This window comes from Nelumbo lutea, chromosome 2 (genome assembly GCF_056320005.1).
Source record: "Nelumbo lutea isolate HS-2025 chromosome 2, American lotus-T2T, whole genome shotgun sequence".
Classification (NCBI taxonomy): domain Eukaryota; kingdom Viridiplantae; phylum Streptophyta; class Magnoliopsida; order Proteales; family Nelumbonaceae; genus Nelumbo; species Nelumbo lutea.
In genome coordinates, this window is record NC_142685.1 from 93,907,025 (window position 1) to 93,979,113 (window position 72,089).

The window sequence follows — 72,089 nt, forward strand, 5'->3', positions numbered from 1 at the left end:
GAATATGGATGCATGGAGCCAAACCCTTTTCATGGTAAGGCCAGTGGACCTCATGTGCTTATTACTGTCCATCAGCCCTTAGTCCCTTATTTGTAATGTGTAATTGGGTTGATCCAATCATCATTGACAAACCCTACTACCAATACTATGTATTTTCCTTGCTGAATTGAATCCAAACTATATTACTTTGATGAGATCAAGGTTAATTGTGTTTGGTTTAATTGCTTTTTCTACCGAAAATTTTAGTGATTCGATCTATTATATACAAGAATGCTACCCACAAAACATTGTAATTGTGCATTGGGAACATCTTCCCATGAAGTATCAAGGATATTTCCATATGTGTAGGAGATGTTCATGATATACAACTGCAATATTTTGTGTATAGATTAAGGATGTGCCTTGCTAAATTGGATCCAAACTGTACTACTTTGGTGAGGATCAAGGTTGTGTTAGGAGGTGTTTCGGGTCGACAAGTGGTTCAAAGGGTAGATCAGCCTTAAACTGGCCCCTCTAAACCAGTTTAAAAAAAAAAAAAAGAAAAAGATAACATAAAAAACAATATCGATACAGGCCAATACGCCCTACCAACGTATCGGCCTGTATTGATATTTTGAACCTTGGTTAGGTGTATTTGCTTTTTCTACATGAAGTTTTTCATGACAATGGCTTTTGTTAGGGCAAACCCGTGCCACACTGTTCCAACCGTCTTTTCTAACTTTGCATTGGGAATATCTCCCCATGAAATAAAGAAAAAAAAACAGGGAGATATTCTAAATGCAATGCTGTAAAAGGTTGCTTGAATGGGCTTTGCCCTGACTGAAGCTGAACTCATTTTTAGTGCTTAGATCTATTACATACAAGAATACTACCCACTCCAACCCATAAAATATTGTAACTGTGCATCCAAAACATCTTCCCATTGAAGATGTTTCCACCAAGTACAAGAGATGTTCATGATATGTGTTTGTAATATTTTGTGTATAGATTGATCAATACAAATGAGTTTCACAACCGGCTACACAACTATCACATTCAATTGCCAAATGTCCAGCTTCTTGCTTACCTTATCTATTACTTCATTACTTGTAGCTATTTTGTTTCTGTCATCCGAGAGCCTAGCTCCTAGGTACCTTGAGTGGAAGGACATTGGTTTCATGCCTACTAGTTAGCTAAGAAGCTTTTGATGTACCCTATGGGTATTTTTGCTAAATAGAATTTCAGATTTGCCTTTGTTGAAGTGCTGACCTGATAGCTTTTCAAATTTGATGAGAGTGCTCTTTATGTTTAGCAAGGCTTCTGGGGTAGCTCTACTAAGAATAATGCAGTCATCAACAAACATGAGATGGGAGATTGGAGTTGAGTCTTTGGCAATTTGGACTCCTTTGATGCTTCCATCTTACTCGCCTTTGTGGAGTAGAGCTGATAGAACCTGCATTCCTAGGATGAACAAATAAGGTGAGGGTGGGCCTCTTTGTCGGAGACCCCTTTTTGTTACAAAGTGTTCATGGGTGTTACCATTGAGTTTGATGGAATAGGAGGTTGTGGATATGCATTTTCATGTCATTTCACACCACTCCTCTAGGAACCCCCTTTTCCTCATTACTTGGATCAGAAAATGCCAACCCATTCTATCGAAGGCCTTGGCCATATCAATTTTGAGAACTACCCATTTCTTCTTTCCATTTTGGGTTTTCAATATGTATGGCCTCCTTGGCTAGGATAATGTTGTCTATTATACTTTGGCCCTCGACAAATGCTGCTTGGTTATTGATGAAGAGTTTTTTTGTAGCACCCTGTTGTTTTGACTACTTCCTGGTGTCTGATGACTCAGAGGTTGAGCTGGAGTATTTCTGTTGGATAAAGGCTTGGATGCCAAACTAACTGGATTGAATTAGGAGGTTGTTCGGGTGCCAAGCTGGGTAGCTCTTTGGAGAGACCTGCAAGGAAATAATGTTAGAGGACTTGAGGTGGCTAGCCCAATGAGGTTGCTCCGATGCTTAAGTTAGTACACTTGTAGTAGATTGCAAGCTAAAAATAAAAAAAGTATGAAAGCTAGAATGTACTTAATTGTATGTCCTCCATGTGTCATTGGGGTTGGTGCCTTTATATAGGCATCGTTTGGTGTGGGCTTCATGCACCACATCCGAGATTTCTGAAAGGTTGCCTAACCGGTCTGAGATCCCTAGAGGTAACCACCATGCACGTTGACCACCCTCTGGAACATTCGGTACATGGGCCAAATTCTGAGAAACATGGGAGTGTTGGGATATGCATGCCAAATTTGTCGATGAGCACATCTCACAGGTCACCACCGGGACCTTAGTCAAGCCGTCACACCCTCAAGGGAGGTCACACCTCGCGTTGAGGTCACTTCGGCCAGTCACGAGGTGCTACAGCTTGGCCCTAGACAAGGTGCTTCTAGATGACCTAAGTTGTGGTCAAGGTCGTTAGGTTGGCGATGAAGGCAGGTCACTAGGTCGGGGCAAAGAGAAACCGTGATCTGGGACTCCAATATCATCACTTAGGTGGTGTCTAGGTGTCATCTATCTATTCTGAGATGCCATGTGTCACAATGTTATTAGAGGGCCAAATCCGCCCTCATTGATTATTGTCAATTAGGTCATTTAGTATTGGTTTGAGCCTATTTGACATTACTTTTGCAATGATTTTGTACATTGTGGTAAAAAGGCTTATAAGTCTATAGTGCTCTGTTGTTTTTGGGCTAGTTTTTTTGGGGATAAAAGCAAGGAGGGTGTGATTGATTTGTTATAGGAGTTTTCTGCTATGAAAGAAATTTTGAACCATAGCAATGATGTCACTCCCTATAGTGCCCCAGTAGTATTGGAAGAAGTAGGCAATGAAACCATTTGAGCCAGGGGCTTTGTGTGGGTTCATTTGAAATAGGGCTATTTTAACTTCTTCTAGGGCTGGTGTGATGACGAGAGAAGCCTTTATATCCTTAGGGATCTAGTTTAGGGGAAGGTCTTCAAGGCAATCTTGGTTGAAGTATTCATCAACTCCACTTACATTCAGGATTTGATGTTTGAGAGCTTTTGCAATCTGATTGGGATTTGAGACCCATTCTCCTTGTTTATTTCTTATCCATTCTAATCCATTCCACGTGCGCCTGTAATTTGTTCTTTGGTGGAAGAATTTAGTGTTTCTATCCCCTTCTTGCAACCATAGTTCCCTTGACTTTAGCCTCCAAAATTGCTCTTCATATTTCAGCTAGTTGTTATATTGAGCTTCCAATTCTTTGAGCCTACTGCCTCAGTGTTTTCTTTCCTCCAGAAGCTCAACTTCTATCTTTTGTAGAGTGGTGATGATTTTCCCAATGGTCACTTTGTTCTAGAGCCTTAACTCCTTTGTCCCGATGTACTTTATGAAGTTTTACAAGGGTTGTGAGGTGTAAATTTTACTACTTGTGCCCTCATAATCTATGTTGCAGGTTATGTCATTAAAGTCTCCAATTACTATCCATGGTGTATTTAGTAGATAGGCTTTGGATGTGATTAAGGAGTTCTAGTAGTTCTCCTTGTCCCCTCTACTTGGGTGACTGTAGAGAAGTAGGATAGACCAACTGTGGTTTTGGGGGTTTGACTCGACTCTCAGCTTTATATGTCTTTGGGAGGAGTCAATTATTTTGATGGCAAAGTTATCTTTCCAACCCCAAAGCAGTCCACCACTAAGTCCCCTAGTACCAATGCTACAGGAGTTGTAGTAGTGTAATTTTCTACAGAGGGTTTCAGATTCTTGATCATTCATTTTGGTTTCGGATAGGAAGATAATGCCCGGACTCCAAACTGAAATCTAGTTCCTTAGAGTCTAGTGGGTTTCCTTTCCTTCCCCCCCCCCCCCCCCTTATGTTCTAGGCCAAGAACCTCATATTATTGCTTATTGAAAGAAGATGCAAGTTAGAATAGTAAATCATGATGTAATAGTAAGATTTCAGTATAAGTGATGAGGGCAAATTTGGCCCTCCACTGACATCATGACACTTGGCATATCAAAACAGCTTGACTACATCCCAACATCACCTAGGCAACTTGTCTTATCCAAAATGTGGTCCCAGTTGGCGACTTGCCTCTACCGCCGACCTAGCGACCTACTTCTACTGCCGACCTGGCAACCTGCCTCTACCGCCAATCGGGTGACCTACTTCTGTTGCCGACCCGGCAACATGCCTCTGCCACCAACCTGGCGACCTAGCAACCTGCCTCTGTCATCGACTTAACGACTTGGGTCGCTGACCTAGCAACCTGGCGATCTGACTCTGTCACCGACCTGGCAACCTACCTCTCTAGAATCTTGCTAATTGTCTCCAAACCTTTCGGTTTCACACCGCATAACCATAGACATTATCCTCATCCCACCCGAATCGGAGGGAAACAACAAGCCTTATTAACTGGCACGTTATCCTCCTGCCAAAGCGGAACGGACACCTACGTCGTGGGCCGAGGATTCCGGGAGCGTTTCGCAATACCCACGGCAACCCAAAGGGCGTCAACCCCTGAGACCCAGGTAGATGCACAATTTGGTTCTTGCACCTCACCAACTCTCTCACATTTATCTATCTTCAAATCTTTGATTCACTAACTTAAGCATTGGAGTGCCCGCCCAAGGTAAAACAACCCGACACTTTGACATTGTTTCCCTAGAGGTCGCATTAGAGCCATCTCTCCAACTCGTCACCACTCAACTAGACATCAGAACCACCTCTCTAGCTCATCACCATTTAGCTAGGCATCAGAGCCACCTCTCCATCTCATCACCATTTAGCTAGGCATCAGAGCCACCTCTCCGGCTCGTCAACATTCAGCTAGACATCAGAACCACCTCTTCGGCTCGTCATCATTTAGCTAGGCATCAAAGCCACTTCTCCAGCTCGTCACCTGTTAGCTAGACATCAAAGCTACTTCTCCAGCTCGTCACCACTCAGTTAGGCATCAAAGCCACCTCTTTAGCTCATCACCACTCAAATAGACAACATCTGAGCCACTTCTCCAGCTCGTCACCATTCAGCTAGGCATCAGAGCCATCTCTCCAGCATGTCACCATTTAGTTAAGCATCAGAGCCACCTCTCCAGCTCGTTACCACTCAGCTAGACATCCAAGCCACCTCTCCAGCTCGTCACCATTTAGCAAGGCATCAAAGCCACTTCTCCGGCTCGTCACCACCCAGTTTGGTGACAAAGCCACCTCTATAGCTCGTCACCACTCAATTAGGAATTAAAGCCACCTCTATAGCTCGTCATCATTCAGCTAGGCATCAGAGCCACCTCTCCATCTCATCACCATTCAGTTAGGCATCAAAGCCACCTCTCCAGTTCATCACCATTAAGCTAGGCATCTAAGCCACCTTCCTGGTAGGAACCATTTAGCTAGGCATCCAAGCCACATTCCATGTAGGGATTATTCGGCCCGACATCTGAGTCACCTGCCAGTCGGGAGCTACCAAAATGCGCATCATCAATTGGCGCCGTTTATGGGATACACTACAAAAGGCTATGTTCTCACCCGATTCTCTGAGTCTCAAGTAATAACATTTTCAAGCAACAACAACATCGCTTGATTGAAAGAACCCCCTAGGGGGGCAAAAGCAAAATGATTAGCCCAAACAAGTTCTCACAATCTTGCCCAGACAGAATCTCCCTAACAGTGAGGCCACCCCCATATGTCGAGCTCTACGTGCTCTCTGCAAGAGTTGATGGCCAACTAAATGTGAGGCCACCCCACAGGTCGAGCCCTTCATGCTTCGCATTGGAGTTGATGGTCAACAAACTGTGAGGTCGTGCTGCAAATCGAGCCCTCCATGCTTTACATGGGAGTTGATGGCCAACAGATTGTAGAGTCGCCCTCGCAAGTCAGTCTTGTCGAGGTGACGAGGTGTCTGCAGGCCAAGGTGTTGAGAGAAAAACTAGACTATCAAAATTCCGATGACCTGGAGACCTAGAGACCTGCCTCGGAACTGGCGACCTACTTCCGTCCGCCTCGCGACCTACTTCCACTGACCTAGTGATTTGCCTCTACCACCGAGATGGTGACCTATCTCTACCAACCTGGGAACACACGTAATCAGTTCGGATGAGCCTTGTCAGCCCTGCTTGCAAGGTCCCCCTATAGGTTGATCCCTCTGTGGCTTTCGCGGAGTCGGCGGCCAACGGACTGCAGTCGCCCTTGCGGGTCGAGCCTTTCAATCTTCCTATGCGAGCTAGCAACCCGCATTTAGTAATGCTGCCCCCGCTGGTTGAGCTCCTTATGGTTTATCGTAGGAGTAGATGACTAGCACATTAGAGGACTGACACAATGCAACCATGACACTAACTCGCTATTTAAATTCCAACATCGACGCACATATCGCAAGGGGAAGCCAAATCGCTTTCAGCATCAAGGACCCCTAAGCCGACCTCAAAATATGTTGGTAACAGGCCAAAGGACCAACGATGAAGCACGAATCTACTCCCTTCGCTGAACTGATGTTAGCTCGGGAGTGGGAGGCAATTGATGAGGGTAGATTTGGCCCTCCACTGACAACATGACACATGGCATATCAAAACAGTTGGACTACATCCCAGCATCACTTAGGTGACAACTTGCCTTAGCCAAAATGGGGTCCCAACTGGCAACCTGCCTCTGCCGCTGACCTGGAGACCTACTTCTGCTGTCGACCTGGCGGCCTACCTCTTTCGTCAACCGGACGAACTACTTCTACTACCAACCTAGTGACCTGCCTCTAGGGCCAACCTGATGACCTGGTGATCTGCCTCTGTTGCCGACTTGGTGATCTACCTCTGTCACCGACCTGGTGACCTACCTCTTTAAAAGCTTGCTAGTTGTCTTTGAACCTTTCGGGATCACGCTGCGTAACCGTAGGCCTTATCCTCATCCCACCCGAATTGGTGGGAAATGATAAGCTTTATTAACTGGCACGTTATCCTCCTTCCAAAGTGGAATGGACCCCTGCATCGTGGGCCGAGGATTCCGGGAGCATTTTGCAATACCCGCGGCAGCCCAACTATATAAGGGCATCAACCCCTAAGACCCAGGTAGATGCATAATTTAGTTCTCGCACCTCTATAGCTCTCTTACATTTAGTTATCTTAAAATCTCTTATTCGCTAACTTAAGCATCGGAGTGCCCACCTTGGGTAAAGCAACTCAGGCACTCTGACACTGTTTCCTTGCAGGTCGCATCAAAGCCACCTCTCTAACTCGTCACCATTTAACTAAGCATCAGAGCCCCCTCTCTAGCTCGTCACCATTTAGATAGGCATCAGAGCCACCTCTCTAGCTTGTCACCAATCTGCTAGACAACAAAACCACCTCTATAGCTCATCACCATTTAGCTAGGCATCAGAGCCACCTCTCCAGCTCGTCGCCAGTCAGTTAGACATCAAAACCACCTCTTCAGCTCATCATCATTTAACTAGGCATCAGAGCCACCTCTCCAGCTTGGCACCATTCAGCTAGACATCAAAGCCACTTCTCCAGCTCGTCCCCACTTAGTTTGGCATCAAAGTGACGAGTTTGTCGAAGCCCTCAAAATTAGTACTAGTTCCATAATAAGATATTTGTAGTAAAAGTGGTAGTAGGTCGAATCCCACAGGGAGCTAACAGTAATCTCTTAGCCGAATGGATAATTGAGTGAGAAAATTTAATAACTAAAATTAAAAGAATAAAAAAGCAATAGAAATCTAAACTAATAAGAGAAAATTAGTCTTACCAAATTCTGGTTCAAGAGTTCGGGTTGAATCGATTGGCCATCGATCCTAGGTACATTTCAGAATACTTGCAATTCAAGCATTTAACCTTAGAATTATTCGGATAGCCATAATAAACCTTGTGTTTTCCTAATTCAGTTGACCAAACCCAGCATTCGATCAACACTTATCACCACTCAACTGGGTACGATAGCGTTCCATGTTAAACAGTGATAGCATTAAGATTTGTGAAAACAGTTAAACCAAAATAACAATAATTGAGATAGCTGCAATAACTGAATCTTGTTCCATCGATTCCTTTTAGGTTGAACCATGTTAAAACATTGGTCAAAGGTTGTCACGAACAATTGACCCAAAAAAATATTAACCTAATTGCTACTTGTACCATTATTTGTAACAATTACGGATCACCGAAATCATGGATAACAGTAGGAAAACCAACATTATTTCAGTTTGTCAAACTAATTAACATCAACATCCAATAAAAAATATGCACAAGAATCAATGAATACTTGAATTAGAAAGCAAGAAAATAAATTAACTACAGAACCTCACAATGACACAATCGAACCTCCCCCCTTGAACCAGAAAAAGAAGCTTAGCTGCTTATGATCTACGCAATTTCCATGCTCTGCTTCTCCATGGCCGAACTGCTTTCTTGAGTTTCTTGATTTTCTTGATGATCTCTTGGATCTTGGAGAGAGTAATGCTAGAGCTGGTCCGCCCCCCTCTTTATATAGCCAAAGGAGAGGGCTGTTTTCCAACTCCTTCTAAGAGATCATCTTATCTTCAAGGAGTCCGGATCTTTTTTGAACTAATCCTATCCTATCTCTTATTTAATCATCTAATCTCAATCTTCTTATCTCTCTATGATTATTACATTCAAGAATTTAGATCTGATAAGACTCTCTCCTTGGAGATTAGATTCAAATTTGGGACTCTTGACTCTTGATTTCGAGTTGGGTTGCTTTGATAACTTGGGCTATTTCAAGGTACTTCTGCGAGTTGGGCTTCAGTTATGAAATGGGCCTGGCTATGAACTTACTCCGAATTTGGGCTCATTTTTGTACTCGATGTGGGTAGAATCTATCAAAACTCAAAACATAAAAGTTGTGGGCGTTCCTTCAATTTCTAATGCTTCTTGAATTGTCTAATTCGGAGTCCGGAATTGAGAGTTATGCCCAGATTACTGACTATTGCCGAAACTATGCAAAATCACTCGATTTGCCCTGTTTTCTTTCAATTGCCTTCTTTATTGCCCTGAATCGAAATACAAGAGTAATGAGTCCATTTAAGTGATAAAGTAATATAAAAGGATGAAAATTAGGGGACAAAAATAGGGTTATTTTCAGTCTCATCACAAAGCCACCTCTCCAACTCGTCAGCACTCAGTTAGACATCAGAGCCACTTTTCCAACTCGTCACCATTCAGCTAGGCATCAGAGCCACCTCTCCAGCAAATCACCATTTAGCTAGGCATCAGAGCCAGCTTTCTAGCTCTTCACCACTCAACTAGACATCAGAGCCACCTCTCCATCTTGTCACTATTTAGCTAGGCATCAGAGCCACCTCTCTAGCTCGTCACCATTCAGCTAGACATTAGAGCCACTTTTCCGGCTCGTCACCACTCAATTAGGCGTCAGAGCCACCTCTCCAGCCCGTCTCCACTCGGTTAGGCATCAGAGCCACCTCTCCATCTCGTCACCATTCATCTAGGCAATAGAGCCACCTCTTTAGCTCGTCACCATTTAGCTTGGCGTCCAAGCCACCTTCCAAGTAGGAACCATTCAGCTAGGCATTTAAGCCACATTCCAAGTAGGGATTATTCAGCTTGGCATCCGAGTCACCTACCAATCGGGAGCTGCCCAAATGTGCATCATCAATAAGAAAAATGGACAAAATTATTGCATAGAAGGTGTTGAGTACCTTGACAAGTATAGATGTTATGGGAGCATCTTGCTGTTGTTGCTTGCTTGTGGCTAGGTCCCAATTCTCTATCCATGTGACATCATTTAGCAAGTGGAGTGGTTCAAGTTGTGGTGGGTTTTGCTCGCTTTGGGGTTGTTGTGGTTGGGCCAGGAAAGCAAGGACCGAGTTTTCTTTTCTGAATGTGGCTATCCAGCTTTGGATGTAGGCCCCACATGTCATCAATTGTTCTTCATTCTTCCTGAATCTGCTTGGGTCATGATTAACAAAAGTTAGGATAGAATTCATCATTGCAACTTTGTAACGTAGAAGTCTTCCTCCTCCGTTTTTCTTATTTTGGGCATTAATAATTACTTTTGAGTCCGAACTAGATTCGGTACCCTGGATTTTGCCAGTAATCGCCACCATGCTGGCAGGTGGCTCAGATGCCTAGCTGAATAATCCCTACTTGGAATGTGGCTTGGATGCCTAGCTGAATGGTTCCTACCTAGAAGGTGGCTTGGATGCCTAGCTGAATTGTGACGAGTTTGACGGGAGGCTCTAATGCCTTGATGAATGGTAATGAGTTGGAGAGGTGACTCTGATGTCTAGCTGAGTGGTGACGAGCTGGAGAGGTGGCTCTGATGCCTAACTGAGTGGTCACGAGCAGGAGAAGTGGCTCTGATGTCTAGCAGAATGGTGACGAACTGGAGAGGTGGCTCTGATGCTTAGCTAAATGGTGACAAACTGGAGAGGTGGCTCTAATGTCTAGTTGAGTTGTGGTGAACTGGAGAGGTGGCTCTGATGCTTAGTTAAATGGTGATGCATTGGAGAAGTGACTCTAATGTTTAACTGAGTGGTGACGAGTAGGAGAGGTGGCTCTAACACCTAATTGAGTGGTGATGAGCTAGAGAAGTGGCTCTGATGTCTAGCTGAATGGTGACAAGCTAGCGAGGTGAGAGAACTAAATTGCGCATCTACCTAGGTCTCAGGGGCTGATGTCCTTATACAGTTGGGCTGCCGTGGGTATTACGAAACGCTCTCGGAATCCTCGGCCCACGATGTAGGGGTTTGTTTTGCTTTGGAAGGAGGATAATGTGCCAGTTAATAAGGCTTACCGTTTTCCTCCGATTCGGGCGGAATGAGGATAAGGCCTACGGTTCATTGAGTGGTGACTAGCTAGAACCTGCAGAACTTATGTATGTGCTCACTATCGCCTCTAAACTTGCAACAGTCCTCTTTCCAATTGTAAATAGGGGATAGTTATGTACCCTTAGTGTTTTTGTGGTTCCTTTTAATAGATTTTCATTTACCAAAAAAAAAGCTATCACGTTCAATTGATTTGAATTCCGACAAGACATTTTTGACCAATTTGTATTGATAAACACAAGATCTTTTGGTTTGAACAACAATACTACCAAATACAACCTAAATCATTATGAAGATAGCATTGTACTATATTCATTCCCAAATTGATTCAAGTTTTTCAAAGGTTGCTAGGCTGAAAAAGTCTTTTTTCATTTGATAATGAAAGATAGGAAACCAAGAAGATTAGAACCCTATAAAGCTTGTACAATGAAATGCCCAAGAATAAAAAAACTTCAAATGAAGCTTCATCTTTTTTGGTGCATAAAATCTTTCTTTTAGGAACACCCCAAAAGCGAGATTGGATATGTGTGTCACACATGGCGCCTCACATCGACCTCACAGGTATATCCCACTGTGCATTGGCAATATCTCTCCGTACTTGTGTTATTATTTAAGAATATGTTCCCAATGCATAGTGAAATGTGCCTATGAGGTAGTTGTGAGGTGCCATTCCCAACCTAGGAAACGGGATCTGCTCCTCACACTTGGGTGCCTCACATGCACATCCATCGTGCATAAGGAACATCATTGGTGAATAATAATTTAAAAGTATGGGAGATGTTACCAATGCATGACAAGATGTGAGCACGTGTGAGATGCCCAATGTGAGGAGCAGATTCGGTCTCCCAACCTATTACTCTAACTGTTGGAAGATGACTTGGCAAACGGTGGCCTCAATACGGCAAGACAAAATTGTCGTAGCAAAAGTGAGATTGGATCTCTCCTTGGTGGGATGTATCTGTAAGGTCGGTGTGAGGTGCCCTCTCTGAGATTAGATCCCAATTCAGCAAAAGTATGGATTGTCCTAAAAACGTGGCGAGTTTGAGCCACGTGCAACCTATATACGTGTCTCTAATTGGATGATTTCACTCCATTGCTGTTGTCGAGCAAAGCTTTTCAGACAGTCAGGCTTGTCTGTTCATACAGAAAAGAATCGCATAAACGTATCAAGCGTTAAGTTCAAGCCCGCGACCGGCGGCAAAAGTAATGGCAGCTTCAGCACTTCTGCATCTCTTCCTTCTGGTTTGAATCAACAACAGTTATCAGTAAGTTGATTTGCTTTTTCTTCTCTTCCTTAGTTTCTGCTCTTCTCTTCTACGGCATTCCTATGAAATGCATAGAAAATTTTAAGGGTTTCACCCTAGATCTCATATTCCATTCTTTTTTTTTATAAACCTGCTTGATTCTACTGTTTTCTGTCTGTTCATGGGTGGTGGTAATAAAAAATTTTCAGTTTAATCTTTTTCTTTTCCTTGTTGGGTGTCTGTCACAGTTAGAATGGTTGGCATTTGAACTTGGGCTGAAGAACAGGGAAACTCTAATAAATAGATCAGGGGTTTTACGGATTTATCTCAATAGAAATGGCATGGTTCAGAGCTGCTTCAAGTTTGGCAAGGTTAGCTATTAGGAGAAATTTGGTTCAAGCAGGATCTTATGCGAAGAGGTCACGGGTGCTTCCGTCCCAGAACCGATATTTTCAATCTACGGTCTGTAAACCGAAGGCGCAAGCTGCACCTGTTCCTCGTCCGGTGCCCCTCTCGAGGTTGACTGATAGCTTTCTTGATGGCACTAGCAGTGTCTACTTAGAAGAGTTGCAGAGGGCTTGGGAAGATGATCCTAACAGTGTGGATGAATCATGGGACAATTTCTTCAGAAACTTTGTCGGCCAGGCTGCTACATCACCTGGAATCTCAGGCCAAACGATCCAAGAGAGCATGCGCTTGTTGTTGCTAGTGAGAGCTTACCAGGTTAATGGCCACATGAAAGCCAAGTTGGATCCTTTGGGAATGGAGGAACGCGAGATCCCTGAGGATTTAGATCCTGCTTTTTATGGGTTCACAGAAGCTGATCTTGACAGGGAATTCTTCCTTGGGGTGTGGAGCATGGCTGGTTTCCTGTCTGAGAACCGTCCAGTGCAAACCCTTCGAGCCATACTGACTCGGCTTGAACAGGCTTACTGTGGGAGCGTTGGTTATGAGTACATGCATATTGCCGATCGTGAAAAGTGTAACTGGTTAAGAGACAAGATTGAGACACCCGCCCCCAATCAATACAACCGGCAGCGCAGAGAGGTAATTCTTGATAGACTTATATGGAGCACTCAGTTTGAGAACTTTTTGGCCACAAAGTGGACAGCTGCAAAAAGGTTTGGTCTTGAAGGTGGAGAAACACTAATTCCTGGTATGAAGGAGATGTTTGACCGAGCAGCAGATCTTGGGGTTGAGAACATTGTTATAGGAATGTCTCATAGAGGAAGATTGAATGTACTGGGTAATGTGGTTCGGAAACCACTTGCTCAGATTTTCAGTGAGTTCAGTGGTGGTACAAAGCCTGTTGATGAGGTTGGTCTATATACAGGAACCGGTGATGTCAAGTATCACTTAGGTACTTCTTATGATCGGCCAACAAGGGGTGGAAAGAGAATCCATCTATCTTTGGTTGCTAATCCTAGTCATTTGGAAGCCGTTGATCCAGTTGTGATGGGAAAAACTCGAGCGAAACAGTTTTACTCTAATGATGTTGAGAGGACAAAGAATCTTGGGGTGTTAATTCATGGGGATGGGAGCTTTGCGGGGCAGGGTGTTGTTTACGAAATCCTGCATCTTAGTGCTCTTCCAAACTACACAACTGGTGGCACCATCCACATTGTGGTGAACAATCAAGTGGCTTTCACAACTGATCCTAGATCTGGTAGATCTTCACAGTATTGTACTGATGTTGCTAAAGCCTTGAATGCTCCTATTTTTCATGTAAATGGTGATGACATGGAAGCAGTGGTTCATGTTTTTGAGCTTGCAGCAGAGTGGCGCCAGACATTCCACTCTGATGTAGTGGTGGATATAGTGTGTTATCGTCGATTTGGGCACAATGAGATTGATGAGCCATCTTTCACACAACCTAAAATGTATCAAGTAAGATCTTCCATCTTTTCTATATATTTTGTCACCTTTTGTTGTTTGAAGATACAAGGCATTTCCTTTTGATTACATCTTTTAACCTGAACACCTTATGACAGTTTTCTTCTCATTTCTTTTCAAACTTATGTGTGTGTACAATGATGCCATCCTTATGTCAACAGTGAAACCTATCCTTAAGCAGTGAAGCTAAAAGCATTGGATTAAGACTTTGATTGCTAGAGATTGATTGTATATGTTGAGGAATCATTGATGGGATGGTAGCCCCTACAAAATGAGGCAGAAGATTCCTATTGTTTATATGTCTATCTACAATGATAACACAAGGCAAAATATATTCTATCATTCACCTTGCTAACATGTTCGATCAAGCTGCTTTATCCTTTGAACAATGGCATCCACCACCCCTCTAAAGGATGATGCTGTCATGACTCTTAGGGGAGTGTTGGGAGGGGGTTTATTCATTCCTGGTGTCTGTATAATTCAGTTCATTTATTATATACATATGTCACTGTAAGGTATTTCTATAAACAATCTAATGCTTCTGGTGCATTTGGGCACTGACAGATCATTCGAAACCACCCGTCTGCCTTAGAAATTTACCAGAAGAAACTTTTAGAGTCTGGGCAAGTCACACAAGAAGAGATTGATAAGGTAAACAACAAGGTTAGCTCCATTCTCAATGAAGAATATCTAAACAGCAAAGAGTATGTTCCAAAAAGAAGGGATTGGCTTTCAGCTTACTGGTCTGGATTTAAATCTCCTGAACAGCTTTCCCGTATCCGAAACACAGGGTATGTTTGTTTTATTTGCCGTCTTTCTCTTTATTTTGTACTTGAGTATAACTTCTGAATTTATTTCTACTGAAAATTTTGTCTGGTTGTACAGGGTTAAACCTGAGATATTGAAGAATGTTGGCAAGGCAATAACTACATTTCCTGAAAATTTCAAGCCTCACAGAGCTGTAAAGAAGATTTTTGAGCAACGTGCTCAGATGATTGAAACAGGGGAAGGTATTGACTGGGCAGTTGGGGAAGCACTTGCTTTTGCTACATTGCTAGTCGAAGGTAACCATGTTAGGCTGAGTGGTCAGGATGTTGAAAGAGGTACATTTAGTCATCGACATGCAGTAGTCCATGACCAGGAAACAGGGGAGAAGTACTGTCCTTTGGACCATGTTCTTATAAATCAAAATGAGGAGCTATTCACTGTTAGCAACAGGTGCAGCCTGCTTTCTGTTTCTCACTTTTTATCTGTTGGCGTATGAGCTATTTCTCAATAGTATGCTAATATATATGAATAGCAGCTCTTGTTTGGGAGAACCATATATGAAAAATGTCTTTTGGTGTGATGTTTATGTGATAAATGTTTCAAATTCTTCTTGAAAATTTATTACTGTCTAGTCTCTATTTTTGTGCATAATTGAGTTCAAGTAGACTTACTATGGGTGCTCATCCAACGTACTTGGATCTCTATTCTCTTTCAACCTAAGAATCTCATCAAAGCTTCTAATTTTGTGGAAATCTGCTCTTGTAGACATTATGTTCTACGCTGTTTCATGCCTTATTGATTTGTTTGCCAACTTCATACACCATAATCATGTCTACAAGGTCGTAATCATCAATGTGCTGCACATGTTTTGGCCAGAACTACTTTTTGTGATGATCCATCTGGACTCCCATGCCTAAAATCACTGTTACCATAATATGAAGTGGTTGATTTGATTGTCAATCCTTATTTAGATCTGTGAAACCATTTTTCCAACAAAACCCACTAATGGATTAGGTGGTTATCTCTGATCTGCATGCATAGAGCATTTTATATATGTATGTTTCTGAATTTTTTGCAGCCAACCGGAAACAACCCCCCTGCCCCCTAAAAAGGGAAAAAGAAAAGCAAGTGCAAGTCTATGAAAGGAGAGCCAAGAGGACCTAGCATTTCTCTTGGAGGATCTCATCATCTCAAAATCTGATTAGCTGATTATACTTATATTTGGTTGGAGGTTTAAAATATTTCATAGACTCATCCGGGAGTTCATTCATGAATTTTCTTCATCTAGTATTTTATTTTATCTTTACAGTCTTGTTTGGTTAAAGAAGTTAGTTTCTAATTGTTCAAGGTTTAAAGTCTTTTAACCTTTCTTCTTATTAATAGCAAGGAGAAACTTCATTAATAAGGAGAGTACAAATAACCTGGCCACTAAACATGTGAAGAGCTTGTCAATCTTTCATTTTGTTAGAGAACACCAAAGGTTTCAGGGGTGTCTAATCTGATAATCGACCCCCACACCCAATGAGTCATATATATATTAATTAATTATGTACAATTACAAAGGAGCCCTTAGAGGGCTGAAAGATAAAAGGAAGAAAATAAGACTACAATACAATAGGGACCATAGTATTATAGTACATCAAGTGTCTCTACATTCCCTCTCAAACTGATGCTGAGACATAGGCATCAATTTGCCCACAAGATATAAATTTCTAGATCTTGTTATATGCTTAGTAAGTATATCAACAATTTGCAAATCAGACGTTATATGTGAAAGAGAGATGGAGCTTGCAAGAAATAGATCCTTAATAAAGTGACAGTCCACCTCAATGTGCTTAGTTCTCTCATGGAACACTAGATTATATGCAATCTTGATGGCACTAGTATTATCATCCTAGAGAGGAATAGGTGTAGGGAGGTGAACACCAAGATCATCATGGAGAGACTGAAGCCAAACAATCCCATTGCACACAGATGACATAGCCCTATATTTAGCTTCTGTAGATAACTTAGAAACTGTTTGTTGTTTCTTGCATTTCCAAGAGATGAGGGAGTGGCCCAAAAAGACACACCACCTCGTAGTAGACCTTTTGGTGTCGGGGCAGCCTACCCAATCTGCATCAGCATAAGCCCTCAACTGAATTGGAGAGGAGGAAAAAAATAGTCCTTGAGATAAAGTGCCATGAACGTAGCGAATAATCCGATGGACAACAGTCATGTGGGGTTGACGAGGGGCTGAAACAAACTGACTAACCACATAAACTGCATGAGAGATGTTCGGACCAGTCATAGTGAGATAGATGAGGGACCCGACAAGTTGATGTAGAGCAGCATTAGGAAGCAAGGTTCTATCAGATTTAGACAATTTAACATTGAGCTCTAGGGATGTATCATCCTGTTTGGTGTTTGTAAGACCAGCAAGCTTAACAAGGTCAGAGGCATATTTGTGCTGACAAACAAAGTAACCTCGATCACTATGTTTGTTCTTCTAATCCCAAGAAATAAGAGAACTCCCAAGTTTTTCATATGAAAGGACTTGTGGAGAAGAGACTTGAGTTCCTTCTGTGTTGCTGATAAAAAAAGGGTAAATTACAAAGACCCCCTCGTACTATGGGGTCAGTGGCAAAGAGCCCCTTGTACTTTAATTTGCAACGAAGATGCCCCTATACTTTTACTTTGTGACAAATACCCCCTTAGCCGTTAAGTTAGATGATGGAAGGTGTTAAATTACCAAACTACCCCACTAAACTTTTTCTATTTTCTTTTTTTACCATTTTTTCTTAAAACCTGATTACCCAAAACACATTTGATCGTCACCAGAAAAGGAACAAAAAAATCTAACTTTAAGACCGTCGATAGGAAAACAAAAGAGAATCCATGATGTATCTTCAATCTTTCCATATTGTCTTTTTATATCAGAACACATCTCCAAATTCTCATTTTCTTCATTTGGGTGCTTTCTGTAATGAGAGATAGCTTCTTGTGTCAGCAAATATGCCACACAAGTGAACGACTCTTCTTGCGGTGGTAGTTCAACGCAAGGTTGTCGTTCTCTAGTATCATTGATCCCTTTGATCCAAAATGCAGATACAGTCACTTGTATCGACAAGAAGTTCAAATCGGGTATCTTGCCAGCTGTCCAGTTCTCTCTAGTATCACGAATAGAACATTTCTCAGGCAACCCACTGTATTCGACAAAGAGCAATTCTGCAATAGTGAGATGTCTCACAACATTTTGATTAGATGTAGCGGAGAAGAGGGGTTGAAGCATCTGGTGCTATCGGTTTGTATCGGTAAGAAGAAGGTCATTCGAGTGAAGAGGTTGCAATGGAATTTCAGGGGAAACCAGACCATTCTTAAGCATAATTCTTAAGCATGTGCATGTGTGTTTCTTAAGCATAATTCTTTGTTGAGATTATGCATGTGGCTTCTATGTTTTGGTTGATTTCTAGTCATTTGCATCTCAAATTTAATTAGTGTTTTTCAAAACTATTGAAGGCAGAAAGATCATAACTAGACGTCAATTCATGATAAGTTTAAGCCCAGAAGTCCAATATCAGTAGTAGGGAATATTGACTTCTAACTTTTTTTGTTGCAGAATTTGGAGAACATGATTATTGTCACTTCTTGGATCTTATGTCTTGTCCTCTTTAGATTCTCAGTACGTTTATGAACCGGGTTCCTAATGGTTCTTGCTTTACGTTTTACGATTTTAGTGTGATGATTGGTATTTATGGCGGTTTATCGAAGATATCTTTCTCACCATTCAAATAAATAAGAAAAGGGTAATTTGGGGATTTAAAAAAATAAAATAGTTAAATAAAAATATTTTTTAAAGATAACTGACGGAACACTAACGGAGGGGGGGTCTTTGTCTAACGGATAAAGTTTAAGGGGGTCTTTGTTGCAAATTAAAGTACAGAGGGGTCTTTGTCACTAAACCCATAGTATAGGGGGTGTCTTTGTAATTTACCCTAAAAAAAAGAGACTTGAGTTCCTGAATTCCATTCTCATCATCCCCAATCAACAACATATCATCTACATACAACAAAAGGATTGTAATGCCTTGAGATCTTTGACAGACAAATAGTGAGTAATCAGATAAAGATCCCAAAACTTCTCAAACCAAGCCCAGGGAGGGATCACTATTGTGTCTAGGAGGAGGCTTTAGCCGGGAAACAAAGGAGGGATCACTATTGTATCTAGGAGGAGGCTTCATCTATACTGTCTCCTTTATGTCAACATGAAGAAAGGCATTCTTCACATCTAGCTGATAAATGGCCCATGAATGCACATCAAATAGTGCAAGGAGGATATAGATTGTGGTAATCTTTGGCAACTGGAGCAAATGTCTCCTCATAGTTGATGCAATATTCTTGGGTGTAACCCTAAGCAACAAGACGACTTCCAATGAACCATGAGACTTCAACTTGACAGTGTAAACCCAATGTCTAAAGCATTTGATGGAGGAACCACCAAATCCCAAGTGTCATTCTCATGCAAGGCATGAATTCCTATATCCATGGCTTTTCTCCAATGAGGATTGGTAATGGCCTGCTAATATGAGTGGGGAATATCTGTGATAGATAACACAACGGACAAGGAACTATGGTTTGAAGGAAAACCATAGCAGTTAGGAGGTCTGGAAATATGAGAGGAATGACGAAGAGTTGTGGTAGGCATAGAAACAGAATCTGAAGGAACATCACTTACAAGAGCATCGGTGGAAGGATGATCTAGGCCGGGAGGAAGTAGAGTTGTAGGTGTAGGATCTGGGGCATGTAACCTTTTGTGATAGAAAACGAGAAAATCTTTCACACTAGCTGGAGGAAAGACATCCTGTGAGTCAAAATTCTACAAAATAGAGATAGATGGAGTAGATAGTCTAGCAACAACAACAAAATAGGAGATGGCCTTTAGAATATTATTTTTAAGAATGTAGCTCTTCTAGGTAAGTGGTTGTGGAGATGGCCTTTATGGCATGAAGTGGTGGCAAGTATCCATGGCTATTCCGGAAATGGTTGGGATGTAGGGGTATCCAGACGGGCAATTCTTGCAACACCTTGGAAGGCAATTCATGGCATCCTCCCAAAGTTCCTACGCTTTGTAAAGTATGATGCTTGCTCTAGAACTTGTGTTCTTTTCTGGGAGGACACTTGGGTGGGAAATTTGCCCCTTAAGGATATGTTCCCTTCTCCTTTCTCTATTTCCCTTTATAAAAAAGAACCTGTGTCTTCCTTTCTTTTGTCCCCGTATACGCTTTTGTCGACAAATTGGGACCTTGGGTTTCGTAGAGGGTTGCGGGATGAGGAATCCTTATCAGTTTCTGAGCTCTTATTGTTACTTGATTTTGTTTGCCTGGACCCACTAATTTTTGATAGGAGGATTTGGACTTCGACTCCCAAAGGGTCGTTTACTTGTGCATCTTTCTTTAATTCCCTTTTCTCCAGTTCTTTTCCTCGGGCTTTCCCAGTTAAGGAAGTTTGGTTTAGGCCTATTCCCCCAAAAATTGTTGTGTTTTGTTGGGAAGTTTACTATGGTAAAATCAATACGGTGAATAACCTGCAGAAGAAAAGACCTTTCTTGTGTTTATCCCCTAACTGGTGTATTTTGTGCAAAGCGTAGTATGAGGACTGTTACCACTTATTGATTTCTTGTCCTTCTGCTGCAGCCATTTGGAATTGGGTATTTGATTTGTTTGAGTGCAGGTGGAACTTGCCAACTGAGGTAAATCTGCTGTTTTTCCTTCTACCTTTGTGTGGACCACAAGAAGAAGGAGAGTCATGTTAAAGTGTATGAGAGCAGCTCTTCTTTGGACTATTTGGGAAGAGAGAAATTTCAGAATTTTTCAGGAGAAGGAAAAAAGCATTCTTGAGGTCAAAGAGTGTATTGTTACAAGGACTATTTTGTGGCTGAAATCCTTAAAGCTCTTTGAAGATTATTCATTTGAGGATTTAATGAGGAATTGGTTTGTAGTTGCCCTCACTTCCTATAGGAAGCCTAGAGTTCAAGTAACTTGGACTCCACTGATGGAAGGTTTTGTTAAGCTGAACTTTGATGGAAGTAGTTAGGGTAACCCAGGACCGTCTGGGATCGGTGGTGTACTGAGAGATGAGAACAACAACATCATTGCCTTTTTTTGGGATTGGTGGGAATAGGAGACTATGAGGGCTGAACTCCTAGCTGTGGCACAGGGGGTACAGGTTGCTTATCAACTTGGAGTGCGAAACTAATAATTGAAGGAGACTCCAAGGTGGTAGTAGGATGGTTGGCTGACCCAGGCATTGTCACTTGGGACTTTAAGGATATTTTAAAAAAGGTCAAATGGCTATTGAGGGGCATGACAGTTAGAGTTCTGTGGTTGGGTAGATCGGCTAATGCCTTGGTTGATTATCTTGCTAAACAAGGGGCTACTCGGGTTTCATTGTATTGGGCTTCTTTGTAATTTTCTTTTTCCTTTGTTATGTTCTTTGACTAAAGGATTGATGGTTTCTTCCATCTGCCCTCCTTAAAGGGGAGGTATCATCTCGTGCCTCTCCTTAAATTGTACTATCTTTGGCTTTGATTTAATAAATCCGACAATTCACTGATAAAAAAAAACAACAACAAAAAAGGAGATATGCCTAAGAAAAACAACATTTCGAGAAACACGAATACGGTGAGTAGAGGGATCATAGAAAAGAAATACTTTGTGATTTGGGCTATATTCTACAAAGGCACACATTATAGATTGTGCAAATAATTTGGAACATTCACGAGACGAAAGATGAACAAAGAAAAGACACCCAAAAACATGAAGGTTAGATAGTTTGATAAAAAAAACATGGAGACTAGATAATTTTGGAGGATGATTGGACAACTTCTAAAAAGGAGACATTAGCAATAATAGAAGAGGGAACACAATTAATCAAGAAAATAGTAGTACTAGCAGCCCTACCAAAAACGAAGAAGGGGCATGAGATTCTCGCAATAGGGTTCTTATAACACCGAGTAAATGCCCATTTTTACTTTCAACCAAGGATTTAAATATTGATATGATACGTCCGATATGGGGTGTGTATCGTATCAGTATCGGTAAGTAACGACATGGGATACGCTACGAATACAAGCGTATCCCATCAATTGTTTGTGTCGAACGGATACAGATGTGTATCGGCCTGTATCGTATTGTATCGACCGATACGCATTGATACTGTCCGATACACACCGATACTGGCAGAGATACGCACCGATACACGCTGTGTCCATTCAGTTATCTCCCTAAAAAATGCGAATGAGGTGATTCGTACTCAGATCACCTTACATGCATTTAGATTTCGCCTCGTTTCCAAACTAGTAAGCCATGCTACATTTTGTGATATAAAGTAAAATAAAATAAATTTTATTAATTTTTCTATTTACATGCAATTTAACTAAAAAACACATTGTTGAGTTGGTCCGAGTTGTTTTTTATTTAGTTAGGAAGTTGTTGGGCTTTAGGCCTATTAGTTTATGTTTTTTAAGTTATGACTGTTCAACTATATTAGTAGCCGCCATACTAAGGGCATCCTTGTAATATCTTATCCTTTAAGTTAAGTATAAATATAATGAGAGGTAGGCGGCTAGGGTTAATTTTACAATCCTGGTTGACTTCCTACTCTTTTCCTTTTCTCCTTTCTTCTCTACTGCTGGAATCTTCATCTTCCCCCTCTTTCCTTTCACAAGAAACTCGACTAAATCTGCAATTAGTGATTTCTACTTGGTATCAGAGCGGGCTGAAGGTTCCTTGAAGTTGTTCTCTCTTGCAGCCCTAGATTGGCCGATTGCATGGTGATTTAAGAGGCTGATCGAAGCTCTCAGGTAAGCCCAGTTTTTGGATTTTTTTGGTGGATCTGTGTGCCCTGTAGCTGGTCTAGGGTTTCTCATCAAAATCAGGAAAAATTGGAGAAAGGGGAAGAGTCTTGTTTCTGTTGGACTCTTCAATTTTGACCTAGGAAGTGGCGCCCTAATTTTTTAGGGTTCCTATTAAGGGCCCGCGAAAATGATCTCGTCACAGGTCGGTTAACGGGGAAAACTTCTTGTTTTCCCTTGTTTCTCCCTTTTCTCGAGGAACCTATCTTTAGCGCCTTTATGGTGATTTGTTAAAGAGATCACCAACTCTCCTCTACTCTTTCTTGATTGAAATTATTGCTAGTTTTATTGAATAACATCTGCTCCTTTAAATAGGAATTACAAGAGTCATTCTTAAGGAAACTTTCTAAAAAAGAACTTTCTAAAAAACATTAAGAAACTTTCCAAAAAGAGACTTTCTAAAAAAACACAAGGAAACTTTCTAAAAGGAAACTTTCTAAAAAAACATTAAGAAACTTTCTAAAAGACATAGGAATAGGAACACTGAATTTAGCTGAGAGAGAAGATAGGAACACTGAATCTAGCTAAGAGATAAGATAGGAACACTGAATCTAGCTAAGAGATAAGATAAGATAGGAACACTGAATCTAACGCCCATTACTGTGATAGGCCTCAATTAGCGCTAGGAAGAGGAAAGGTCAACAATAAGCTAAGGGGGGGAAATAATTGAACAATTAATCACATGAGGGCAATTATAGCTGGAGGGAATAAGGAGAGTCTTGGGGCATTTATAGCTATGTCAGTTATGAATAAGAAGAGTTTTTGGGCATTTATAACTAGGCCAGCTGGGCATTTATAGAGGGAGTCAGTTATGCTATCAGTAGAGTATAAGAAGGGGCTTTGGGGGATGGGGGTGGTATGTTTTCTTAAAGTAAAGAATATTGTGAGTGTTTGGGAGAGCCGGCGGTCTCTCGAAGAACCGACCAACTGTTAATGTTTTCTGCTGAATGAATACTAGTTTCTTTTGTTGATGTTCGAGTGTGTGAACGCTGCTGTAAGTTTGTGAACTGCGTGTCAAATTTCTGGGTCATATCAGTGGTATCAGAGCGTGTCTTTCCTCGGCCATGGTGACAGCTAAGGAAGTGACATCGCAGGTGGAGGGTTTCGAAGAACGCTTGACTTCTCTGCATTCTGAAGTGGATGGCTTACGTGATGAGATTCAACGACTCGATCCAGAAAAGATAGCAGCAAGACTTTCGAAGATCTCATCCCTGGAAGGAGGCGTTCAAGACCTGGTAAGACGTTTTGATTTGTTGCTTCAGCAATAGACCTTTTCAGCTCCTTTGTCTACAACTGACATTGCTTCTCCTGTAGCCGCATCAAGTCGTGCGGTTGACAAAGGGAAGAGTGCAACTTTCCCGATGTCTTCTTCAATATTAGTGCTGGAACATAATTCTGATCCACTTCCTCGGAAGTTGGAGTTGCCTATTTTTGATGGGAAAAATCCAGACGACTGGCTTTTTTGCGTGGAGCGCTATTTTGAGATTAATGGCTTGCTTCTGGTGGAACGACTGCGGGCGGCCGTGGTCTGTTTAGAGGGTGATGCTTTGGCGTGGTTTTATTGGGAGGATGGTTGGCAACCTTTTCGGAGTTGGGCAGAATTCAAGGAACTCCTCGAACGTTTTCGATCGACTCAGGAAGGTAATTTACAGGAGCAACTCTTCTCGTTACATCAGTCTTCTACTGTTAAGGAATATCGTCGCCAATTCGAGGTGCTCTCCGCTCCCTTGCGTGACCTGTTAGAATCAGTCCTTGAAGCAGCCTTTGTTAATGGGTTGCGCCCAGATATCCAGGTCGAACTCCGACAGATAGAACCCGTTGGGCTGATCAAAAAAATGGTTGGAGCCCAGAAAATGGAGAAGAATCAAGCCTTATGGGCTTATCAATCAGGTTCATTTCCTTGTGGGCCCACAACGTCCCTCTCTGGAACCCACTTTAGCTCACGGGTTTCGCAAGTGACTACTACTGACACCCAACCTGCACGTGCCGCAATCCCTCCTTCATCAGCCCCTATTATTAAGGCCCCACCTCCTGCTTTCAAAAAGATGACCGATAAAGAGATGCAACAAAAACGTGCGAAAGGTCTATGCTTCCGTTGCGACGAGAAATAGAGCTTGGATACCGCTGTTCTCAGAAACCACTTCAGGTTTTATGGGTTCAAGATGATGTGGAGGAAATTACTTCTGATGCGTCTAAATTGGACTGCACTTCCGGGGACACTGAAATTGCTCCGGCTCCAGAATCAGCTATGCTTTGTGTTTCATCTCTTGTTGAGTTGTGTGCGGCAAATTCCCTTAAGGTATGTGGACGCATTTTGTCACGTGAGGTGGTCATATTGGTAGACTTGGGTGCATCCCACAACTTTATCTCCGAAACTTTAGTGGAAGAATTGAAATTACCCCACACCCCTACACACGAATTTGGAGTTCATATGGGAAATGGTGAGGAGGTGAAAACTTCCGGAGTCTATCGTCAGGTTTGCCTCAACTTACCCGAATTGGATGTCATTGCTGATTTCTTTCCTTTAAAGTTGGGCTCTACGGATGTCATTCTTGGTTTTCCTTGGTTAGCATCCCTCGGGGACTCGGTGATGAATTGGGGCAACATGTCTATGAAGCTCAATTTGAGAGGTGTCCGGGTGAAATTACGGGGTGATCCTTCTCTCTGTTCTTCTCAGGTATCTTTGCATGCTATGATACATAACTTACAACATGAGGGACATAACGGGGGTTTTCCACCTGGATATGATTTTGATGTTCATATCCACTATGGGGCTGATGCTTACATTCGTGGAGAAGAGACGACATTGTTGGAAAGCCTTGAAGGAAAACAAGGAAAACCAAGGTTGAAGCCTCCTTTTCCAGCTAAGGCAGGGCTATATGGATGTCCAACAACTGTTACAAATGTTGAAACTGTGGCTGTTTCCCCCACCATGTTAAGGTGTGGTCTTGAATGGTTTGCTAGTTTTGGCAGGAAGAACAATTATGGGAGAAAGCTATTTTGTGTCTCAGGTTACGTGAATAAATCTTGTACAAATGAAGAGGAGATGAGTATTCCATTGAAGGAGCTGATAGAGAGGCATTGTGGAGGAGTTAGAGGTGGATGGGATAATTTGCTTGCAGTGATACCAAGGGGTTCTTCTGTTCCACTGATTCCAAAGCACATATGTGGTGATGTGTTGATGGATTTTGATGCACTCCAGGCTGTCCAAACGGGTTTAGGGACAGCTGCTGTAATTATGATGGACAAGCCAGCTGATATTGTGGATGCGATTGCTAGGCTCTCTTACTTCTACAAGCCTGAAAGTTGGGGGCAGTACACACCATGTACGGAGGGGACAGGATGGCTGTGGAGGATCATGGAGAGGGCTGAAGGTTGGAAACACAAAGCTGAAGGAAATAGACATGCTTCAAGAGGTGACAAAGCAAACACACCATCTGTGCATTGGGCGATGCTGCTGCTTGGCTTGTGCAGGGACGTATCAATACGCGGTGTGCGTCCATCCACTATGCCTGGAGCTACTGGTTTGGGAGTTCTTATTCATTGGTTGGGCCTGCCTGATTTTGAAGATTCTTGGGAGCCTTTTGACTTACTTCGAGACCAGATCAACAATCAGCTAAGGGGGGGGGGGATAATTGAACAATTAATCACATGAGGGCAATTATGGCTGGAGGGGATAAGGAGAGTCTTGGGGCATTTATAGCAATGTCAGTTATGAATAAGAAGAGTTTTGGGCATTTATAACTAGGCCAGCTGGGCATTTATAGAGGGAGTCAGTTATGCTATCAATAGAGTATAAGAAGGGGCTTTGGGGGATGGGGGTGGTATGTTTTCTTTGAGTAAAGAATATTGTGACTGTTTGGGAGAGCCAACGGTCTCTCGAAGAACCGACCAACTGTTAATGGTTTCTACTAAATGAATACTAGTTTCTTTTGTTGATGTTCGAGTGTGTGAACGTTGTTGTAAGTTTGTGAACTGCGTGTCAAATTTCTGGGTCATGGATTTCGTAGAGGGTTCTTTTTTATATACTTTTATTAGTTATTACAAATATTTTAATTTACATTAATAAGTAACAACAACGTATTTATTATTTACAAAAAAAATAAAAATATTATATACGAAATATTGAAGAATATAATATTAAATTGAACCTATCAAATCCACTAATCTACATTTATTTCAAAAAATGATTTTTATTTTATAAAATTTATATAAGTAAAATATTAATAATGGAATAATTATTTTAGTTATTAAAAATTATGAATTTGTATATGATATGCATCTTAGAAATTTTAACAAATTTGATATACTTTAAGGTAAGATTATATTTTTATAAATTATTAATTAATATTTTAATTTGTACTTGAAAATTTAATGTTTAGTTGACTTTTCTTAATGTTAAAAAATTAAAATAGTAAAATAAAAATAATTGATATAATAATTAAAATATAATAGATGCATATGTTTTGTGTCTTGGACTCTTGATTGATGCACTATAAATAAAATTATGCATCCCGATTTATTGATCGTAATATATTTCTTCATATGTATCCTTAATATTGATTGTAGTGAACACCGATGTGGGCCCCATGGCTGTGGTCCCCACTGTGTTTGTATGATAGCATATGTAACCTTTGTTAGTTATGTCGGTGTTAGTTGGTATTTGTCTTAGACAGTTTGTTATTTCAATTTATTATTTGTTTTATTTGCCATGTAAGCATTAAGGGCACTTCTGTCATTTCCTACATTTAGTGAACATAACCTATAAATATTAAGAGAGTGGCGGCGATAGATTCATTCGATTTGTCCCTCCTTTCAAAACCCTTTTGTACTTCTGCTTCTCCTTTCTTCTTTCTCTTCTATTTTTTCTCAATCCGAAATCTGTTGGAATTCAAGACCGACTGTAGTCTTGATCGACTACTTGGTATCATAGCCTATCTAGGGTTTCTCATGTGAGTCTAGTCCAGCCGACCACATGAGAACTGTCTAGGGCTGAAGCTTACAAATGACTGTTTGTTGGCTGATTCTTGGAGGTTACCAGAAAAGTTTAGCAACTGTTCAAAGACTTGTCGAGGCTTGTAGAGTGTTTTGGTAATCAGGAAGAATCAGAGGGGGTTAGGGTTCAGGCCACGATTGAAGGTAGCGATCAAAGTTCTCTGGGTAAGTCTTTATTTTTCCCTTGAGATTGCTGTCAATCAAGATAGGTTGGACCTATCTAGGAGGAGCGGCCGAACTCTCCTAGTTTCTCTCAGAGGTGATCGGTTTTTTAGGGTTTGTCATTAACCCTACGGCTAGACTTCACTGTGAATTCTTTTGGAAAGTGCGGCTGAGCACTGTTTATGTTCTCACAAAGGTCTTCCTAACCCTACGATTAAAATCATAATTCTGCTTCAGCATTACAGATTGCTTTCTAAGTGAGTTTCAGACCTGGTTTTGGCTTCCGAGCCTGTTTTGAGAGTTTGAACTGTTATCGGACTGCATATATTTTGATTGCCGATTGGTTTCAGATCATATCTGAACTGATTTCATAGAGTTTTCTGATTGTGATCGATTGTTTTAGTGCTCTTTTTCTAGTGTGGTAACCCTAATAGTTCTTAACTATTGATTCCTGACCAAGAATGGAGTTCAAAAATCAGGGAGGTGTGTTTGGGAATAACAGTTCTGGTAGTATGTCTGAGACTGCGTTTCAGATTACAACTGTGAGATTTGACGGATCCAATTACTTAGAATGGGCCCAATTAGCCATGATGGCTATTGGGGGAAGGGGAAACTTAGCTATCTATTGGGAGATGTGAAAGAACCTTCCAAGGAGGACCCAATGTATACAAAGTGGGTTCAGGAGAACTACTTGGTTATGACATGACTGTGCAACTCTATGCAGCCACCTATCAGCCGAAATTACTTGTGGGCAAAGACAACCAAGGAGATATGGGATGTCATGAAAGAGACCTACTCCCAACCCCTTAATGTTGCTACGGCCTATGAACTGAAGTGTGAGGTGAGTAATCTTAAACAAGGAGAAACCGGTCTCTATTTATTTCTCTACCTTGAAATCCCTGTGGCATGAAATTGACCATCTGGAGACTCTTGAGTGGGAAAGTCCAAAAGATGCACAGACCCATATAAAGCAAGTCGAGACCAATAGGGTGTTTGAATTTCTGGCTGGCCTGAATTCAGATTATGACATTGTGAGACAACAAATACTTACAAGAGACAGTGTGACCCTCTCTCAAGCATACTCCCTGGTGCATAGTGAAGAGACCAGGAGGAAGGTTATGATGCAACATCAGCCCTTTCCCCCAGCCCTGGCAGCAGTTAAACCTAAGTCTGCGGGTGATACAGAAAGAGACATGAAGAAGGAAGGTAAACGGGATTTGGTATGTGAACATTGCAAGAAATCCAAGCATACGAAAGATACATGTTGGAAGCTCCACCCTCATTTAGTCCCAACAAAACTGAGGAATAAAAGGGGTAATGCTCATATGGCTGTGAATAATGATTCTGCATCCTCGTCAGGCACAAAAGGCACGCCCCTAGATACCTTAGCTGCTGTTCGGGCTGCCCTAAAACAGTTGGAAAAGGAGGTTGAGAATTCGGCTTAGTCATCTCAGTCACCAGCCTCTGCCACATCTGCATTTGCTCATTCAGGTACTCGGGCCTCAGCCTACCATGCTTCAGCTCCAGGTAATACTGAACACTGTTGGGTAATAGACTCAGGTGCATCTGACCATATGACTAGCTTGCCATCATTGTTCACTACTTATCACTTTTCTTCTGGTAGAGATAAAGTATCCATTGCTGATGGTTCTCTTGTTTCCATTTCTGGCAAGGGTGACATCAAGTTATCTGATACTATCTCTTTATCCTTAGTCTTGCATGTTCCTAAACTTGATACTAATTTACTTTCAGTCAATAGTATTACCAAACATCGGAATTGTTCAGTAACCTTTTTCCCTGACCGATGTGTGTTAGGGACCGGCCGTGAGACGAATGGGATCTACCTGCTTGGAGAGAGTTCTCATTGGAAAGAGCTAGTGGATAAGAAGTCTTTTGTTTCTCAGTGTGTGTCCGGTTATGCTTTGGCATAATCGATCAATTAGGTCATTTATCTTTTCGGTCTTTGAAGAGTTGTTGTGGATGCTTTTACAACTGCTAACAACAGTAGTGATGGACAACAACAGTAATGGGCGATTAATTCAGAGTTTAATGGACAACAGCAATAATGGGCGATTAACTCAGTGTTCTTATCTAATTCAGTGTTCTTATCTAAATTCAGTAGTATAGATCAGTAGGGAGTCCTCCTAAAAGTGGGATTCTTATCTTCTTGTAATCTCCTATTTAAAGGAGCTAATGATATTCAATAAAGGCATGGAAATTCTCAGTCAAGACAGAGTAGAGGAGAGTTGGTGATCTCTTGAACAAATCACCATTAAGGTGCCAAGATAGGTTCCTCAAGAAAAGGGAGGAACAAGGGAAAACAGGAGGTTTTCCCTGTGGACTGACCCGAGACGAGATCCTATTCGTGGGCCTGTAACAAGAGTCTATTTCCTACTTTATTTGAGTCTGTTGAGATGTCAAATTTGAGATGTGAGAGTTGTGAGTTTGCCAAACATTGTAGAACATCTTATTCCTTGAGTAATAAAAGAAGTAATAATTCTTTTGATATTGTGCATACCGATGTTTGGAGGCCATATCACATCCCTTCTATGGGTTGGTACAGATATTTTCTATTGTTTGTTGATGACCATACCCGTTTTTCTTGGGTCTACCTTATGCGTTCTCGAGATGAGGTTCCCGCTCTGACCCAAAACTTTTATCAGATGATTTTAACCCAGTTTGGGATCAAAATCAAAGTATTCAGATCTGATAATGCAAAAGAATACTTTGCTAAGCCACTGGCCTCTTATCTACTTGATCATGGGGTTATTCACTAGAGCACTTGTCCTCATACACCATAGCAGAATGGGGTTTCCGAGAGGAAGAATAGGCACATTTTGGAGGTGGCTAGAAGCATTATGTTTACCTCCAATGTGCCTATCCGTTTCTGGGGTGATGCTATCCTCACGACAATGTATCTCATTAATCGGGTTCCTTCACGGGTTCTTGATATGAAGCCTCTGTTTACCCTTCTATACTCAGACGAGGAGTTGTTTACCGATCCTCTTAAAAACTTTGGTTGCACCTGTTTTGTTCAACTTCTTGGACCTTATCATTCCAAATTTGACCCTAAGGCCTCCAAATGCATTTGTCTCGGTTATGCACAAACTCAAAAAGGGTTATTGCTGCTATGATCTTGTTTCAGGGAGGAAATTTGTCTCGATGGATGTCACTTTCTTTGAGGAGGCACCCTATTATCCTAGGGTTTCTCCTCAGGGGGAGAGTAGTGAGAATGAGAATTTGGGTCATTTTCCTCAGGGGGAGCACAGTGAGAGTGGGGTTAACTCATCTGAGGTTGTTCCTTTACCCATCCCATTGAGTGATGAAGGCTGTAATGGTGAGGGTTGTCAGAGGGATCAGGAGTTGAAAGTCTATCACAGACGATACGGGCAGGTTGATTTCGGTCATCAGCAGTCCAGGCCATCTCCAGTTCCTTCTGTAGATCCAGATCCAGGTACTACAGTCCCACGACCCACTGAAATACCTTCCATTGTTGCTACTTCCCCTCCTTTTTCGGATGACCTTGACCTCCCTATTGCGGTCCGTAAAGGGAAACGACGTTGCACTACATCCACAGCTCACTGCATTTCCCAGTTTCTATCCTATGATCGCATGTCTCCCTCTTACAGGTCTTACCTCACTTCCATTGCTGATATCCCTATCCCCAGAACAGTGCAGGAAGCCTTATCAGTTCCAGAGTGGAAAGATGCAATGAAAGTTGAAATGGATGCCCTTTTGAAAAATAATACTTGGGAGCTAGTTGACCTACCCAAAGGAAAGAAACCAGTTGGATGTAGATGGGTATTTACTGTGAAACATAATGCTGATGGCTCCATTGAAAGGTACAAAGCCCGGTTGGTTGCAAAAGGGTTCACTTAGACTTATGGTATAGACTACTTGGAGACCTTTGCCCCAGTAGCCAAGATGACCACTATTCGAGTTCTATTAGCTCTTGCAGTAAGTTATTCTTGGCCCTTGTTCCAGATGGACCTTAAAAATGCTTTTCTGAATGGAGACTTACAGGAAGAGGTCTACATGCAGTTGCCCCCTCGATTCTATGATACTGAGACAAGTAAGAAGGTTTGCTGACTGAATAAGGCAAACCTTGGTTTGCTGACTGAAGGTCATTGTATGGATTAAAGCAGTCCCCTAGAGCTTGGTTTGATAGATTCAGACTAGCCCTTGGAAAATTCGGTTATGTACAGGCCCAATCAGATCATACACTATTCATTAAAAGGATTGACTCTTCTTTGACATTGCTTGCTGTATATGTGGATGATATTGTAGTGACAAGGAATAATAGTAATGAGATTGAGTCCCTCAAACAGCTCCTTCATCAAGAGTTTGAGGTGAAAGATCTTGGTGCACTGCGATATTTTTTGGGTGAGGTTGCTAGATCTAAACAGGGGATCTTTATCTCTTAGAGGAAATATGTTCTAGATCCGTTGGCGGAAACTGGAAAGTTAGGTGTCAAGCCTGCCGATACACCCATTGAACAGAATCACAGGATCAGTGCAGAGGGTGGGGAGCCTCTTGAAGACAAAGTTATGTTCCAATGGTTGGTTGGAAAGCTCCTATATCTCTGCCTCACACGGCCAGATATCAGTTATGCAGTCAGTATTGTCAGCCAGTACATGCATTCCCCTAAAACTACTCATCTTCTGACAGCAGAGAGAATATTATGATACTTGAAGAGATGCCCAGGTAGAGGTATACTATTCAAGAACAATAATCACATGAAGGTTGAGGTCTATATAGATGCTGATTGGGCTGGGAGTGCTGATGACAAGAGGTCTACCTCTGGATATTATGCCCTTGTAGGAGGTAACCTTGTCTCTTGGAGGAGTAAGAAACAAAGTATTGTTTCCCGCTCTAGTGCCGAAGCTGAATACAGGTCAATGGCTAATGGAGTGGCTGAAATCACTACTTGAAGAGTTGGGTATTGATTATGAGAAGCCCTTGATGCTGTATTGTGATAGTCAGGCGACTATTAATATAGATCACAATCTGGTGCAGCATGACAGAACTAAGCATATCGAAGTTGATCGACATTTTGTCAGAGAAAGGGTCTCATCACAGGAAGTGTGTCTCCCGTATATCACTTCCAACATGCAGCTCGCAGATCTTCTCACCAAGGCTGTACCAAGGAAGAAGTTAGAGGCAGACCTATTCAATTTGGGAATAATTCCCAACTTGAGGGGGAGTGTAGAGAACACTGAAGTGGGCCCCATGGTTGTGGTCCCCACTATGTTCGTATGACAACATGTGTAACCTTTCTTAGTTATGTCAGTGTTAGTTGGTAGTTGTCTTAGATAGCTTGTTATTTCAGTTTATTATTTGTTTCAGTCTATTATTTGTTTTATTTGCCATGTAAGCATTAAGGGCAGTTTTGTCATTTCCTACATTTAGTGAACATAACCTATAAATATTAAGAGAGTGGCGGCGGCAGATTCATTTGATCTGTCCCTCCTTTCAAAACCCTTGTGTACTTCTGCTTCTCCTTTCTTCTTTCTCTTTCTTCTATTTTTTCTCAATCCGAAATCTGTTGGAATTCAAGACTGACTATAGTCTTGATCGACTACTTTGATAAAAAAATATGTATCCTTAATATTTTACATTTTTATGTATTTATATACTATTTTGTGATTATTTTGATCTTAAATTTAGTGTTATTAATGTATTTATGAAATTCGTATGTATTTCCCTAGTGTATCCATGCGTTTCCATAGCGTATCCGTATCCGTATGTGTTCGTATCCGTATTCATATCCGAGTTGTCCGATATGATACTCGATACCGATACTTTAATCCTTTCTTTCAACCATTCCATTCTGTTGAGGTGTGCCTAGACAACTTCCTTGAACTTGTATTCCATGACTTCTTAGATAAGTAGTGTATTCTCCCCCTAAATTAGAGCGGAGTATACGTATATGAGACTGAAATCGAACTTGTATCATAGCATGAAAAAGCCGAAATGTAGAATATACTTCTGATTTGTCTTAGAAAGTAAATAACAGGTGAGGTTCAAACATCACTATGTATAATTTCAAGTGGTGAGGTGGCATGCTCAGATGTGTGAGGAAAGGGTAGAATGTGGCTTTTACTCAAAAACAAGAAACATATGAGGTATCAAATATATGTAAAGATGGAATTTTATTTTTAATAGAATCAGAGTTAAAACAAAAATTTTAATTTTTCAAAATATGGATGTCCCTAACGTTTATGCCATAATTTTCAAGGTACCAAGGCGAGGCTAGGCGATAGGGGGGCGCCTTGTCACCTAGTCGCCTAGGCGATGGATTTTTTTATGTTGAAAACATAGATCCTAGAATAGTTCCCTAGTACCATAACCATATTTCCTTAATAATTATTCATAATTTTCATAAGAAAAGTATAAAGTTCATATTAAAGTATAGAAAATCAACATATTCATGAGAAGAAAAACAAGAAGGAAAATAAAATTCAAAAAATATAGTTGATAAACCCTTATTTTTGTTATAAAAGAAGAGTATATGGAAGAATAAAATGTGCTGACTAGATAAAATTTTAAGTTCTTTCTTATTTACTGGTTGAGGTTTTGAAGTCTTTGAGGGTCCACTACAACATTTAGTAATGTTTGTGTTGATTAAACCCTAATAAATAAGAAAACAATAAAAAGAAATTAGTATATAAACACACAAAATGATTATTTTAGTTTAATAATGTCTATTTTATAATTATAAGAGAAAATTTAAGTGGCTGACTAAGGATATTGAAATTCAGTACAAATGGGTAAAGAGAAGGGCAAACTCACTTGCAGATGGTCTAGCTAGGCAAGGGGTGAACAAAAACTCTATATTTTGGGCTGTATTGTAACTGTATTTTGGTGTTCAATGGTTGTACTCGGGAGCTGAGATTGTTTAGCCCCTTGCTTTGTAATTTTCAGAATCTTAATTCAATACAATTTACAGTTATTGATAAAAAAAGTATTTTATAGTAGGAAGTAAAAAAATTGCTTGGTGATTAGGCGAGTCGAGCCTTAAAGGGCGCCTTGTTGCCTAGGTGTCGCCTTGACAACTATGGTTTATGCCATAAATCCCAGGCATTATTTCTTTGCCCAACAAAAGATTCAGAAGTTGATGAACTAAAATATGCTGATGATACTGATGCTTAAGAATTCTCAAACTCTGATGCAAATAAATGGCCCAACCTATGCCCCTTCCCTTTCACCTTTCTAGTGTATTGGTCTTGGATTAGAGAAAATGTAAGTGTATATCCTTTATCAACAAGTTGGCCAACAGAAATTCAATTAGTAGTAAGGTTAGGAACAAAAAGGGTTTTGGTAAGAGGAAAGAGGGCAGTGGATGACAGCTGAAGGGATAGGTCATTACTACCAATGGTATTCAGTTTTTCACCATTGGTAGTAACGTATGTCTATGGTGGGTTTTAGAAGTGCTATTTGGGGGTTCAGGGTAAGCCCTTGTCGTATGATTAGTTGCTTTGGAGTCAATGATCCAAATGTGAGATTGAGAGGAACAATTACTAGAAAACTCACCAGACAGGCTGATAGCAGAAAAGGCAGAGGAAATGATAGAGGATACCGGTTGCTGAATTTTCTCTTCATCGTTGGATGTAGAAGGCCCACCCATAGTAGAAGAATCACCCTTGGTAGGAGAGATATCAATGGTTTGTCCCTCAAGTCACTTGATATGCACACGGCTGGTTCTTCTTTTGAACACCCTTAGATGGCCTAATTGAACAGTCTGGAATGATGTGTCCATGCTGCTTACAATAAGTGTAAACATTCTTCTTCTTGCAATGAGAAGCAATGTGATCAAATCCCTTGCACTCGTAACATTGTGTTTTGGAGAAGTTCTTGGCACCAGATTTCTTGCTTCCTTTTTTTTGATGAATGAAAGTAGTTTTATTAAATTAAATATAAAAAATACAATCAGCCTAGGAGGATGCACTAGATGTTACCCCCCTTGGACTGAACCATATACACCAAAACTGCCTAGGCCTGAGACACAAATACAAAGTAGCCCAAAATAGATCTCCCCTTGACACCCCTTGCTTGGCCAAAGAATCAGCCATTGCATTTGTTGATCTTCTGACCCACTGAAACCTGACAGTCATATTCCTTGTCAACCATTTAACTTTCTTTAACAGATATTCGTAGCCCCAATAGGCTGTTTTTGGGCTAATTAGCCAGCCTACTACTACTACCTTGGAATCCCCTTATACTAGCAGATTGGTCACTCCGATTTGACTACACACTTGTACCGTTGCTAGTAGCTCTGCCCTTACTGAATCACCTTCACCCACTGGTCCTGAAAATAGAACAACATATTGCTATCTTTGTCTCTCAGAATCCCACCTATTCCCGATGGCCTTAGGTTACTTTGGCAGCTACCATCAAAATTCAATTTTACCACACCATCCGGTGGGGGAATCCATTCAGCTTGTGATTTGATATTGGTGGAAACTTTAGCAGCCACTGCAGCCCAATTTCTCCTTAAGTCATCAAAAGAGTAATTTGCCAACAAGCGTGAAGATTTTAACCATGCGATAGTCCTTGTCAATATGCATTCCTTGATTTCAGCAAGACTTCTTTCCTGTTCATGAAATATTCTAGCATTTCTCTCCTCCCATATAGTCCACAACGTAGCGGCTCTAATACATTTCCACATTAGCTTCCCTCTTTTTGTCAATCTCCCAAAGGTAGCCGGAGTGAACAGCAACTATACTTCAGAGGGCAAATTCCACCTGCACCCAAATAAAGAAACAACCCAATTCCAAATATTGGTAGCGAAGGAGCGTGATATCAGCAAATGGTTACAGTCCTCACCCCTCACTTTACACAGAGAGCACCAATTAGGGGACAAGCACATAAAAGGTTTCTTTTTTGTAAGTTTTCCACAATATTGATCTTACCATAATAGGCTTCCCAACAGAACACAACTATTTTGGGGGGAATTGGTCTTGACCATAACTCTTTAATGGGGAAGACCTGAGAGGAGGGGTTGGAGCAAAGGGCTTTAAAGAAAGAAGCACAAGTGAATGAGCCAACTGAGGTTAGGGACCAAACTCTTTTATTCGGGTTAGGGAGGTCCAAGCACACCGAATCTAGAAGCAACAACAACTCTGAAACGCAAAGAGATTTTTCATCCCTTAACCCTCTTCGAAACCCAAAATCCCAATTTAAGGCCGAAGGGAAAATTGGGGGGGGGGAAGGAACCAAGAAATAGGTTTCTTTTTAAAGAGGGAGATGGAATAGAGAGAAGGGAAATGATCTTTTAGGGGTTGAGAGCTCACCCAAGTATCTTCTAAAAAAAGAATGGAGTTTCCAAAGCAAGCATCATACCTTACAAAACCGAGGAACTTAGAAAGAATGCCAGAGATAGCCTTCCAAGGTGTTGTGAGCAAAGCCCTTTAGGATACTCCCACATCCCAACTTGATTCGGAGCAGCCATGGATACTTTTCACTACTTCATGCCACAACCTCTCCCTCTCCAGGGGCCACCTCCAAAGCCACTTACCTAAAAGAGCCTCATTCTTGCTCACCGCATTCCCTAATCCTAGACCTCCTTCTTCCTTATTCCGACACACCACCTCCCACCTAATCAAGTGATCTTTTTTCTCTTCCCCAGGTTCCCATAAGAAATCCCTCATTAATTTTTCCAACCTCTTTGCTTCCCTTTTAGGAATTCTAAAGACTGACAGGAAGTATAAAGGCAAGTTGGCTAAAGTTGCTTTAATCAAAGTAACTCTACCCCCCTTGAAATATAGTTTCTCTTCCAAGCTGCCAATCTTTTTTCAAATCTTTCCACCACTGAGTTCCAAAACCTACTTTCCTTTGGATTTGCACCTAAAGGAAGTCCTAGGTAGGATAGAGGCCACTAAGAGTAGGTGCATTCTAGCAAGGCTGCTATAGACTCTAACTCCTCTCTGTTCAAGTGAACTCCCACAACACAACTCTTCTCAAAATTTACCTTTAAATTTGAGGCCCTCTCAAAGAGAATTATTAAATCATTCAAACTCCTTAGCTCCATCAAATCACAACCTTCACAAAAGATTATTATGTCATTTGCAAATTGGAGATGGGTTACTGAAACTCTGTCTCTACCTATTCTTCACAAAAGATTATTATTACTCTGTCTCTACTTCTGAGAGGAGTCTCCTAAAAGCATTGGCGACTAAAGTGAAAAGGAACGGTGACATAGGATCACCTTGTCTCAGACCCCTACTAAATGGGAAAAAATCGTTAACTACCCCATTGACTAGGATGGAATAATGGCAATTGGACAGGCAACCATTTACCCATTTGCACCATTTATCCCCAAACCACACTTCCTTAGCACAAGTAGTAAGAATCCCCAATCCACCAAGTCATAGGCCTTTTCAAGATCAAGTTTGCAAACAAACCCTTGACGCCTTGATCTCCACATCTCCTCCACACATTCATTTGCTATTAGAATCTGATCTACAATTTGTCTTCCTTGAACAAAAGCTCCTTGCGCTTGGTTGATAAGACTAGGAAGCACCTTCTTATCCTCAAAGATAAGACCTTAGCCACAATCTTGTAAACACTAGTCACCAAACTAATAGGTATAAAAATCCTTTGGATGCTTGGCCTCTTTCTTCTTGGGAATTAAAGCTAAAAAAGTAGCATTAATTCCATAACTCATCACTGGGTTATCCTCAAATTCCTTAAAGACCTCGATTAAATCTTCTTTGACTACGTCCCAACAGTCTTGGAAGAAAGCCATTGTAAATTTCTTCCAACCTTGAACAACAAAAGTTGTGTCGTCTCCAAAATCTATTGATTTTCCATCTATTCTTGCAGCAGTTGAGAGTCTAGTCTCCTCCCTCAATTCACTCGTCATTGACTCCAAATCTGGAAGAGTTCCTCCACTCAGAATGTTAGACCTGATTATTTCATATTCAGGTCTAAGTCTCATAAGGAATTGATTCACTTTACTCTTCTCAAAATTCTGTTGGAAATACTTGACACATTTTGCAGGGTTTGAAGGGTCTATATGGACAAGCTCGTATTTTGCCCACAAGTCAAGGAAACCGGCGTAATATTCCTGAATGTTCTTATCTCCCTGGCAATAGGCAAAAATCTCAGATTCAATCTGATACTGTCTAGACATGTTGGATTGATGATACACCTTCAAGTATGCGTACATCTCATAAGTAGTACACATTCTTCTCATGGGTACTGCAATATGAGATACAATTGAGCTGAGTATCCACGAAACTATTTTCTCATTATCCAACTTCCATTGTGAATTAGCCTTGGTATCAGTTTTGTCTGGTTTAGTAACTTTTCCATTCAAATATCCCTTCAGACCTTTTTCCTTCAACAAAGAAGTCAAAGTGGAACTTCCACATGTTGTAGTTCATTCCATTGAACTTTACGGGAATGATATCAGCCTTCTCAGACATTCCGAATCACAACCACAGTCCAAAACAGGTTAACAAAACTCAAAAAGAAGCTAAAAGAAGGAAGAACTGGAGGCTAACCACCCAAATTAAATCAGTAACAGTTCAAGAGCAATGCTGAAGTAATACTCACCAAAGAACATGAGATTATACTGCAGAAATCTTAGAAAAATAGGTTTATATCGATGTCAGTCCCAAAAAGGAAAGTTTCAGGACTGTTGATTACAAGGTGGGATCAAAATTGAACCAGTCTTCAGAACAGATTAATAACCAGTTAAAGGAGGCCTGGGTGTCACCAACTCTAGAGTCATAGGCTGATTGAATTAGCCGGTTTAGAGAAAACAAGAAAAAACTGACCTGCTGGGCGTCTTTTCCAGAAAATAGAGCTCGATGGTAATCAAAATACTTCTCAAACAACCCTCTAATTATCCAAGAAACAAATCGAATCAGAGGCTGGTAGACATGTGAAAGAATGGTAGGATCCATCGTATGGATGCCAAAAAGGTTGCGGAATGGGTGGACGAATTTCAAAAATTTCCTACCTTTCTTCCAACTGGGAATCGTATTCCCTGATTTTAGAATCAAAATTCAAGGATCATACTTGAACCAAACTAGACCAGATTTGAACCAAAAGAGTAGGGAGGGATTATACCTGATCCAGAGAAGTAGTATTTTCCAACGTTGGTGTTCACGCCCAAAGAAGATCCCAAGATCAGCTCCCACTGAAGATGACACAGTGATGATGGAGCCGAACCAGCAGCGTTCGTCCCACAAACCAGGTTCTTCTAAAGAACTCGATGGAAAACTGTGAGCACCACACGAACAATCAAGAACCTTTCTTGATCTTCTCTAATTGAGAACTTGAACTGGCAGAAAAGGTGGTGGCAGCTGCTGGAGGAGAATACTAGAGAAGAAGGTGGCGAACTGCTAATTTCTTCTCTAGGGTTATCTGAGATCCTGTCTCAAGAGTGCAGAGTGATCTGCTAAAAACCCCTAGGGCTCGAATTCAAGTAATTCGAAAATTAAGGTTTCCTCCTCTTTCTTGGTGATTAAGAAACCTCCTAATCATATTAGGAGTTGCCCTTATCCAAATCTGTATTTAGATTAGGACTCCTCTTAATCCTATCTGCAGATTAAATCAACTTTTTGGGCTTAACCTAATCTCAGATCTGCCCCTTTAAGTGATTGATCAAATTAGCCCAGATCAAAATGGGCTTTAGGCCCAATATGTATTAAGTGCTCAATAGTCTTCCAACCTATTGCCCATTTGGGCTTCTTTGTATGGTGTGGGACCCAAGCATTGATCTACACATCAGCCACATGGGTTCGGCCCAGCCTCTGTTACAAGGCCTAGTCGAATTCACTGTAAATCCTAGTGAACCCCTCGAGCCCATCACATGGACCCTATGGGCCCAACACTTACACTAAGTGGTCCTTGGGCCAAGCCATCTTATAAAAACCCAGGGACTATGGGAAGATGCAAGATTAGCCCATCAGGTATTATCCTAAATGGCCTTACACTTAACCTCTCAGCCCATAATGATCAAGCACTGCCCGACAAGAGAGGACCTCTCCCTCAGCTGCAAGGAACAGTGCTGCACTCTCTACTTACATGGATCCCGGGAATTAAAACCATTTGCAAACATTTTGAAACCGTATATAAGTATATATATCATATATATAAATTTTGCAAAACAAAATTCCAACGATTGAAATCGACTGCCGGCAGTTTGGTTTCCATCAGAGAGAGTGCATTCCTGATCATTACCTTTGTTCGACAAAGGGGCTGATCCTGTCACTATGATCACCCACTCAGGTGAATTCTCAGACTGTCCCAACATACCCAGGTTTTGACCCCTGCTAAGGATCTCACTGATTGGCATATCAAAGACAGCCCAATCCGACACCTAGCGCAGTGCCATAATCGGTGCTAGGGGTCTGGTGTAACTTTATAGTTTTGCTTATCAATCTCCAAGGTTCAGGGCAATATTGGAAATCTGGTTCGGTTCAAGGGTTCAAGTAATCCTACACTGTGTGTGCCTTGGGTCTCACCTTGGTGGCTGAGACAAGCCACCCCAACATTTGGCAACACACCAGTGTCAACCTTGATAGGATAAATCTCCCCAGACTTATCCAACGGCTGTGAACATTTAAAACTAACACGGGTCTCAATAAGTGTCCAGTTTTAGGGTCTTACATAGAAACATACCACACAACATGAATCAAACATGTACTTTATTTATTTACACTAAATATCAAAAGTACATCAAAACTGATTGAAGCTAAGGGCATACAAAACTGTCTAACAAGATGACCCGCTCTGATACCATGTCAATCTTCCAGTTCATGAGAGAACACCAAAGGTTTCAAGGGTGTCTAATCTGATAATCAACTGCCACCCCCAATATATATATTACAAAAGAGCCCTTAGAGGTTTGAAAGATAAAAGGAAGAAAATAAGGCTACAGTACCACAAGGATCATAGTACTATAGTACATCAAGTGTATCCACAGAGCCACCACAAAGACCTCATAGATGACCATCAAAAGATGAAAAAATTAGTGAAGGAAAAAAAGAGAGCCATTTTAGAAGAATAGAAGCCCTAAACATATTCTCCTAGTCCCAGCCTTAGACTCGTTTTTAAATGGCTGAGCTTAGAATAGATCTAGATAAGAATTTCACTTTGAAATCCAAGGCTCTAGCTTTCTAAATTCTAATTAGAATAATCATGGGAACAATCTGAATTATCATGCATCCATCTGATAATATGACCTGAGAACTTTCCATGGCTTCACCTTAAATTGCTCAGCATATAGACAGGGTGTTGACATGGAATTTACACTAAAATTTGAAGCTTCCGAAGTGAATAAGTTAGTCATTTTGAATTTTTCATATAACATAGAACAGGAGACTAATATATTCACCTTTTCCTTTTAGACCATAGAAAACCAAGATACTCTCAGCCATTGATGATGTCTAAGGACAAATCCAATTCCTAAGTGAACATAGATCAACTGACTAGGAATTTATTTTCAGAAATCAGAAAGCAAGGACAGAAATGGGATGTAACCTTATTTGTTTATTTTATATGGCTGTACATTGTCTGGTGTGATTTTTGGTAAACAGAGAACAGAGGAATGATTTCTCTGTGTTGAATCAGATTTATCCTGCATGCTTGCTGGTTTTTCTACCATCTAATACTGCTTTTATGGTCGGTGATCTCATTCAATTTGCAACCCTTTAAATCTAGTTCAGAAAACTGTGAGAATTGTCTGGGTTATAGCAGTCTCCTTCAAACCTAAAAATTAAAAACTATATTATAATCTCTTCTTGTTAACCATTAAATCCTCTAGATCACAAGTCTAAGTAATCCATAATATAACTTGGAAGTTTTGAACTCTATTTTATTACCTCCAGTCTTTTTAAATCCAGTACCGAAAATGGTCAACATGAATTTGCAATGTGTGCTGATAAAAGAAATGCATTTGCAATGTGGAATATGGAACTCTATTGCTTTTCAAAAAATGGTGTGTCATGATTATTACTTCTTCTGTGTTACTTTTACTCCTTTTTTTCTTTTTATTTTTTCCTTCTCTTACCTGCTCTTCTGCCTTTAGCTCTCTTTCAGAGTTCGCTGTCCTTGGATTTGAGATGGGTTATTCAATGGAAAATCCAAATTCCTTGGTAATCTGGGAAGCTCAGTTTGGTGATTTTGCAAATGGGGCTCAGGTGATGTTTGACCAGTTCTTAAGTAGTGGGGAATCAAAGTGGCTACGGCAAACTGGGCTTGTTGTGCTACTTCCTCATGGATATGATGGTCAAGGTCCTGAACATTCAAGTGCACGATTAGAGCGATATCTTCAGGTACTGTCCAAACCAGTTTTTAAAAAGCATATGAAGTTTTTGCATTGGGCTTTCTTTGATGCAAGTCTCAAGGAAAATGTCTCGAGGTTCAACCTTGAGGCTCCTGCTTAGAAGTATAAGATACATTTCTCACATCTTGAGATGTCTTTATGCACATGTAATCAGTGTTGCACAGACTTTCCTAGTGGATGAATTGTCTGTGTTGGAAATATGCCAGATTGCAGTCCCGATGCCTGTGTCCATGCACTTTTGGTAACATGTGTGTATATATGATGTTGTGATAATATCCGTTCTTGGAATTACTTAAAGCGGCATTATTTTACATTTAAAGCTTTACAATTGTTATTAAATGATTTGAAAGATTCTTGTCTATGTGATCAGCTATTCATTAATGTGCTCTTCCCATATAAATCCTCTTGTGCATGTTTCTGAACTCCTCATCTAGTTTCTTGTTTTTCATAAAAAAATGGTAACTTATGAGGGTTGTCACGGGGGTAGTTCTACAGCGGAAGAACCCGTGCGGCGTTCAAGCGCACTGAATCGACCTCCGAACCTCGGAGGGAGAATCACCTTAATTAGGTCTGTCTTAGCCAACTTGCCTGTGTATTTTTTGTTGGTGTTTAAGATTCTGGCAAGGGTGGCTAGTAAGCTAGAAAAACTAATGATGGGCTTTCTTTGGGAACCAGGGGAGGAGAAAAAGGACCATAGGGTGGGGTGGGAGGTGGTGTGTAGAAGTAAGAAGGAAGGAGGTCTAGGTGTAGGGAATATAAGGACGAGGAGTTTATCCTTATTAGGGAAATGGCTGTGGAGATTCTATCTGGAAAAAGAAAAGTTGTGGGCTAAGATAGTGAATAGTATTCATGAACTTGCAGAAAATGGATGGGACTGGTATTCTGGCAAGGACCACGAGGGTGTCTCCTGGGAAAACAATCCAAGCTATTATGCCTCTCTTTCTTCCTTGTACCAGTTTCTACTTTAAAGGATCAGTTATGATTTGCACTCTGGCCACCTTATTAAATTTTAGGGACAAGTTTGGGTTGGGGATTCTCCTTTAAAGGATCACTTCCCAACTTTATTTGCCATCTCTACTTTCAAGGATGAACCAGTTTCTACTTTCCTTGTACTTTCTGAGACCTCTTCGTGGTTCGGTTGGAATTTGGGACTAAGAACAGAAATTAGAGACACAGAATTGGATAGTACCGTATCACTCCTTTCCATCCTTGAAGGAGTGTTCCTGGAACCAACAAAGGTAGACAGCAGAATCTAGACCCTCTCTCCTTCTGGTACCTTCTCTTGTGCTTCCTTTTTTCAAGCCTTGATACAACCAGCTGTTCCCTTTGGTCTATCCTTTCCTGTTAAGGAGGTGTGGTCTCAACCTATTCCTTTGAAGGTGGGAAGTTTCTGTTGGGAAGCCTTACTGGAGAGAGTTAACACAGGAGATCTTCTTCAAAGAAAAAGGCCCAATAGATGTCTGTCTCCTCATTGGTGTGTCCTCTGTAAAGCAGCTGGTGAGTCTGGGTTTCACTTATTCTTGTCAATTTGCAAATTATATTTGGGAATGGTTTACTTCTTTATTTGGGTGTAGGTGGAACTCACCAAGGGATGTGCAAAGCTTGTTTACTTCCTCTCCTTCTAGCTGGCCAACTAAAAGAGCAAAGATTATGTGAAGATGTGTTAGGGTCACAGTGTGTTTGTCTATTTGGGAAGAAAGAAACTTGAGAATCTTCTTAGAAAAGGAAAGAAGTACAGAATCAGTGATAGAAGTGATTCATGCAAGGGTAGTTCATTGGCTGAGAACATTGGACTTATTTATGGACTTCTCAGTTGATGATTTGTCTAGAAATTGGAAGGGAATTGCAGATTCAGCCCTAGCCAAGAGGGGTCTCAAATTCTGTTTGGACTCTGGCTTTACCAAACTGACCTTTGATGGCAGCAGCATGGGCAATCCTGGGCCCTCCTGAATAGGGGGAGCCTCGAGGGACGAAAGAGGGATTGTGATGGCTATGTTTTCCACTGAATAGTTTCTGAGCTTTTCCGGAGAGTTTTTTTGCTTTCCAGACTTCAGACTTCGGATATACTGATACCGACCACCACCTTAAGCCTTAAATCCTGAAACCACTGTGTTTGTGTGTTCTGTTTTATTCAACCCTAACCAAGCTCAAGTTAGGCCGGAGTTAGACTGTTAGATCTAATCCTTTTTTCTTTTTCCAGGAGGGTTAAAATCAATAAAGAGATTTACAGACAGTCTCAGACTGTCTCCCTATGCACAAAATAATATATGTATCAAATTTAAAAACAATTCAAGGTTTGGCAGTGCTTTGAATTTTTTTATTTATTGTATCCGTTGAATGCTTAATGGCCTAACTCAGATAGGTGACGGTTTTGAGTTTTTTTGTTTAGGGAGATGTTCTGTGATGGGCATTTTTTTTTTTTTTGTAGTGTTTATTGAGGGTTGCATGCTTTGGAAGCAAGGTGTGGGTTAATTTTCGAAGGATTGAAAGTTAGTTTTTTTCTTTTGCTCGGGCTTGGGAGTTGGTTCTCTTGGGTGTTTTGTCATTCTTACTGGGTGATATCTTATCACCACTATTGTACCTTTTTCTTTTCTTAATAAAATTACTTTTTATTTATTACCAAAAAAAGGTTTGGCAGTGTTTTGTCTTATGATACCTGGGATACATGTACAAGGATGCTTTATCATATTGGATACTCTGATTTTAGTGTGAAACTGTAAATTTTATATCCGAAACCATGTGCAGAAGTATCTCCATATCTGGGTAACAGAGGATTTGTCAGCCCATGCCCAACTATAAATCTGAAAAATGCTGGCCCATCACAACCCAGTGGTTGGCTTTTGTTCCTGCTCAAACCCATGTTCTCATGCTTGCCAGCCTGAGATTTTGTTATGGGTCCGGGAATAGGATCTCGTCACGGGTTGGTCCACGGGGAAAACCTCCTGTTTTCCCTTGTTCCTCTCTGCTCTTGATGAACCTATCTTGGTGCCCTAATGGTGATTTGTCCAAGAGATCACCTAACTCTCCTTGCTCTCTTTCTTGACTGAAATTTTCAATGCCTTTATTGAATAATATCAGCTCCTTAAATAGGAGATTACAAGAGGTAGAATCCTACTTTTAGGAGGACTCCTTGCTAATCTACTACTCTATCCTATTAACTGATAAGATAAGACTGAACTGATAAGATAAGATAAGACTTCCTTAATCTATCCTACTGATAAGATAAGATAAGATAAGACTCCCTTAATCTATCCTACTGAACTGATAAGATAAGAGAAGACTTCCTACTAATCCATACTACTGAACTGATAAGATAAGAACACTGAATAGATAAGATTCCTACTAACCCCTGCTACTGAAAGCAGATAAGGTAAGAATACTGAATAGATAAGATAGGATGAGAACACTAAATTGCTGCTGCTGAGAACACTAAATTACTGCTGCTGCTGCACTAAATTACTGCTTCTGCTGCTGGCGCCCACATCAGATTTTACCATTACTTTTTATCATGTTTGTATGATCTATCTTATCTAAAAAGTGTTTAACTTCATTGAACTTTGAACCATGTCAAGTAATTTTTTTATCAATCATGTAATTTCCCTGCAACATTTTTAAGTATTTAATTTGTTTTGATGGTAGACATTATTGATAGTTATTTTTTCTGTTTGTTTTTTTCCCGACAAGTAATGGTATAATTTCTGTATTAAAAGGATGGAAAGACTTCCTCAACAGAATGTTTAAAAGTATGTAAAGTCTGTACAAGAAAGAATACGGAAGATACAAGGCTAATTCATATCCAGAACATCAAAACTATCATAAAAAGTAATCTCCTCCCGGTGGGAACAAAAGTGTTGATATCTAAGTGGTGAAATCATTTGTGACAGCCTGTTATTTTACCTTTTAAGTGGATCAAGCTTTATATAAACACCTTTTCTACAGAAACTATTAACCGTCAATTAAATGGGATATGCTCCATGATCCCCATTAAGTACAAACATTGCTCTAGGTTTATCATTTATCCTGATTCTTTTGCCCAGGAAAGGGCATCTCTTCTTCCCAGCTTGGTGCCTCCTTTTGATAATTCATTTGAAGTTCAATATCTCTGAAATCCTTGGACTACTGGTATCCTTTTATTTATAAGAATCAGGTTGAACCATATTTGTCTTCTTTTTTCTTTTGATCAGTAACAGAAAGATGGTTTTATTGCTTTGTGCAAGATATTGAGTAATGCCTAGCACCCCTTTTGGTTGTTAGCCTCAGCCCACAGCTAGTCTTAGCTGCATACTAATACTTAGGAAAATGCAGATGAGCGATGATAATCCCTATGTTATACCTGAGATGGATCCAACACTTAGGAGGCAGATCCAGGAATGCAATTGGCAGATTGTGAATGTTACAACCCCTGCTAATTATTTCCATGTTCTGCGGCGCCAGGTATTACTACCGATCAATGCTAATTTTCCTTTTGATATTCTAAGTCATTTCTTTATTCTCTTATGGTGAATGCTTTCATCTCTCAGATACACAGGGAATTCCGAAAGCCACTCATTGTGATAGCTCCTAAGAACCTGCTACGCCACAAGGATTGCAAGTCAAATCTATCTGAGTTTGATGATGTCCAGGGTCACCCAGGTTTTGACAAGCAAGGGACCCGTTTCAAGCGCCTTATAAAGGACCAAAACAACCATTCTGATCTTGAGGAGGGCATTAGACGTTTAGTTCTTTGCTCTGGCAAAGTATGACAATTGTTTTCTTATTGCTTTTCGATTTGCAGTTTGTTACGATCCATTTGTCCCATGTTGGTAGTATGTGATGCTAATGTGAGGTATCCCACTTCGGTAGTATGGGATGCTGTTATGGGGTCATATATGTTCTTGGGTTCCCTCCCTCTAACAGCTAGCTTTTAGGGGTGAGCTCTCCTAAGGCACATATCAAATGGTATCAGAGCCTACACTATGCCCCCCAGTTGCAATCGTGCGGCGTAGGTGGTGACGTTGGTATTGCGGTGTTCGGCCGGGACTAGGTGGACTAGTGCAAAGCCAGCCTGCGTGGGCGCCGGGACTGTGGAGCGTGGTGGAATGTTACGATCCATTTGTCCCATGATGGTAGTATGGGATGCTAATGTGAGGTATCCCACACCGGTAGTACGAGATGCTGTTGTGGGGTATATATGTGCTTGGGTTCCCTCCCTCTAACAGCTAGCTTTTAGGGGTGAGTTCTCCTAAGGCACATATCACAGTTACAAGAAAATCTAAGATACACCCATACGACAATTGGTTTTACGTACACTCAAAAGTCAAAATTTATTGTCTGCAGGTTTATTATGAGCTTGACGAAGAGCGAAAGAAAGTTAATGGCAACGACATTGCAATCTGCAGGGTAGAACAGCTTTGCCCCTTCCCGTATGATCTGATCCAGCGAGAGCTGAAGAGATATCCAAGTAAGCTCATCTAACTTTAACAAATAGAAGTGATATCACAAGTTGTTATATCAGAGAGGAAGAAGTGTAAAAAGGAATATTATGGCAATACTGCTAAGAGTTAAGATCTTTAAACGGCTATTGTCTATTAAAACTGATACTACTAGTTTTGTGAATACCATCCATGAGACTTCATATGAATCTAGAATAGAACCTTTTAGTACTGATGATCATTCCATCTTTTGTTTAATAAAATAGACATAGAAAATTATGACTCAGCTGCTAGATCCTGTTTCATTTTCCCCTTTTCTTAATCTTTATTTTGGTGGATAATCTGGGGGGGTAGCCTGACAGTTAAAAGCGTGACATTGTGGTTGTTTGTAAAATGGTTTAGTCTTCTCATGTATGTCTTTTATTTGTTTAGATCTAGGATTGGGTTCTACACTACTTTGAATAAGGTTAGTCTCTTAATGCTGACTTTACATGGTTTATTTGTGGTTGTGACCTTTCAGATGCAGAGATTGTATGGTGTCAGGAAGAGCCAATGAATATGGGTGCATATACTTACGTTGCACCTCGGCTTTGTACTGCCATGAGGGCACTGGGCAGAGGTACTATGGAGGACATCAAGTATGTCGGACGTGCTCCATCTGCAGCCACAGCTACCGGTTTCTATCAAGTTCATGTGAAGGAACAGACGGAGCTTGTACAAAAAGCAATGCAGCAAGAACCACTCAAGTATCCATACTGAAGGGAACTTCCAGTTCCAGGAGTTGCTAAGTAGCAACATCAATGAAATAGTTTTTCATGGAAGAAATGATATTGTGCAAACTTGGGCTTTTGGGTATCAAAGGGAAAACCAACGACTCTTGGTACTTTAGACCTACTTTTGCATCAAATTTTATCTTTTCTTGTAGTTTTACAATTTGCACCCTTTTCAGGTACTCGAGACCATGATACTTGTGGCACTATTTCTAGGTTTTTGAGAACTAGGAAGCTTGCGATGCTGAACTGCAGTTTGCATCAGTCCCACAGAGCTACAAAAAATAGACATGCAATAAATTAAATTGAACTAACCCAAGAGTGAAGAGATTTTACATCATTTTGCAATGTCATCTTGTGCTCTTTCTTCCTCGAGTGATTTTCTCCTCGGTCTTTTGCTTGCATGAATCATGGATGGTATGTTGATTTCTTGCACCCCACAAGTGTAGGTTCAGGCTCTATTCATCTATTGGCCATATTGCATTATAAACATGATTACTTTTCTGTGGTTGGAGAAAATGTGAAAGATGTGTGATGCTCTGTTGTCAGACTGACCAATAAAATGTGGTACTCTGTTTATTCATAGTATAGACCTCACTTCAAAGTGCTGAACTTACCAGCAAGACAATTGAGTCCGACTCCGCGAAATCCCAAAGTCAGAAGTATCGTCAAATTAAGGGTCAAAAAGCCCAATAATTAATGGCTAATCTGGTTTAGCCAAGACTTGACAAGAGTAGGATGATGTACTTGGTATCAATTTCAACTGCATAATTTCTTACACGAAAGAACTGGATTTTATTAGGCAGGTTTTGTTAAGAGTTCATATCTGCGCCCATCAATATCCCACAGCACATTCCCGCCGTGTATTGGGAATATTTTCCAATGATGACATCTTCGGTTTTGGTATTATCATCGGGAGATGCTCCTAATACACAGCGCTTTAGGACGTTGTGGGGCACAGATGTGAACTGTTTTGTTTAGGGTCAAGAGTACCACTAACTTTTAGTTTTTCCTGTGTTGGATTGCATTCAAGGTTCAAAATATTGATATGCTTGATATGCCGGCGTATCAGGTGAATTGATACAGCTTTTTAATGTTTTTTTTTTTTTTTTTTTTCGCAACTGGTTCAGGGGAGCCAGTTTAGGCATTTTTCATACCCTGAACTGGTCAGACCCCTGATACACTCACTGTAGGGGCGTATCGGAGAGGTCCCAGAATGATACGTATCGATTGATACGGATTAATACGTGTTGATACTTTAAACCTTGATTGCGTGTTATTGACTTGGGAACTATGCAAATTCATAAATTTGTTAATTTCATACATCCAAGTAGTTTGGTCCTTTAGGAAGGATAAGCAGAAGGTGAATCATCTATATGTAAAGATATAAAAGATTGAAGTAGGGTGGTAGTGTTGTTTTCTCCTGTAGATCCTAGTTGGGTTAAACAAAGTGTCGTTTACAAACACTCCCTGTACTTTTATGGATTTACTAAAGCTTATGGTGTTTTTTTTTGGACAAAATAAGAAGCCTCCATTACTTTAAAGTTTAAACTGATAAGAAACTGCTAATGAACTTAGTGGGCACTGGGATGGTGCAGAGCGAGAGTGATCCCGAATAAAGTCAAGAAACTGCCTAAGCGAGTGGGGAAGGGAAATGCATGGTGTAGAAAAGATAGCCTGAGCCCTGACTATGAGAGAAATGGGTTAAGGATACTGTGGGAGCGGAGGGGTGTTAAGAAAAGTATAGACTATAGAGGGTTCAGGTTAATCTGTAATGGATTTTGGGTAAGTCTTATGGGAGGAGAGGAGAGAACGTGAAAGATTGAAGGAAATGACCAGGTTAGCGAGGAGGTTTACTAACTTTACTAAGTTAGCATGATTCTAAGGAACGAAGATTAAGTTCTCATATTACTTTGCATTTACATAAGAGACAAATGGAGACTTACTCTAAAATTATTTTGGACAAATTTAAATAAGAGACATAAAAATAAAAACGTTGTTCTACTCTGACAGTACCTCTTTTCTTTAATAAGGGTCTGTTTGGTTCACAGCTGTAATTGGAATCGAAATGGTCTATTCACATAGTTTGTTTGATTTAAAATTCAAATAAGAATGAGAATGAGAATGAGAATTAGAATAAGCAGAAATTAGATTTCATTCCCAAGGGTGGGGCAGGGAATGACCAATTCAAATGATCTTATCTTTTCAGAACATCTAAAAATCAGAAAATAATTTATACTTTTAAATTTTAGACCCGAATAATATCTTTTTAACTTTTCAGATTTCGGATCTCAGATTTATCAAACATAACCTAAGTTGTAAGGGCCAAATTATTTTTTAAGTGGTACCCACTTGTTATTTTCCCCTTAGAATTAAGTTAAAAGAACCAAAAATTTTGTTCTTACTTTCGGTTCAGCTAATCTTCAGAAACTGGTACATGTAGAAAGGGAAGTGTTCAATGCTCTTTTATGCCAAACAATTACTTCTACTTCTCAAGTTATCTTAGGCTGTGTTTGGCATCGATGCCATTTTCTGAGAAAATGGTGCAACATAGGTGCCATATCAGAAAAGTGGTGCTTTAGAAAATGACTCTTTTTTGGTATCATTTTTTCGGAAAAAATGTTGCTCCAGGCCACACCTTGGAAATTGGGAAAATGTGGTATGAAGAAGTATAAAATTCAGTATGTGTTTGGTTCCGCTTTCGTTTATTGAGTAAACGGTGCCACATAGGCACTCCATCAGCAAATGCCTCATTATGCGCATCTATACATACCGATGTTTGCAAATTTCTGTGTGCCTCTCCCGTTTCAGGAATCTTCATTTTGGAACTTCCCCCAACAGGTAAGCATTTATTGGCACCTTTGCTGATGTGGTGCCTAATGGCGCCTATGTGTCATAAATACCTTCATGAGTTGCTTTTCTTAATTTTGCAGTCACACAAGTACAAAACGATTACTCAATAAACATAAACGGAACCAAACACATATTCAATGTTTACTTAGAAAACAGCCCATTGCTGCCATTGGTGCAATGATGTGGCATCAACATGGATCATCTTGGAAGTTGGATGATAATAGACCAATTTCAATTGTATAAAAAAAAACCAGTTCTGTTTTCCTAGAAAACAGCTTATGTGGCATCACCATGGACATTGAATAATATAGACCAATGCTGAAAGCGGTTCTACAGCACTGGTACCAAACCATACCATGTTTTTCCAAAAAAAATAGCCTATCTGACAACACCTTTTTCAAACAAAAAATAAGCACTCTTTTCTCCTACACAAGCGAAGATGTGCAGACAGAAAAGAATAATATGTGATGAAACTATTTATGAACAAATTTTCAGAATTTTAACTATAAGAACAAAGAAACGAAAAAACATAGTCATTTCTTTCAGAATTTTAACAGAAAGAAATCTGAACCTTAATTCTTCACCATTAACATAGTTATTACTTAAAAAACAGGTAAAAAACAGAAAAAAAATTCAATTACTAATTGCCCCTACTAAGAGTATGAGAAGGAAGGAATGAAAAAAGGTCAGATTCTCTCATCGAGTTTGTCGGCCTTGATTGTTGTACTAGTCTCAGATATGGCGACTCGCCCAGTGGTCTTTGATGTAATCGTTTTCGGCCACGTACCAATGTTTTGTGATGTAAAATTTTTTGGCTAAGTACCTCGTTATTTGACCTGGTGGTGGCGTGCCTTAGTGATGAGCTACTTGGTGGTGAACTGCCTACTGGCGAACTGCTCGGTGGAGAATTGCTTGGGGGTGAACTGCCTGGTGGCGAACTGCCCAGTGGCGAACTGCCTGGTGGCGAACTGCCTGGTGGCGAACTGCCTGGTGGTGAACTGCCTGGTGGCGAACTGCCTGGTGGCGAACTGCCCGGTGGTGAGCTGCTCGGTGGCGAACTGGTGGCGAACTGCCTAGTGGCGAACTGATTGGTGGCGAATTGCCTGGTGGTGAACTGCCTGGTAGCGAACTGCCTACTAGGCAGTCAGTGACTTAGAGAATGCTGGAGCTCCCTGGTGCGGCGCAATCTGACTGCCCTCAGCATGAGGTGGTCTTCTTTCCTTTGTAGGCAGCGGGAGCTGAGGGACCTACGAGAACTTCATTTTTCCTCCTCTTTGTAGGTGGCGGGAACTGAGGGATCTGCGAGAACTCCATCTTTTCCTCCTCTTTGTAGGTGGCAAGAGCTGAGGGACCTCCGAGAACTCCATCTTTTCCTCCTCTTCGTAGGCGGCGAGAGCTGAAGGACCTGCGAGAATTGAATCAGAGTTCCCGGGGGTATTTTCCCAGTGGGGGCTCTCCGACGCTTAAGTTAGCACTCTTATTGTAGAGAGCTTTGAAGATAATATGAGAGAGCTAGAGAGCAGGGTTACTTCCATTTTTTTCATCCCCCCTCCCGTTTGGGGGGTGAGGTCTTTATATACCGGAGTCCTCGTGGGTTAGGTGGGTGAAAAGCCTCCAAACGGTAAGACTCGTCGCATCCTGTCAGAACTGGGGTATGGTGGTGAACTCCTCGAGGTCGTCAGGCTGGCGCTTGTGTCAGGCGGCCAGGTAGGCGCCTGGGTCGGGTTGTCAGGGGGGCGCCTGCATCAGTCGGCGGGTCAGTGTCTAGGCCAGGTCGTCAGGTCGGGGCCTGTGTTAGTCGGCGGGTCAGTGTCTAGACCAGGTCGTCAAGCTGGCGCCTATGTCAGTCGGCGGGTCAGTGTTTAGGCCAGGTTTGTCGGTGGGCGCCTTATGGGCGGCTTGATCGGATCATGCGCTAGGCTGGTCCAGGTCGGCCAGGTCGCGCAAGCCGTGCGCAGTTCGCGCAGGCCGCGCGCGCCGCGCAGGTTGCGTGTGCCGCGTGCAGGTCGCGCAGGCGCTCGTTAGGCTGCGCGTAGGTCACGCCAGGTCGGCCAGACTGGTGCCCGGGTGGGTCACCAACTTCGTAAGTTTGGCTGGGTGTTTTCCTAGTTGTCACGAGGTGCCATGTGCCACAATTTCACTGGAGGGCCAAATCTGCCCTCATCAGTCTTGAAGTCGAATCCACACTGATGCTTCTCTGGGTATCTATGAATCGAGCAGAATGTGCTCCCGCACCGGCACGTAAACCCAATAAGCTTACACGCTTCCTGCAGCTAACGCATCTGTTCACCGTCGCTTTCGAACCCACCGAGGATGCCGGAGGAGGAGAAGAAGATGTCGTCGGTGAAGGTGACAACGACGGCAAAGATAAATAGGGAACCACCGTGGAAGAAGAAGAGGAAGAGCTCTTCTCTAACTTGCGGAGGACGTGGTCGCGGTAGCACTTGGAACAGCGGTTCTGGTTTGCTGCTGTCCCAAAGAACCCGCACCCATTGATGCACAGCTTCGGCTGGTCTGGTCCTTCCAACCTGTCTTCGGAAGCCATCTCCCGCTCTTGTTTTCTGTTGTTTGATTTGATTCGTCTCTGGTTTGGTGTGAGTGACAGAGTGAAGTACGTTGTGTCCTCGTGTCCCTGATTGATGTCTGTAGTTCACCAATCCTTCTACCCCGTTCCATACTATTTATCAGAGGAGAGATCCAATCCGATATGCACAAAAGAATCCAATTTGTACAAATACAGAAGCTTCTAAATTCTAATCATAAAACAACACAAAAGCTACTTTCCTATTTTATGAAAAACCAGTTACTTCAATTCACATTATAAATCTTTTTTTTTTGTTTTTTTGCTAGATCGGTTGGGCCTAAGTCTTTAGGCCTAGGCCCTGGTTGAGCCGTAAGGCCTATGAAGAATGTATGTAACAAAATGCTATGTAAAAGTCGAAGAAAAATGTTATATAAAATAATACATTCATACATACATTAAGGGTGTCAATGGACCAGTTTTGGTTTGGACCCCGTCCAGTAAAAAATCAATTTGAATAGATTGTGCAGACCAACAAAACATATTGGACTGGACCAATCCGGTCCAAAATATTGATTAGATTGGATTGGACTTGGTCTGTTCATAACAAATTTATATTGGATTGGGTGGGGTTAAGCCAATATCTGATCCATTAATATAAGATAGGAATATAGGTGTCAATGGATTGGATTTGGGTTGAAACCAATCTAAATTAAAATAGAATTTGAACGGTCTAGGCATTGAATTAGACTGGTCCAAAATTGTCCAAAATATTTATTTGATTTGGATCTGATCCATTTATGATAGATTCACATTGGACCAAATCCAATCCAATCGATGCATAATCCAGTACAAAAATTTTCCTAGCACTCACCAAGGTGATGTGTGGTGTAATGATGTTGTAGGGTGTTGGAATGTATTTTGTTGGGAGGAGATCCGGACTCCACAGGGGCACTCTTGCATATGGGAGAATGTGCATACAAAATGGCAGTTATAATGGTTCACTTTTATAAGAAAATGGCAGTTATAATGGTTCACTTTTATAAGGGACATGGGATGATGGGAGAGAACGAAAATGGGAGAAGATGTAAATTTTGTATTTCAACTTTTGGAATGCAATGCAAAATTTGCACCCCAACCATTTCTCTACGTTCGTTATTGGTTTTTTTCTTTTTGTAAATTGGTGGGCTGGGCTTGTTTGGGGGTTCTCAGTTTTAGTATTGGGTTTTGAAATGTTCGAGGTGCTTTGGGCCCTCCTGTATTTTGAGCCCAGATCTTCTACAAGAAGAAAACTCTGCTCATACAACATTCAATCACACATTGGGAATATCTCCTGTGTATATGTCAAGATTCGAAGTATCATCACAATATGCCTTATTGTGCACGTTGTATTGTGGGAGTTATGATACACTTTAAAGTTGTTTCCAATGTGTGGATGGATTCCTATGCTTTCACAGTATGTGTGGAGTTTTTACTTCCAAGGAATCCTATGTATACTTTCTTCTTGAAGGTTTCCATGGATAGGATGTTTGTCGAGCTTCCTGAGTTTACCAGAATCCACTTTACCTTGAAGTCATTAAAGCTCATTTTGACGACGAAGGCATCACCGTGAGGATACTGGATCTTGCGAGCGTCATCTTTGTGAAGTAGATGACTTCTTGCACCTAAGGGCGCTTCGACGGATTCTTGTCCTCTTGCTTTAGCTCTTGAACTGAATTCTTCTCCATCGCCGTGCTGCATCCTACTACAATTGATCATCCAGTTATCATGTTGATCACCCCGATTGTGTGGATCTCGAGGTATCTGATCTCGATCGTGTTGCCTGCTCGATTTTGGTGCTTCCCTGGGCTGGTTGGCAGGCCGAGCATCTCTCTCATCGTGTTTGATAAACTATCAGAGGTAGCCATGACGGATCAGTTCCTCGATCAAATCCTTCAGATTTCGGCAACTCTCCGTGTCATTGCTGATGTCACGATGGAAGTGACAATACTTGTTTGGGTTGCGGTTGGTGGTGTCACCCCTCATCCTAGGCGGCCATCTCATGTACTCAACTGTTTTTATCTACATTAAGATCTCACCCCTCTTTGCATTCAGGGTAGTGTAATTCCAAGTCTGGACTGGTGGGGTTCTGGATCGCCAACCTGATCTAGAACTCTGGAGTGGCGACTTGTTTCGCCTTTTGTGGGGTGAACAACTTCTCTTTGTCGACTTGCTTCCTCACTGTTGCTTGCTACTCCATGCTTCTTCCTTTGGTTGCTTTCTCTTCTCGGACATCTATAGCTCTAACCAGGTTCCCAATGCCTCTTTTGCTTTTGTAAACTTGTTTGCTTCGATGAAGAACACCTCCATAGAGGTTGGAGGGTTCAATGAAATTTTCTAGTGTAAGTCAAGATGGCGGATGTTGTTCACCGCTGTAGTGAGCTGTACTGCCGTCTACCGAGTCAAGGTTAGGGATCTGGAGTCGCTTGAGGTTAAACCTTTTGATGTATTCTCGGAGAGGCTCGTTTGGTCTCTGGACCATGCTTAGTAGATAGGTCGCGGATGTGGGGCACCTCTTACTGGTGGCGAAGTGTGTAGTGAATAGATCAACAAACTAGTTCCAACTCTTGATCAATCCCGAGTACCACATCCGAGCTATACCTTGGAACATCACGGGGAATGCCATACAGAGGCTTGTGTTATTCACCCCATGAAGCTGCATCAAGGCCTGGAAACTATCACTGTGATCTACGAGGTCGGTTGGTCGTCCCGTCGTACAATTCCATGCTCGGGGATTTGAATTCCTTAGGCCGTGGGGCCTGAAGGATCTCTGGTGCTAGCAATGAGGCTCGGGTCACACGTGGTGTTATTGGCTACGCGATGACCTGGCTACCCTATCCCTTCTTCTCAGCCTCCTCATTGTTGGTGGGAGCGAGGTGACTCTTTCTAGTGCTATGACATGAGCGTCTACAGTGTCTCCTCTCTGATACCTCAGTGGTGTTGTTCCCTTTTGTCCCTATTGGTGTTGTGGCTCTACTATTCTCCATTATTGGGGCCTGGTTCCGATTGTCAAGGCAACGAGGTGGGTCTAGGACTTGGTCCTGGTTTCCAACTCTAGGCTAATGGTTGCCTAGTGTTAGACAATTATTCCCTTAACTCCATACAGATTGATGTACTTATTGACATTTATTATAAATAAATAAGGTGCATAATTGATTCATATTATTTTAGTGCATTTCTGGTAATACCCTTAAACTGGACACTTATGAGACTCGTGTTAGTTTAGAATCTTCACAGCTGATGGGTAAACCAAGGGAGGTATATCCTGCCAGGGCTGACATTAATGTGCTGCCAAGAAGGTTGGGGTGGCTGGTATCAAGCTACCAGGGTAAGACCCAAAGCACATGTAGTGTGGGTTTGCTTGAAACTCTGAAACCGGACCAAATTCCTTTATTGCCCTGGACATTAGAGACAGATGGGCAAAACTGGAATGTTACACTTGACCCTTAGACTCGATTATGGTACTGCACTAGATGTCGGATTGGGCTGTTTTTGATATGCCAATCAGTGAGATCCTTAATCGGGTCAAAACCTGGGTATATTGGAACAGTTCGATCGGGGAATGCACTCTCTCTAATGGAAACCTAAACTGTCGGCAGTTGATTTCAAAGTGTTGAGATTTGTTTTGCAAAATATATTTATATAGAGATACGCATATATATTATGGTTTCACAAAATGTTTACAAAATGTTTTAATTCCCGGTATCTATGTGAGTAAAGAGTGCAACACTGTACCTTATAGCCAAGGGAGAGGTCCTTTTTTGTTGGGTAGTGTTTGATCATTATGGGCTGAGTGGTTAAGTATAAGACCATTGAGGGTTATACCTGATGGGCTAATTTTGCATCTACCCACAGTCCTTGGGCCTTCATAAGGTGGCTGGACCCAATGACCATTTAGTGTAAATGTTGGGCCTATTAAGATGCCGTATTGATGGACTTAGGGGTTCACTGTGTTCTACAATGAATTAGGTCAGGCCTTGTAACAAAGGCTGGGCTGAACCCATGTGATTGATGTGTAGATCAATGCTAGGGTCCCACACTATACAAAGAGAGCTATGTGACTAAATGGGCCTAAAGCCCATTTCGAATTGGGCTTAAGTGAGTTAATTTAAAAGGGGAAAATTCTGGTTTATAATCTAATTAAGATTAGCTAAAGGATAAGAAAAATCTTATCCATTTAAGAGTCTAGATCCAAATACCAGATTTGGATCAAGAAACTCTTTCCTTATTGGATTAGGAAGCTGATCCAAAGATGGCAATAAATAGGGGGCGGATTCACCAGTTTCATTCACTCAACAATCTGCAGAATTCTCCTCCAGTTCTTGCTGCCCCTACCCAGTTCGATTTCCACATTTGGATATGATCAAGAATAGTTCTTGATATTTTTTCTTGCTAGAAAAAATAATCTAAAGTCGTGTTCACCAGCCCCTTGCATGATTCTTGCTAAAGAATTAGGGTTCTTACTGAAGAACCACTTTGCTGATCCTACCTCACCATAAGATGTGTCATCTTTAGTGGAGGCGGGTTTTGGTCACCTCTTTAGGTGTGAACACATACGTTGGGAATTACTATTATTTCATATCAGGTATATCCCTATTTGCTTCCTTTTGGTTTCAGATTTGGTCCGGTTTGTTTCAAGAACGACCCTTAAAAATGCAGATTTCTAAATTAGGGAATAGGATTCCTGAAAGGGAGAAAGAAAATTTTTAAAATTTTGCCCAACCTCCCTACAAGGTTCGACCATCTATATGATGGATCTCCTTTCCCTTTAGTGGTCTCAGAGCTAGGTTCAAGTCTTGAACCAAATTTAGACCAAATTTGGGTTTGCGCAAATGGGTAGAAGGTGTTCTACCCGATTTGAGCAATTTACAGTTTTATTGGGAATTGGTTCCCAATTTTTGGGCATATGGTCTAAAAATTAATTCTTTATTTATCTGCACTAATTATAGAAATGTTTTATATTTATTTCTTGATTTATGGGTTGTTCGTTTGGTGGAGTTCGAAATATTTATTGGCGCCAAGAATCCGCGCACCTTGTTGTATTATTCTATTCAATTTGGTTTGTAAATATTTTTATTTTTTAGATGAAATGTATATGATTTATTCTGATGTAAATTAATAGAGAAAATAAGTTTTTCTATTTTTTCATTGGAAGAGATGTTGGTACGCATGGAGGAGAAGAAGGCCCATTCGTAGATACAAGATCTGCAATCTACGATTTGTAGAAAATGAACTTACAAATTACGACTAACTTTTTTCTTGCAGAATTGCAGCACCACGAACAACCCTCTGATTATTGTTTTTCTAATTTTGAATGTCTTTTTTGGCTATAATTAATTTTCAGATCATAACCTTCAATTGGATCTTGCAATTGACACCAAACCCTATGTCGATTTGACCCAGATTGGACCAAACTAGTTGGACCGAATATGTGTTTTAATGGGGACTGTTCTCAGCCCTAAATTTAGATTATGGGCTAGGGGTTTGATGGCCCATTGCAAGATGCAATTCGGCCCACCCTGTAAAAACCCAACCTTATTAAGTTAAAACCGCATCAGCCCTAATTTAGCATAAATGCTATATGGGTCGATCTGCTTTTTGCAGTTCAACCCATATACCTAGATAATGTTATATGATAATGTTATAGGCTTTAATGGGTTGATACTTATTTAACCTAATTAATTTAGGGTTTCACAAATGATTTAATTCATTGGATCAATTATGTGATTGTTTCATGCATGTGATGTATGATGTGTGATGTGCTACGTACATGGTTGATAAGTAGTTGGCTATGTTAATTCGATAGTGGCTCTTTCGCACATTATGGATGAATGCACATCATTTCCCTGGTGTCTTTAAGATCATTGGATGATCTTCCTTCTTAATAGGCCCCACATCAGCTTCCTCTCCAAGAGGAACTGTGCGGAACCCTAGCCCATTTAGGGCCCATCTAAATCTGACTTTGAAAAAGTCAGTGGGAGCCACTTTGGTTTAACCTAAATAAGAACTAGGGCATATTTACTCTTTCCCTCCAGTAAAATATAAGTGCATGTAATAGGGAGATTCATACGATGAATTATCTAAAGGCCTTCCATCATTAGCATGATGATGGGTTTATCAGTAATGGAAATGTATCATAAAATTGGGTTATCCATTTGCTGGTGAGTTTGTTGGATTGTTTCATAAGATGATAGGGGCATCATAGATCGATGTAGGAGGGGCTTATCCTAAAATGAAAGTCTCTCTCATGTTACTTTGGGGTTCACAAATTTGATGGGTAAATACTTATTGGACAGAAAGGTTTAATCTAAAATGATAGCGAACCATTGTTTGACTAAGGCCAAAGGGAAAGCTCATTAGATGTGTGGATATGATCATTCACAGAAGGTGGTGGAGTTATGTAGCTGAAACAATTGTATCCATGCATTATATGTGGTTTCCCACATTTCTAGAGGCATAACTGCAATCTCTGTCATAGAGATGGGAGGGAAATCTCAGAGATGAATAAATGGAAATGGAACATAGATTAAAAGCCATTTTTATGTAGTTAATATGAATCAATTTAGGTTGTGGACTAATAATCTGCTTTTCCTTTATCAGAAATGACAAACAGACAGTTCGCCAAATTGTTGGAGAATAACAAGCTTAAGGGCCCAAACTATGCTGACTGGTTCCGCAACCTTATGTTGGTATTAACATCTGATAAATTGGACAAGGTTGATAAAAATCTTACATTGGATCGTCCGGGTGATTGGGCTTCTGAAGCTCGTAGGATGGAATATCAAGAATAGAAAGAAAAGAATTCTCTTGCCTGATGCTACATCATAGCCTCCATTGACAATCCGATACAGAGATAGTTCGATCAGGTCGAAGTGTCCAAGAATATCCTAGATAGTTTGAGGACTATGTATGAAGAGCATAATTGTTTTACTCGACAGAAGGTCCTAAAGCTATTTATGACCGCTAAAATGACTAAGAGCCAAATGGTTCATGACCATTGTCTAAAGATGATGGGCTACACCAATGAATTGGAGTCAGGGCTTGATCATGTCTCCAAAGTTGATCTCATCCTAAATTTCTTGCCTCCCTCATTTAATCAGTTTATCATGAACTATAACATGAATAAACTAAATGTTAGCCTTTAGGAACTCAGCAATATGTTGCAGAGGGCTAAAGAACTGATTAAGAATGACAAACCGATAACCATGCTTGTTGAAGGTGGCAATTCGGATAAGAAAAAGAAGTGGGCAAAGAAGAAGCCTAAAAAAAGGTTAGAAAGCCTAAAGGGCAAAAGAAAGACAAGACATTGGATGCTTGTCACTTTTGCAACCAGACCACTGCAAGAGGAATTGTCCTCAGTATCTAGAGACTAAGAAGCAAGGTAATTTCGAATCTTTTGAAATAGAGACCAATTTTTTGGTCACTTCTGCTTTCTAGTGTACTGACTTCGGGGCTTCTACTCATGCATGTAACACATTGCATGGGTTCAAGACAAGCAGAAGACTGAGTGACGGAGAAGTTACACTCTACTTGGGGACTTCTGCAATAGTTGTAGCTACAGCCATAAGAACTATAGAATTAGTTTTTAGAGAAGGAATTATTGTACTTAAAGATTGTCTTTATGTACCTACACTTAGAAGAAATTTGATTTCAGTTTCAAAATTGTGCATGGATGGTTATTCTATTTTGTTTAGTAATGTGATTACTATTAAACAGAATAACAAATTCCTCACATATGGAGAACTCGAGAATGGTCTCCACGTTCTCCATTATTCTCTAAAAACAAACTTAAGCGAAACTACATTGGAAATAAACCCCAAGAAGAGAACTCATGATACAGTTAGTGCCTGTGGCATTACCGACTTGGCCACATTAATTTAAATCGTATCACAATGTCGGTAAAGGGTGGTCCTTTGGATTTTCTAACTATAGAAGATCTTCCAACCTGTGTGCTTTGCCTCTAGGGTAAGATGACAAAATGACCATTTATAGGTATGCCTGAATGACCTATAGGCACACTTGACATTATACATACTAATGTATGTGGTCTAATGAATGTTAAGACACATAACCAGTACTTTTATTTTATAACATTCACCAATGAGTTCTCATGGTGTGGTTACATGTACCTAATGAGACACAAGTCTGAATCCTTTGAAAAGTTCAAAGAGTTCAGACAAGAGGTCAAGAAACAATTGGGGAGACAAATTACGACCCTTCGGTTGGATTGTGGAGGCATATATCTCTCCGACGAATTCGGAGACTACTTGAAGGATAATGAGATTGTACCACAACTAGCTCCTCTTACAATACCACAATTAAACGGTGTATCGGAGCGGAGAAATCAGACTCTATTGGATATGGTCCATTCACTTCTCGTCCACTCAGAGTTGCTTATATCCTTTTGGGGTTTTGCATTAGCGACTGTAATTTACGTGCTAAACTAGGTTCCAACCAAATCCGTTCCTAAGACTCCATATGAGCTATGGACTGGTAAGAAACCAAGTGTAGGACACTTGAAGATTTGGGGGTGTCCAGCACATGGTAAAAGAACAAGTGCTGACAAATTAGAATCCAAAACTAGCTATTGGCTATTTGTAGGTTACCCAAAAGCTCTATAGGTTACTTATTCTATGATCTAAAAGAACAAAAGGTGTTTTGTTGCCGAAATTCCTACTTCCTAGAGGAAGATTACATCTTGGACAATCTTTATCAGGAAATTGTTCTTGATGAGGAGAGCTCAGGGGTAATGGGAGATGTCCCACAAGCTCTATATAATAACCAACCTAGAAGGTCTACCTAGGTATCCATGCCTCTAATTCATTACGACTATGACCAAGAAAGTTACTTGGTGGAAGCCACGAATAGTGAGGAAGATCCCGTAAGTAATACAAAAGCTATGTTGGACCTAGATTCCTTGAAGTGGGTAGATGCCATGAAAGCCGAGATGGACTCGATGGAGACCAACAAGGTCTGGACTCTTGTAGACCCGCCCCCTAGGGTTAAAACAATTGGTTGCAAGTGGATTTACAAGAGGAAGAAGGGCCTAGATGGTAACGTTGAGATCTATAAAGCTCGTCTTGTGGTGAAAGGGTAAAATAAAAAAGAGGGAATCGACTATGAGGAAATCTTTTCGCCAGTGGCCATGCTTAAGTCTATTAGGATCCTGCTAGCTGTAGCAGCATACTATGATTATGGGATTTGGTAAATGGATGTGAAAACTGTGTTCTTAAATGGATATCTTATTGGAGATATTTATATGCAGCAACTACAAGGTTTCATTGTTGCGAGTCAGGAGCACATGGTGTGTAAACTTAACCGACCCATATATAGACTTAAGCAAGTTTTTAGGAGGTAGAACATCCAGTTTGGCTCAATCGTCAAATATTTTGACTTTGAGCAGAATCCAGATGAACCCTATGTTTATTGGAAGACAGTGGGAGATAAGGTTATATTCCTAGTTCTGTATGTAAATGACATTCTACTCATTAGGAATGATGTAGAAATGTTAACTACGGTGAAAGTATGGCTTTCATAGCAATTCTCCATAAAAGATCTTAGAGAAGCGTCTTACATCTTGGGACTTCGACTTCTAGAGATAGATCGAAAATGATAATAGGATTATCACAGTCTATTTACATTGACAAGATTGTTAAAAGATACAGTATGAAGAATTCGAAGAAAGGAAATGTTCCTTTTAGGCACGGAGTCATTCTCTCCAAGGGCATCTCTTCCAAGACTCCAGAGGAGATTGAAGGCATGAGAGATACTCCCTATGCTTCAGCCATAGGGAGCATTATATTTGCCATGCTGTGCACACAGCCTAACATTACTCAGGCATTGAGTACGGTAAGTAGGTTTCAATCTAACCCAGGTCAAGAGCATTGGATAGCTGTGAAACATATACTAAAATACCTTCAAAGGACAAAAGAGTTTTGTCTGGTATTCGATGGTAGTTCACTACAAATTCAAGGGTCTTGTGCAATCAGCTTGAAGAGCATCAAACAAGGGTCCATCACAGATTCCACTACAAATTCAAGGGTCTTGTGCAGTCAGCTTGAAAAGCATCAAACAAGGGTCTTGTGCAGGCTAAGGAGCCACGAGTCCACTCGAAGTCGAAGCACATCGAGAGGAAGTACCATCTACTATGGGAGATTATTGGTAGAGGAGATGTTCGGATTCAAAAGGTAGCATCAATAGAGAATTAACAGACCCATTAACTAAGCTACTTACACAGAAAGTGTTTGAGAAACATGTGGAAAGTATGAGACTTTGGCTTATACCCGATTGGACCTAAGTGCAAGTGAGAGTTGTTTGATAATTATGCACTTAGCTCCAATCAGATTGATGTACTTATTGACATTTATTGTAAATGAATAAAGTGCATAATTGATTCATGTTATTTTGGTGTCTTTCTGTGTAATGCCCTTAAACTGGACACTTATGAGATTCGTGTTAGTTTAGAATCTTTATAGTTGATGGATAAACCTAGGGATGTATATCTTGCCAAGGCTGATACTAATGTATTGCCAAGAAGGTTGGGGTAGCTGGTCTCAATCTACCAGGGTATGACCCAAAGCACATGTAGTGTGGGTTTGCTTGAAACTTTAAAACCAAACCAAATTCCATTATTAACTTGGACCTTGGAGATAAATGGGCAAAACTAGAATGTTACACCAGACCCCTATACTCGATTATGGTACTGCACTAGGTGTCGGATTGGGTTGTTTTTGATATGCCAATTAGTGAGATCCTTAATCGGGTCAAAACCTGGGTATATTGGGATAGTCCGAGAATTCACCTGAGTGGGTGATTATAGTGATAGGATCAGCCCCTTTGTCGGACAAAGTGAATGATCGGGGAATGCACTCTCTATGATGGAAACCTAAACTGTTGGCAGTTGATTTCAAAGTGTTGAGATTTGTTTTGCAAAATATATTTATATAGAGATATGCATATATATTATGGTTTCACAAAATGTTTGCAAAATGTTTTAATTTCTAGGATCCATGTGAGTAGAGAGTGCAACACTGTACCTTGCAACCGAGGGAGATGTCCTCTCTTGTCAGGCAGTGTTTGATCATTATGGGCTGAGTGGTTAAGTGTAAGACCATTGAGGGTTATACCTGATGGGCTAATCTTGCATCTGCCCATAGTCCTTGGGCCTTCATAAGGTGGTTGGACCCAAGGACCATTTAGTGTAAATGTTGGGCCCATTAAGAGCCCATACTGATGGACTTAGGACCATACAGTGAATTTGAACTGACCTTGTAACAATGCTGGGCTGAACCCATGTGACTGATGTGTAGATCAATGCTAGGGTCCCACGCCATACAAAGAGAGCCAAACTAGCCAGCAGTTAAAGGAAAAGTGAGCTATGTGACGAAATGGGCCTAAAGCCCATTTCGAACTAGGCTTAAGTGAGTTAATTTAAGAGGGGTGAATTCTGGTTTATAATCTAATTAGTATTAGCTAAATGATAAGATAAGTCTTATCCATTTAAGAGTTTAGATCCAAATATCAGATTTGGGTCAAGGAACTCTTTCCTAATTGGATTAGGAAACTGATCCAAAGAAGGCTATAAATAAGGGGCGAATTCACCAGTTTCATGCACTCAACAATCTACAGAATTCTCCTATTGTTTTACTGCCCCTACTCAATTCGATTTCCTCCTTTGGATCTGATCAAGAATAGTTCTTGATATTTTTTTTTGCTAGAAGAAACAATCTAAAGTCATTCTCACCAGCCCTTGCATGATTTTTGCTGAAGAACCACTTTGTTGATCTTGCCTCACCATAAGATGCGTTATCTTCAGTGGAGGCGGGTTTTGGTCACCTCTTTGAGCGTGAACACCTATGTTGGGAGTTATTGGTATTCCATATTAGGTATATCCCTAGTTGCTTCCTTTTGGTTTCAAATCTGATCCAGTTTGTTTGAAGAATGAGCCTTGAAAATATAGTTTTTTAAATTAGGAAATTAGATTCCTAGAAGGGAGAAAGAAAATTTTTGAAATTTCACCCAACTTCCCTACAAGGTTCGGCCATCCATATGATAGATCTCCCTTCCCTTCACCTAGTTGCTAGTTATTCTGATTGGCATTTTATTGCTGGTTCTGGTTCAAATTTTGTAGTGGTGGTTGTGACTGCTACGACTATTGTGACATAATGAAAGCGGCAAACCTTTCCTCCCAATCCCATTTCTGAAGATTCATACCATGACCGTACTGTACCAATTCGTTGAATTGCCGCACATCGATCCCTATGGGAACCATTGATGGCTCAACCGCGGTGAAGAGTGAAAGCACCTGTGCTTGAGTTCGAAATGAGGAGCGGATAGAGAAGGGGGAGTTTGAAATGTGTGAAATGAAAATATGGTTTTTGTATTTCTGTGTCCGGTTTAACCGGATTCCATTAGTTGACGGCCAAACCATTGTTAACATTATCCATCCTGCGCTGAATAAACGTGGTTGAACGTGATATCAATGCTATTTTCTCAAAACAGCGGTTTATATGGCAGCACGGTTTTCAAAAAAAAAAAATAAATAAACACTGTTTTTTAAAATAGCGCAACGTACCAGAACCGATGCCGATCACCTACTTAATGAAGCGTTGAAAACAAGCAAAGGGATGGAGAGAAAAAAGAATAATATGTGATGAATCTATTTATGAAACAAATTTTCAGAATTCCAGATATAAGAACACGAAGGAAAGGAATAAAAAACATAGTTATTTCGAACCTTAATTCTTCACCAGTAACATAGTTATTACTTAAACAATAGGGAAAAAGCAAAAAAACTCCAATTACTAGTCGCCCCTACTAAAGAGTATGAGAAGGAATGGAAAAAGAAGCTCAGATTCTCTCATCGAGTTTGTCGGCCTTGATTATTGGATTAGTCTCAGATATGGCGACCCGCCCAGTGGTCTTGAAGTCGAATCCACACTGATGCTTCTCTGGGTATCTGTGAATCGAGCAGAATGTGCTCCCGCACCGGCACGTAAAACCCAATAAGCCTACACGCTTCCTGCAGCTAGTGCATCTGTTCACCGTTGCTTTCGAACCCACCGAGGATGCCGGAGGAGGAGAAGAAGATGTCGTCGGTGAAGGTGACGATGACGGCAAAGATAAAGAGGGAACCACCGCAGAAGAAGAAGAGGAAGAGCTCTTCTCTAACTTGCGGAGGACGTGATCGCGGTAGCACTTGGAACAAAGGTTCTGGTTTGCCGCTGTCCCAAAGAACCCGCAGCCATTGGTGCACAGCTTCGGGTGGTCTGGTTCTTCCAACCTCTCTTCGGAAGCCATCTCCTGCTCTTGTTTTCTGTTGTTTGATTTGATTCGTCTCTGGTTTGGTGTGAGTGACAGAGTGAAGTACGTTGTGTCCTCGTGTCTCTGATTGATGTCTGTAGTTCACCAATCCTTCTACCCCGTTCCATACTATTTATCTTGAAAGGGGGAGAGATCCAATTCGATACGCACAGAAGAATCCAATTTGTACAAATACAGAAACTTCTAAATTCTAATCATAAAACATCACAAAAACTTTGTTTCCTATTTTATGAAAAGCAAGTTACTTCAATTCACACTATAAATCATTTATTTATTTATTCTTTTGCTAGATGGATTGGGCCTAAGTCTTTAGGCCTAGGCCCTGGTTGGCCGTAAGCCGTATGAAGTAATGAAGAATGTTTGTAACAAAATGCTATGTAAAATTCGTAGAAAAAATGTTATATAAAATAATTCATTCATGCATACATGCATATAAGGGTGTCAATGGACCGGTTTGGGATTGGACCCCATCCGGTCCAAAAATCAATTTAAATAGATTGGGCGGACCAACAAAACATATTAAATTGGACCAATCCGGTCTAAAATAGATCCATGACCCATTATTAAATTATTAATTATTTAATAAGATATTAATATAATTAATTATTTATTTATAAATTATAAGAAATAATTAATAACATATTAATAAATAAAAAATGATATTTGATAATAAAATATTAAATACCTTGGGTCAACCACTTAAGTTCCTTCTTTCATTAGTAAATTTCCATAATACATTCGCCTCCTTTTGCAACCATCCTACAACCAGCCTCATGTCACCTCAACTATTAGCTTTCTTATATTATGTTCCTTGGCCCTTTTTAATCCTACCATTATCAATAACCTCAACTTTAAGTGAATCACCTCACCAATAAAGCATAAGAAGAAAAAGCAATGACTTTCCATTTTTCATTCCTGAAAACTCCTCCAATGCTCACTACAAGAAAATCAGCCTAAGGCAGTAGTGCTGAGTTTGCTCCGTAAACCACTTCCAGCCCAGGTCAAAACCACTGATTTATTGATCAACCACTCAATCCAGTGCTTTTCTCAAGCAACTCCGTAGTGTTTTTTGAAAAGCAGTGATCTCCGCCAAAAGTTTTTTGCTATCAGAACCTTTTCGTTAAGAAGTGGGAGAGAACATAAGAAGTTGATGATCCTTTCCACTGTCCGATATCCTAAATTCAGTATAAGTGGTGATCATTTTAAGAGTGCCACCTTAGCACTAACTGTTGGAAAACGGAGTCATAGAAACTTGGAGGAAAAGTGCTCTAAGGTGTGTTTGAAGACACTGTCTTTAGAATGTTATTTGTCCCCACTTGGTTTTATTGAGTTTGCTGTGAGGTTACAAGAAAATTCATTCATAGGATACAATAGAGCCTTTTGTGAGAATCTGCAACTAGCAAAGTTGAAGAATCTCTAAAGAAACCTTCTATGAGACAGTAGCAGATCGGACTGAAGAGACAAAAATGATTTTCAAAAACTTGTGTTCAATTGCTTGAGTCACATTCCTTAAATAGTTTCTAAAGAGTCAAGGAGAAGAGGAAGGTTCTGGTTTAGAAAAATGCTCTTTGAATAGTCACAATTTTAAATGTTGTGACTATTTTGGATAAAGCCTCTTGGTCCCACCTGATCAGATCATGATCGTTGGAATCATCAGCAGTCAACCTTGCTCCTAAAGTCAAAGTCGCCTTACACGGACACATTGTGTCGCGCACACGTGTGCGACAAAATTGTGAGAAAAGTGTGCCTCTAAAGTGCCTCATTGCACCGCACACATGTATGTATGCGCGTTGTGCGGTAACAAGCCTCCATACTTTACTCTTATATTTCTAAGGAGTGTAAATAAGCTTCTGTTTAAAAATTTAAAGCAAGTTTAGTAATTTTCCAATGTGGGACAAGTTGATAACTGATTTTAATGAAAGAAAACACTATTTTCTAAGATATGTGTGTTTTCTTCATGGAATTGGTCAATCAAATCCCATTGGATTTAATCTCTAATGAGATTAAAATCCAACACTAGCTACAATATTGGCCATAAAGACCACCAGCTAAGAGCATTTTTCTTGTAGTGGCATAATGAACCTAGGTTGCGGTCACTGCTTCCATGAAAATTCAGCTTAATGTCAACTAATAGGTTTTTCGACTAAGTAGTACTGCAGACCACAAATGAATCACCTCTTTTGTTTCTATCAATTTTCTACAGCTCCTTTTTCCAAACCGAATCTTTTTCCACATTTTTAGTCATTCTTTGCTCAATTGCATTAGCCATCTTGTTCAAAATCTTCTTGCAGTAGCTGTTTACTACATATGGTATACAAAGAATGAAAAGGTTTTTTGAGAAAACAACATTGACGTTCATAGGATTCTTGATCATGTTAAATCTAATTTTTCTTCTCTTTTTGCTTCACACCTTTCTTCATCATCTTTACAGACTACTCCTTCTCCGTCGGCTACTATCAATCTGTCACCTTATCCATTCTCCGTTCAATTCAATTTAGTCTATTTTTTGATGTAGATATCATATCATCTATTGGGAGAACTTTTGTTTCTATTTGGCTAATGCAAAATTTATCTTTTCCATAAACTTCAGTTGGTAGATTTTTTGGGCATGGTATCCCTGGAGATGTTGAAATAATAGTAGTTTATAATGGTGTTATAGAAGCCAGACACAATCATTGGAAGGGTATCCTTATATTCTTGGATTCCCTTACTGTTGTTCATGCTCCGATCTTATTTTGCTCTACCCTGAAAGTGTCTACACCTCTTTTCTTTAATAAGGGTTTGTTTGGTTAGCAACTGTAATTGGAATAAGAATCAGTATTCTTATAGTTTGTTTGGTTCAGAATTGAATGAGAATGAGAATTGGAATAATGAGAAATTGGATTTCATTCCCAAGGGAGGGGCAGGGAATGACCAACTCAAATAATCTTATCTTTTCAGAACCTCTAAAAATCAGAAAATCATTTCTACCTCTTTTCAGATTTTAGATCCGAATAATATCTTTTTAACTCTTCACATTTCAGATTTCAGATTTATCAGAATTATGTTTTAAGTGACACTCGTTATTTTCCCCTGAAAATTAAGTTAAAAGAACCACTGTTTTATTAATAATTAATTATTAAATAAAAATAATTATCTTTGTTTTTGTTCTTGGTCACAAGTGAGTAGGTAGGAATTTTAACTGGGGCCTACCTATTATTTTTCACTTGAAATTATGTTGAAAGAGCCAAATTATTTTTTGTTTTATTAATAACAATAATTAATCTTGTTTTTATTCTTGGTTACATGTTAACTAATAAAAATTTAAAGTGGAAAATAGCTATAATTTTCCATATTTATTTTGATTTGATCGGTGCTACATTAGTAAGCCATATTATTTTATTATTAGTTTAATAGAATTGTCAACAACAATGTCTCTAATTATCATAATCGGTTTTGGTCTTATAGTAGCCTTTTCTCAATAATTTGAGTTCAAAACTCGAAATAAACATTTTTCAAAATTTAGGGTCAAAAGTGGTATTTTTCCAAAGTTCAAGGGTTAGTAGAGCCAAAAGTTCAATTAAGAATGACTTGGCCTCCAGTGTTTTACACCATGAAGGCTTTGACTAGTGCTTCTTTAATTGGTTTAAATATGTGAACAATTCGATTAACCCTAGTTTAGTCCTAGGTCTAAAGTAAATAAGAAGAAGAAGAAGAAAAAGAAGAAGAAGAAGAAGAGAAGAGAGAGAGAGAGAGAGAGAGAGAGAGAGAGAGAGAGAGAGAGAGAGAAGAAGGAGAATGGGTTTGGTTTGAGAAGTAAAATCACTTCTCACAGTCAACCTACTTTGTATTAATATTGTTTGTAATGGATTACAAAAGACAGAGTTGTCTTTCATTAAGTATGGGACACACAACTTAAACTTAGACAAAATAGACAACTTAACCTTAATTAAATAGACAAAAGACTTACTATCTATGTACTGTCGATTCTAACACTCCCCCTCAAGCTGAAGAGTATGTATCATATAATCCCAACTTGTCACATATGTAATGCTTTATTCCCCAACTTAGCCCTTTTGTAAACAGACATGTTCACTGGTTTCCTAAACTCATATGAGTTGTATTTATCACTCATTTGATCATCTTTTCTCTTACAGAGTGTT

The 72,089-nt window shown here is 40.5% G+C and overlaps 2 protein-coding genes and 1 pseudogene across 3 annotated transcripts; 1 reads left to right on the forward strand and 2 right to left on the reverse strand.

Annotated features, from left to right (window-relative positions):
- Positions 1-11,683: 11,683 nt before the first annotated feature.
- LOC148872120 (uncharacterized) lies at positions 11,684-49,551 on the forward strand. Of its 2 annotated transcripts, none has more exons than XR_016107191.1 (9): positions 11,684-12,042; positions 12,270-13,908; positions 14,479-14,705; positions 14,800-15,132; positions 42,773-43,019; positions 47,336-47,464; positions 47,551-48,241; positions 48,347-48,470; positions 48,962-49,551. XR_016107191.1 is itself a non-coding variant. In XM_088969592.1 (9 exons), exons 2-9 carry the CDS (start codon positions 12,358-12,360, stop codon positions 49,198-49,200), a joined length of 3,066 nt encoding a protein of 1,021 aa, XP_088825718.1. In that variant the 5' UTR covers positions 11,684-12,042; positions 12,270-12,357; the 3' UTR covers positions 49,201-49,551. The 2 variants fall into 2 exon arrangements, 1 of the variants encoding a protein (XP_088825718.1); XM_088969592.1 differs by having other exon boundaries at positions 47,551-47,766.
- A 4,618-nt stretch (positions 49,552-54,169) lies between these two features.
- LOC148872121 (zinc finger A20 and AN1 domain-containing stress-associated protein 1-like) lies at positions 54,170-54,609 on the reverse strand (annotated as a pseudogene).
- Positions 54,610-67,438: 12,829 nt separating this feature from the next.
- LOC148872122 (zinc finger A20 and AN1 domain-containing stress-associated protein 5-like) lies at positions 67,439-67,984 on the reverse strand. Its single transcript, XM_088973998.1, has one exon. It carries the CDS (start codon positions 67,921-67,923, stop codon positions 67,474-67,476), a length of 450 nt encoding a protein of 149 aa, XP_088830124.1. The 5' UTR covers positions 67,924-67,984; the 3' UTR covers positions 67,439-67,473.
- Positions 67,985-72,089: the final 4,105 nt, after the last annotated feature.

Excerpts from the sequence above, each read along its gene's own strand:
- LOC148872122 (XM_088973998.1), bottom strand. The coding sequence starts at position 67,923 with ATGGCTTCCGAAGAGAGGTTGGAAGAACCAGACCACCCGAAGCTGTGC.
- LOC148872120 (XM_088969592.1), top strand. The coding sequence starts at position 12,358 with ATGGCATGGTTCAGAGCTGCTTCAAGTTTGGCAAGGTTAGCTATTAGG. Across the intron at positions 13,909-14,478 it reads CACAACCTAAAATGTATCAA|ATCATTCGAAACCACCCGTC; the intron begins GTAAGATCTTCC and ends GGGCACTGACAG. Across the intron at positions 47,465-47,550 it reads TCCATGTTCTGCGGCGCCAG|ATACACAGGGAATTCCGAAA; the intron begins GTATTACTACCG and ends TTCATCTCTCAG.